Source organism: Asterias amurensis, chromosome 15 (assembly GCF_032118995.1).
Source record: "Asterias amurensis chromosome 15, ASM3211899v1".
NCBI classification, from domain to species: domain Eukaryota; kingdom Metazoa; phylum Echinodermata; class Asteroidea; order Forcipulatida; family Asteriidae; genus Asterias; species Asterias amurensis.
Genome location: NC_092662.1, coordinates 11,158,682 through 11,230,770, shown reverse-complemented (window position 1 = coordinate 11,230,770; position 72,089 = coordinate 11,158,682).

Sequence of the window (72,089 nt, the reverse complement as noted above, 5' to 3'; positions counted from 1 at the left end):
TAGGGAATTACAACTTTTTGGTGCAAAAGTGACGTCATAATTTGACAAAAAATCGTCGATTACCGCCAAAGTAAAACGCCGATGGGGTTCAAATTTGCACAGGCACACTATGGTGGGGGTATCCGCAAGAAGTAATCACGCTTATTCGGCTTTTCGGGGTGCCACGAAAATTAAAACGTTTATTCCCTGGGAAGGGAAAATGGAAGTGCGGCCATCTTGTTTTTCTAGAAGTCAACTCTGGAAATCGCGTTTTGACGGTGCAAATCGACCAAGTTGAGCATCCTGAACAACTTTCCTGTGTGGAGTCATGCAAAATTCGCAAAACCTAGGGAATTACAACTTTTTGGTTCAAAAGTGACGTCATTATTTGACCAAAAATCGTGAATTACCGCCAAAGTAAAACATTGACTGGGTTCAAATTTGCACCGCCACACTCGGGTGGGGTATCCGCAAGAAGTAATCACGCTAATTCGGCTTTTCGGGAGCTCGAAAAGTAAAAAGTTTATTCCCCGGGCAGGGAAAAGGGAAGAGCGGCCATCTTGTTTTTCTAATAGTCAACTCTGGAAATCGCGTTTTGACCGTGCAAATCGACCAAGTTGAGCATCCTGAACAACTTTCCTGTGTGGAGTCATGCAAAATTCGCAAAACCTTGGGAATTACAACTTTTTGGTGCAAAAGTGACGTCATAATTTGACAAAAAATCGTCGATTACCGCCAAAGTAAAACAAAGACGGGGTTCAAATTTGCACCGGCACTCTCGGGTGGGGTATCCGCAAGAAGTAATCACGCTAATTCGGCTTTTCGGGAGCTCGAAAATTAAAAAGTTTATTCCCCGGGCAGGGAAAAGGGAAGAGCGGCCATCTTGTTTTTGTAATAGTCAACTCTGGAAATCGCGTTTTGACAGTGCAAATCGACCAAGTTGAGCATCCTGAACAACTTTCCTGTGTGGAGTCATGCAAAATTCGCAAAACCTTGGGAATTACAACTTTTTGGTGCAAAAGTGACGTCATAATTTGTCCAAAAATCGTCAATTACCGCCAAAGTAAAACATTGACGGGTTTCAGATTTGCACCGGCACACTCGGGTGGGGTATCCGCAAGAAGTAATCACGCTAATTCGGCTTTTCGGGGTGGCTCGAAAATTAAAAAGTTTATTCCCCGGGCAGGGAAAAGGGAAGAGCGGCCATCTTGTTTTCTAATAGTCAACTCTGGAAATCGCGTTTTGACGGTGCAAATCGACCAAGTTGAGCATCCTGAACAACTTTCCTGTGTGGAGTCATGCAAAATTCGCAAAACCTTGGGAATTACAACTTTTTGGTGCAAAAGTGACGTCATAATTTGACAAAAAAATCGTCGATTACCGTCAAAGTAAAACATTGATGGGGTTTAAATTTGCACAGGCACACTCGGGTGGGGTATCCGCAATAAGTAATCACGCTAATTCGGCTTTTTGGGAGCTCGAAAATTAAAAAGTTTGTTCCCCGGGCAGGGAAAAGAGTAGAGCGGCCATCTTGTTTTTCTTATAGTCAACTATGGAAATCGCGTTTTGACGGTGCAAATCGACCAAGTTGAGCATCCTGAACAACTTTCCTGTGTGGAGTCAAGCAAAATTCGTAAAACCTTGGGAATTACAACTTTTTGGTGCAAAAGTGACGTCATAATTAGACCAAAAATCGTCGATTACCGCCAAAGTGAAACATTAAATGGGTTCAAATTTGCACCGGCACACTCGGGTGGGGTATCCGCAAGAAGTAATCACGCTAATTCTGCTTTTCGGGGTGGCTCGAAAATTAAAAAGTTTATTCCCCGGGCAGGGAAAAGGGAAGAGCGGCCATCTTGTTTTCTAATAGTCAACTCTGGAAATCGCGTTTTGACTTTGCAAATCGACCAAGTTGAGCATCCTGAACAACTTTCCTGTGTGGAGTCATGCAAAATTCGTAAAACCTTGGGAATTACAACTTTTTGGTGCAAAAGTGACGTCATAATTTGTCCAAAAATCGTCGATTACCGCCAAAGTAAAACATTGACGGGGTTCAGATTTGCACCGGCACACTCGGGTGGGGTATCCGCAAGAAGTAATCAGGCTAATTCGGCTTTTCGGGGTGGCTCGAAAATTAAAAAGTTTATTCCCCGGGCAGGGAAAAGGGAAGAGCGGCCATCTTGTTTTTCTAATAGTCAACTCTGGAAATCGCGTTTTGACGGTGCAAATCGACCAAGTTGAGCATCCTGAACAACTTTCCTGTGTGGAGTCATGCAAAATTCGTAAAACCTTGGGAATTACAACTTTTTGGTGCAAACGTTACGTCATAATTTGTCCAAAAATCGTCGATTACCGCCAAAGTAAAACATTGACGGGGTTCAGATTTGCACCGGCACACTCGGGTGGGGTATCCGCAAGAAGTAATCACGCTAATTCGGCTTTTCGGGGTGGCTCGAAAATTAAAAAGTTATTCTCCGGTCAGGGAAAATGAAAGAGCGGCCATCTTGTTTTTCTAATATTCAACTCTGGAAATCGCGTTTTGACGGTGCAAATCGACCAAGTTGAGCATCCTGAACAACTTTCCTGTGTGGAGTCATGCAAAATTCGCAAAACTTAGGGAATTACAACTTTTTTGTGCAAAAGTGACGTTATTATTTGACCAAAAATCGTCGATTACCGCCAAAGTTAAACATTGACGGGGTTCAAATTTGCACAGGCACACTCGGGTGGGGTATCCGCAAGAAGTAATCACGCTAATTCGGCTTTTTGGAGCTCGAAAATTAAAAAGTTTATTCCCCGGGCAGGGAAAAGGGAAGGGCGGCCATCTTGTTTTTCTAATAATCAACTCTGGAAATCGCGTTTTGACGGTTCAAATCGACCAAGTTGAGCATCCTGAACAACTTTCCTGTGTGGAGTCATGCAAAATTCGTAAAACCTTGGGAATTACAACTTTTTGGTGCAAACGTTACGTCATAATTTGTTCAAAAATCGTCGATTACCGCCAAAGTAAAACATTGACGGGGTTCAGATTTGCACCGGCACACTCGGGTGGGGTATCCGCAAGAAGTAATCACGCTAATTCGGCTTTTCGGGGTGGCTCGAAAATTAAAAAAGTTATTCTCCGGTCAGGGAAAATGAAAGAGCGGCCATCTTGTTTTTCTAATATTCAACTCTGGAAATCGCGTTTTGACGGTGCAAATCGACCAAGTTGAGCATCCTGAACAACTTTCCTGTGTGGAGTCATGCAAAATTCGCAAAACCTAGGGAATTACAACTTTTTTGTGCAAAAGTGACGTTATTATTTGACCAAAAATCGTCGATTACCGCCAAAGTAAAACATTGACGGGGTTCAAATTTGCACAGGCACACTCTGGTGGGGTATCCGCAAAAAGTAATCACGCTAATTCGGCTTTTTGGGAGCTCGAAAAATAAAAAGTTTATTCCCCGGGCAGGGAAAAGGGAAGGGCGGCCATCTTGTTTTTCTAATAGTCAACTCTGGAAATCGCGTTTTGACGGTGCAAATCGACCAAGTTGAGCATCCTGAACAACTTTCCTGTGTGGAGTCATGCACAATTCGTAAAACCTTGGGAATTACAACTTTTTGGTGCAAAAGTGACGTCATAGTTTGACAAAAAATCGTCGATTACCGCCAAAGTAAAACATTGATGGGGTTCAAATTTGCACCGGCACACTCGGGTGGGGTATCCGCAAGAAGTAATCACGCTAATTCAGCTTTTTGGGAGCTCGAAAATTAAAAAGTTTATTCCCCGGGCAGGGAAAAGGGAAGAGCGGCCATCTTGTTTTTCTAATAGTCAACTCTGGAAATCGCGTTTTGACGGTGCAAATCGACCAAGTTGAGCATCCTGAACAACTTTCCTGTGTGGAGTCATGCAAAATTCGTAAAACCTTGGGAATTACAACTTTTTGGTGCAAAAGTGACGTCATAGTTTGACCAAAAATCGTCGATTACCGCCAAAGTGAAACATTACATGGGTTCAAATTTGCACTGGCACACTCGGGTGGGGTATCCGCAAGAAGTAATCACGCTAATTCGACTTTTCGGGAGCTCGAAAATTAAAAAGTTTATTCCCCGTGCAGGGAAAAGGGAAGAGCGGCCATCTTGTTTTTCTAATAGTCAACTCTGGAAATCGCGTTTTGACGGTGCAAATCGACCAAGTTGAGCATCCTGAACAACTTTCCTGTGTGGAGTCATGCAAAATTCGCAAAACCTTGGGAATTACAACTTTTTGGTGCAAAAGTGACGTCCTCATTTGACAAAAAATCGCCGATTACCGCCAAAGTAAAACATTGATGGGGTTCAAATTTGCACAGGCACACTCGGGTGGGGTATCCGCAAAAAGTAATCACGCTAATTTGGCTTTTCGGGGTGGCTCGAAAATTAAAAAGTTTATTCCCCGGGCAGGGAAAAGGGAAGAGCGGCCATCTTGTTTTCTAATAGTCAACTCTGGAAATCGCGTTTTGACGGTGCAAATCGACCAAGTTGAGCATCCTGAACAACTTTCCTGTGTGGAGTCATGCAAAATTCGCAAAACCTTGGGAATTACAACTTTTTGGTGAAAAAGTGACGTCATAATTTGACAAAAAATCGTCGATTACCGCCAAAGTAAAACATTGATGGGGTTCAAAATTGCACAGGCACACTCGGGTGGGGTATCCGCAAGAAGTAATCACGCTAATTTGGCTTTTTGGGTGCTCGAAAATTAAAAAGTTTATTCCCCGGGCAGGGAAAAGGGAAGGGCGGCCATCTTGTTTTTCTAATAGTCAACTCTGGAAATCGCGTTTTGACGGTGCAAATCGACCAAGTTGAGCATCCTGAACAACTTTCCTGTGTGGAGTCATGCACAATTCGTAAAACCTTGGGAATTACAACTTTTTGGTGCAAAAGTGACGTCATAGTTTGACCAAAAATCGTCGATTACCGCCAAAGTGAAACATTAAATGGGTTCAAATTTGCACCGGCACACTCGGGTGGGGTATCCGCAAGAAGTAATCACGCTAATTCAGCTTTTTGGGAGCTCGAAAATTAAAAAGTTTATTCCCCGGGCAGGGAAAAGGGAAGAGCGGCCATCTTGTTTTTCTAATAGTCAACTCTGGAAATCGCGTTTTGACGGTGCAAATCGACCAAGTTGAGCATCCTGAACAACTTTCCTGTGTGGAGTATTGCAAAATTCGTAAAACCTTGGGAATTACAACTTTTTGGTGCAAAAGTGACGTCATAGTTTGACCAAAAATCGTCGATTACCGCCAAAGTGAAACATTACATGGGTTCAAATTTGCACTGGCACACTCGGGTGGGGTATCCGCAAGAAGTAATCACGCTAATTCGACTTTTCGGGAGCTCGAAAATTAAAAAGTTTATTCCCCGGGCAGGGAAAAGGGAAGAGCGGCCATCTTGTTTTTCTAATAGTCAACTCTGGAAATCGCGTTTTGACGGTGCAAATCGACCAAGTTGAGCATCCTGAACAACTTTCCTGTGTGGAGTCATGCAAAATTCGCAAAACCTTGGGAATTACAACTTTTTGGTGCAAAAGTGACGTCATCATTTGACAAAAAATCGCCGATTACCGCCAAAGTAAAACATTGATGGGGTTCAAATTTGCACAGGCACACTCGGGTGGGGTATCCGCAAAAAGTAATCACGCTACTTCGGCTTTTCGGGAGCTCGAAATTTAAAAAGTTTATTCCCCGGCAGGGAAAAGGGAAGAGCGGCCATCTTGTTTGTCTAATATTCAACTCTGGAAATCGCGTTTTGACGGTGCAAATCGACCAAGTTGAGCATCCTGAACAACTTTCCTGTGTGGAGTCATGCAAAATTCGTAAAACCTTGGGAATTACAACTTTTTGGTGCAAAAGTGACGTCATAATTTGTCCAAAAATCGTCGATTACCGCCAAAGTAAAACATTGACGGGGTTCAGATTTGCACCGGCACACTCGGGTGGGGTATCCGCAAGAAGTAATCACGCTAATTCGGCTTTTCGGGGTGGCTCGAAAATTAAAAAGTTTATTCCCCGGGCAGGGAAAAGGGAAGAGCGGCCATCTTGTTTTCTAATAGTCAACTCTGGAAATCGCGTTTTGACGGTGCAAATCGACCAAGTTGAGCATCCTGAACAACTTTCCTGTGTGGAGTCATGCAAAATTCGCAAAACCTTGGGAATTACAACTTTTTGGTGAAAAAGTGACGTCATAATTTGACAAAAAATCGTCGATTACCGCCAAAGTAAAACATTGATGGGGTTCAAAATTGCACAGGCACACTCGGGTGGGGTATCCGCAAGAAGTAATCACGCTAATTTGGCTTTTTGGGTGCTCGAAAATTAAAAAGTTTATTCCCCGGGCAGGGAAAAGGGAAGGGCGGCCATCTTGTTTTTCTAATAGTCAACTCTGGAAATCGCGTTTTGACGGTGCAAATCGACCAAGTTGAGCATCCTGAACAACTTTCCTGTGTGGAGTCATGCACAATTCGTAAAACCTTGGGAATTACAACTTTTTGGTGCAAAAGTGACGTCATAGTTTGACCAAAAATCGTCGATTACCGCCAAAGTGAAACATTAAATGGGTTCAAATTTGCACCGGCACACTCGGGTGGGGTATCCGCAAGAAGTAATCACGCTAATTCAGCTTTTTGGGAGCTCGAAAATTAAAAAGTTTATTCCCCGGGCAGGGAAAAGGGAAGAGCGGCCATCTTGTTTTTCTAATAGTCAACTCTGGAAATCGCGTTTTGACGGTGCAAATCGACCAAGTTGAGCATCCTGAACAACTTTCCTGTGTGGAGTCATGCAAAATTCGTAAAACCTTGGGAATTACAACTTTTTGGTGCAAAAGTGACGTCATCATTTGACAAAAAATCGCCGATTACCGCCAAAGTAAAACATTGATGGGGTTCAAATTTGCACAGGCACACTCGGGTGGGGTATCCGCAAAAAGTAATCACGCTAATTCGGCTTTTCGGGAGCTCGAAAAGTAAAAAGTTTATTCCCCGGCAGGGAAAAGGGAAGAGCGGCCATCTTGTTTGTCTAATATTCAACTCTGGAAATCGCGTTTTGACGGTGCAAATCGACCAAGTTGAGCATCCTGAACAACTTTCCTGTGTGGAGTCATGCAAAATTCGTAAAACCTTGGGAATTACATTTTTTTGGTGCAAAAGTGACGTCATAATGTGTCCAAAAATCGTCGATTACCGCCAAAGTAAAACATTGACGGGGTTCAGATTTGCACCGGCACACTCGGGTGGGGTATCCGCAAGAAGTAATCACGCTAATTTGGCTTTATGGGTGCTCGAAAATTAAAAAGTTTATTCCCCGGGCAGGGAAAAGGGAAGAGCGGCCATCTTGTTTTTCTAATAGTCAACTCTGGAAATCGCGTTTTGACGGTGCAAATCGACCAAGTTGAGCATCCTGAACAACTTTCCTGTGTGGAGTCATGCAAAATTCGCAAAACCTTGGGAATTACAACTTTTTGGTGCAAAAGTGACGTCATTATTTGACCAAAAATCGTCGATTACCGCCAAAGTAAAACATTGACGGGGTTCAAATTTGCACAGGCACACTCGGGTGGGGTATCCGCAAGAAGTAATCACGCTAATTCGGCTTTTCGGGGTGGCTCGAAAATTAAAAAGTTTATTCCCCGGGCAGGGAAAGGGAAGAGCGGCCTTCTTGTTTTTCTAATAGTCAACTCTGGAAATCGCGTTTTGACGGTGCAAATCGACCAAGTTGAGCATCCTGAACAACTTTCCTGTGTGGAGTCATGCAAAATTCGTAAAACCTTGGGAATTACAACTTTTTGGTGCAAAAGTGACGTCATAGTTTGACCAAAAATCGTCGATTACCGACAAAGTAAAACATTGATGGGGTTCAAATTTGCACAGGCACACTCGGGTGGGGTATCCGCAAGAAGTAATCACGCAACTTCGGCTTTTCGGGGTGGCTCGAAAATTAAAAAGTTTATTCCCCGGGCAGGGAAAGGGAAGAGCGGCCTTCTTGTTTTTCTAATAGTCAACTCTGGAAATCGCGTTTTGACGGTGCAAATCGACCAAGTTGAGCATCCTGAACAACTTTCCTGTGTGGAGTCATGCAAAATTCGTAAAACCTTGGGAATTACAACTTTTTGGTGCAAAAGTGACGTCATAGTTTGACCAAAAATCGTCGATTACCGACAAAGTAAAACATTGATGGGGTTCAAATTTGCACAGGCACACTCGGGTGGGGTATCCGCAAGAAGTAATCACGCTACTTCGGCTTTTCGGGAGCTCGAAAATTAAAAAGTTTATTCCCCGGCAGGGAAAAGGGAAGAGCGCCCATCTTGTTTGTCAAATATTGAACTCTGGAAATCGCTTTTTGACGGTGCAAATCGACCAAGTTGAGCATCCTGAACAACTTTCCTGTGTGGAGTTATGCAAAATTCGCAAAACCTTGGGAATTACAACTTTTTGGTGCAAAAGTGACGTCATTATTTGACCAAAAATCGTCGATTACCGCCAAAGTAAAACATTGACGGGGTTCAAATTTGCACAGGCACACTCGGGTGGGGTATCCGCAAGAAGTAATCACGCTAATTCGGCTTTTTGGGAGCTCGAAAATTAAAAAGTTTATTCCCCGGGCAGGGAAAAGGGAAGAGCGGCCATCTTGTTTTTCTAATAGTCAACTCTGGAAATCGCGTTTTGACGGTGCAAATCGACCAAGTTGAGCATCCTGAACAACTTTCCTGTGTGGAGTCATGCAAAATTCGCAAAACCTTGAGAATTACAACTTTTTTGTGCAAAAGTGACGTCATAATTTGACCCAAAATCGTCGATTACCGCCAAAGTAAAACATTGACGGGGTTCAAATTTGCACCGGCACACTCGGGTGGGGTATCCGCAAGAAGTAATCACGCTTATTCGGCTTTTCGGGGTGCCACGAAAATTAAAACGTTTATTCCCTGGGAAGGGAAAAGGGAAGTGCGGCCATCTTGTTTTTCTAATAGTCAACTCTGGAAATCGCGTTTGGACGGTGCAAATCGACCAAGTTGAGCATCCTGAACAACTTTCCTGTGTGGAGTCATGCAAAATTCGCAAAACCTTGGGAATTACAACTTTTTGGTGCAAAAGTGACGTCATTATTTGACCAAAAATCGTGAATTACCGCCAAAGTAAAACATTGACTGGGTTCAAATTTGCACCGCCACACTCGGGTGGGGTATCCGCAAGACGTAATCACGCTAATTCGGCTTTTTGGGAGCTCGAAAAGTAAAAAGTTTATTCCCCGGGCAGGGAAAAGGGAAGAGCGGCCATCTTGTTTTTCTAATAGTCAACTCTGGAAATCGCGTTTTGACAGTGCAAATCGACCAAGTTGAGCATCCTGAACAATTTTCCTGTGTGGAGTCATGCAAAATTCGCAAAACCTTGGGAATTACAACTTTTTGGTGCAAAAGTGACGTCATAATTTGACAAAAAATTCGTCGATTACCGCCAAAGTAAAACATTGACGGGGTTCAAATTTGCACCGGCACTCTCGGGTGGGGTATCCGCAAGAAGTAATCACGCTAATTCGGCTTTTCGGGAGCTCGAAAATTAAAAAGTTTATTCCCCGGGCAGGGAAAAGGGAAGAGCGGCCATCTTGTTTTCTAATAGTCAACTCTGGAAATTGCGTTTTGACGGTGCAAATCGACCAAGTTGAGCATCCTGAACAACTTTCCTGTGTGGAGTCATGCAAAATTCGCAAAACCTTGGGAATTACAACTTTTTGGTGAAAAAGTGACGTCATAATTTGACAAAAAATCGTCGATTACCGCCAAAGTAAAACATTGATGGGGTTCAAATTTGCACAGGCACACTCGGGTGGGGTATCCGCAAGAAGTAATCACGCTAATTTGGCTTTTTGGGTGCTCGAAAATTAAAAAGTTTATTCCCCGGGCAGGGAAAAGGGAAGAGCGGCCATCTTGTTTTTCTAATAGTCAACTCTGGAAATCGCGTTTTGACGGTGCAAATCGACCAAGTTGAGCATCCTGAACAACTTTCCTGTGTGGAGTCATGCAAAATTCGCAAAACCTTGGGAATTACAACTTTTTGGTGCAAAAGAGACGTCATAATTTGTCCAAAAATCGTCGATTACCGCCAAAGTGAAACATTAAATGGGTTCAAATTTGCACCGGCACTCTCGGGTGGGGTATCCGCAAGAAGTAATCACGCTAATTCGGCTTTTCGGGAGCTCGAAAATTAAAAAGTTTATTCCCCGGGCAGGGAAAAGGGAAGAGCGGCCATCTTGTTTTCTAATAGTCAACTCTGGAAATTGCGTTTTGACGGTGCAAATCGACCAAGTTGAGCATCCTGAACAACTTTCCTGTGTGGAGTCATGCAAAATTCGCAAAACCTTGGGGATTACAACTTTTTGGTGAAAAAGTGACGTCATAATTTGACAAAAAATCGTCGATTACCGCCAAAGTAAAACATTGATGGGGTTCAAATTTGCACAGGCACACTCGGGTGGGGTATCCGCAAGAAGTAATCACGCTAATTCGGCTTTTCGGGAGCTCGAAAATTAAAAAGTTTATTCCCCGGGCAGGGAAAAGGGAAGAGCGGCCATCTTGTTTTCTAATAGTCAACTCTGGAAATTGCGTTTTGACGGTGCAAATCGACCAAGTTGAGCATCCTGAACAACTTTCCTGTGTGGAGTCATGCAAAATTCGCAAAACCTTGGGAATTACAACTTTTTGGTGAAAAAGTGACGTCATAATTTGACAAAAAATCGTCGATTACCGCCAAAGTAAAACATTGATGGGGTTCAAATTTGCACAGGCACACTCGGGTGGGGTATCCGCAAGAAGTAATCACGCTAATTTGGCTTTTTGGGTGCTCGAAAATTAAAAAGTTTATTCCCCGGGCAGGGAAAAGGGAAGAGCGGCCATCTTGTTTTTCTAATAGTCAACTCTGGAAATCGCGTTTTGACGGTGCAAATCGACCAAGTTGAGCATCCTGAACAACTTTCCTGTGTGGAGTCATGCAAAATTCGCAAAACCTTGGGAATTACAACTTTTTGGTGCAAAAGAGACGTCATAATTTGTCCAAAAATCGTCGATTACCGCCAAAGTAAAACATTGACGGGGTTCAGATTTGCACCGGCACACTCGGTGGGGTATCCGCAAGAAGTAATCACGCTAATTCGGCTTTTCGGGGTGGCTCGAAAATTAAAAAGTTATTCTCCGGTCAGGGAAAAGGGAAGAGCGGCCATCTTGTTTTTCTAATATTCAACTCTGGAAATCGCGTTTTGACGGTGCAAATCGACCAAGTTGAGCATCCTGAACAACTTTCCTGTGTGGAGTCATGCAAAATTCGCAAAACCTTGGGAATTACAACTTTTTGGTGCAAAAGTGACGTCATAATTTGACAAAAAATCGTCGATTACCGCCAAAGTAAAACATTGATGGGGTTCAAATTTGCACAGGCACACTCGGGTGGGGTATCCGCAAGAAGTAATCACGCTACTTCGGCTTTTCGGGAGCTCGAAAATTAAAAGGTTTATTCCCCGGCAGGGAAAAGGGAAGAGCGCCCATCTTGTTTTTTTTTTAATAGTCAACTCTGGAAATCAAGTTTTGACGGTGCAAATCGACCAAGTTGAGCATCCTGAACAACTTTCCTGTGTGGAGTCATGCAAAATTCGCAAAACCTTGAGAATTACAACTTTTTTGTGCAAAAGTGACGTCATAATTTGACCCAAAATCGTCGATTACCGCCAAAGTAAAACATTGACGGGGTTCAAAATTGCACCGGCACACTCGGGTGGGGTATCCGCAAGAAGTAGTCACGCTTGTTCGGCTTTTCGGGGTGCCACGAAAATTAAAACGTTTATTCCCTGGGAAGGGAAAAGGGAAGAGCGGCCATCTTGTTTTTCTAGAAGTCAACTCTGGAAATCGCGTTTTGACGGTGCAAATCGACCAAGTTGAGCATCCTGAACAACTTTCCTGTGTGGAGTCATGCAAAATTCGCAAAACCTAGGGAATTACAACTTTTTGGTTCAAAAGTGACGTGATTATTTGACCAAAAATCGTGAATTACCGCCAAAGTAAAACATTGACGGGGTTCAAATTTGCACCGCCACACTCGGGTGGGGTATCCGCAAGAAGTAATCACGCTAATTCGGCTTTTTGGGAGCTCGAAAATTAAAAAGTTTGTTCCCCGGGCAGGGAAAAGAGAAGAGCGGCCATCTTGTTTTTCTAATAGTCAACTATGGAAATCGCGTTTTGACGGTGCAAATCGACCAAGTTGAGCATCCTGAACAACTTTCCTGTGTAGAGTCAAGCAAAATTCGTAAAACCTTGGGAATTACAACTTTTTGGTGCAAAAGTGACGTCATAATTTGACCAAAAATCGTCGATTACCGCCAAAGTAAAACATTGACGGGGTTCAAATTTGCACCGGCACACTCGGGTGGGGTATCCGCAAGAAGTAATCACGCTAATTCGGCTTTTCGGGGTGGCTCGAAAATTAAAAAGTTTATTCCCCGGGCAGGGAAAAGGGAAGAGCGGCCATCTTGTTTTCTAATAGTCAACTCTGGAAATCGCGTTTTGACGGTGCAAATCGACCAAGTTGAGCATCCTGAACAACTTTCCTGTGTGGAGTCATGCAAAATTCGTAAAACCTTGGGAATTACAACTTTTTGGTGCAAAAGTGATGTCATAATTTGTCCAAAAATCGTCGATTACCGCCAAAGTAAAACATTGACGGGGTTCAGATTTGCACCGGCACACTCGGGTGGGGTATCCGCAAGAAGTAATCACGCTAATTCGGCTTTTCGGGGTGGCTCGAAAATTAAAAAGTTATTCTCCGGTCAGGGAAAATGGAAGAGCGGCCATCTTGTTTTTCTAATATTCAACTCTGGAAATCGCGTTTTGACGGTGCAAATCGACCAAGTTGAGCATCCTGAACAACTTTCCTGTGTGGAGTCATGCAAAATTCGCAAAACCTTGGGAATTACAACTTTTTGGTGCAAAAGTGACGTCATAATTTGACAAAAAATCGTCGATTACTGCCAAAGTAAAACATTGATGGGGTTCAAATTTGCACAGGCACACTCGGGTGGGGTATCCGCAAGAAGTAATCACGCTAATTCGGCTTTTTGGGAGCTCGAAAATTAAAAAGTTTATTCCTTGTGCAGGGAAAAAGGAAGAGCGGCCATCTTGTTTTTCTAATAGTCAACTCTGGAAATCGCGTTTTGACGGTGCAAATCGACCAAGTTGAGCATCCTGAACAACTTTCCTGTGTGGAGTCATGCAAAATTCGTAAAACCTTGGGAATTACAACTTTTTGGTGCAAAAGTTACGTCATAATTTGTCCAAAAATCGTCGATTACCGCCAAAGTAAAACATTGACGGGGTTCAGATTTGCACCGGCACACTCGGGTGGGGTATCCGCAAGAAGTAATCACGCTAATTCGGCTTTTCGGGGTGGCTCGAAAATTAAAAAGTTATTCTCCGGTCAGGGAAAATGAAAGAGCGGCCATCTTGTTTTTCTAATATTCAACTCTGGAAATCGCGTTTTGACGGTGCAAATCGACCAAGTTGAGCATCCTGAACAACTTTCCTGTGTGGAGTCATGCAAAATTCGCAAAACCTTGGGAATTACAACTTTTTGGTGCAAAAGTGACGTCATTATTTGACCAAAAATCGTCGATTACCGCCAAAGTAAAACATTGACGGGGTTCAAATTTGCACAGGCACACTCGGGTGGGGTATCCGCAAGAAGTAATCACGCTAATTCGGCTTTTCGGGGTGGCTCGAAAATTAAAAAGTTTATTCCCCGGGCAGGGAAAGGGAAGAGCGGCCTTCTTGTTTTTCTAATAGTCAACTCTGGAAATCGCGTTTTGACGGTGCAAATCGACCAAGTTGAGCATCCTGAACAACTTTCCTGTGTGGAGTCATGCAAAATTCGTAAAACCTTGGGAATTACAACTTTTTGGTGCAAAAGTGACGTCATAGTTTGACCAAAAATCGTCGATTACCGACAAAGTAAAACATTGATGGGGTTCAAATTTGCACAGGCACACTCGGGTGGGGTATCCGCAAGAAGTAATCACGCAACTTCGGCTTTTCGGGGTGGCTCGAAAATTAAAAAGTTTATTCCCCGGGCAGGGAAAGGGAAGAGCGGCCTTCTTGTTTTTCTAATAGTCAACTCTGGAAATCGCGTTTTGACGGTGCAAATCGACCAAGTTGAGCATCCTGAACAACTTTCCTGTGTGGAGTCATGCAAAATTCGTAAAACCTTGGGAATTACAACTTTTTGGTGCAAAAGTGACGTCATAGTTTGACCAAAAATCGTCGATTACCGACAAAGTAAAACATTGATGGGGTTCAAATTTGCACAGGCACACTCGGGTGGGGTATCCGCAAGAAGTAATCACGCTACTTCGGCTTTTCGGGAGCTCGAAAATTAAAAAGTTTATTCCCCGGCAGGGAAAAGGGAAGAGCGCCCATCTTGTTTGTCAAATATTGAACTCTGGAAATCGCTTTTTGACGGTGCAAATCGACCAAGTTGAGCATCCTGAACAACTTTCCTGTGTGGAGTTATGCAAAATTCGCAAAACCTTGGGAATTACAACTTTTTGGTGCAAAAGTGACGTCATTATTTGACCAAAAATCGTCGATTACCGCCAAAGTAAAACATTGACGGGGTTCAAATTTGCACAAGCACACTCGGGTGGGGTATCCGCAAGAAGTAATCACGCTAATTCGGCTTTTTGGGAGCTCGAAAATTAAAAAGTTTATTCCCCGGGCAGGGAAAAGGGAAGAGCGGCCATCTTGTTTTTCTAATAGTCAACTCTGGAAATCGCGTTTTGACGGTGCAAATCGACCAAGTTGAGCATCCTGAACAACTTTCCTGTGTGGAGTCATGCAAAATTCGCAAAACCTTGAGAATTACAACTTTTTTGTGCAAAAGTGACGTCATAATTTGACCCAAAATCGTCGATTACCGCCAAAGTAAAACATTGACGGGGTTCAAATTTGCACCGGCACACTCGGGTGGGGTATCCGCAAGAAGTAATCACGCTTATTCGGCTTTTCGGGGTGCCACGAAAATTAAAACGTTTATTCCCTGGGAAGGGAAAAGGGAAGTGCGGCCATCTTGTTTTTCTAATAGTCAACTCTGGAAATCGCGTTTTGACGGTGCAAATCGACCAAGTTGAGCATCCTGAACAACTTTCCTGTGTGGAGTCATGCAAAATTCGCAAAACCTAGGGAATTACAACTTTTTGGTTCAAAAGTGACGTCATTATTTGACCAAAAATCGTGAATTACCGCCAAAGTAAAACATTGACTGGGTTCAAATTTGCACCGCCACACTCGGGTGGGGTATCCGCAAGAAGTAATCACGCTAATTCGGCTTTTTGGGAGCTCGAAAAGTAAAAAGTTTATTCCCCGGGCAGGGAAAAGGGAAGAGCGGCCATCTTGTTTTTCTAATAGTCAACTCTGGAAATCGCGTTTTGACAGTGCAAATCGACCAAGTTGAGCATCCTGAACAATTTTCCTGTGTGGAGTCATGCAAAATTCGCAAAACCTTGGGAATTACAACTTTTTGGTGCAAAAGTGACGTCATAATTTGACAAAAAATTCGTCGATTACCGCCAAAGTAAAACATTGACGGGGTTCAAATTTGCACCGGCACTCTCGGGTGGGGTATCCGCAAGAAGTAATCACGCTAATTCGGCTTTTCGGGAGCTCGAAAATTAAAAAGTTTATTCCCCGGGCAGGGAAAAGGGAAGAGCGGCCATCTTGTTTTCTAATAGTCAACTCTGGAAATTGCGTTTTGACGGTGCAAATCGACCAAGTTGAGCATCCTGAACAACTTTCCTGTGTGGAGTCATGCAAAATTCGCAAAACCTTGGGAATTACAACTTTTTGGTGCAAAAGAGACGTCATAATTTGTCCAAAAATCGTCGATTACCGCCAAAGTGAAACATTAAATGGGTTCAAATTTGCACCGGCACTCTCGGGTGGGGTATCCGCAAGAAGTAATCACGCTAATTCGGCTTTTCGGGAGCTCGAAAATTAAAAAGTTTATTCCCCGGGCAGGGAAAAGGGAAGAGCGGCCATCTTGTTTTCTAATAGTCAACTCTGGAAATTGCGTTTTGACGGTGCAAATCGACCAAGTTGAGCATCCTGAACAACTTTCCTGTGTGGAGTCATGCAAAATTCGCAAAACCTTGGGGATTACAACTTTTTGGTGAAAAAGTGACGTCATAATTTGACAAAAAATCGTCGATTACCGCCAAAGTAAAACATTGATGGGGTTCAAATTTGCACAGGCACACTCGGGTGGGGTATCCGCAAGAAGTAATCACGCTAATTCGGCTTTTCGGGAGCTCGAAAATTAAAAAGTTTATTCCCCGGGCAGGGAAAAGGGAAGAGCGGCCATCTTGTTTTCTAATAGTCAACTCTGGAAATTGCGTTTTGACGGTGCAAATCGACCAAGTTGAGCATCCTGAACAACTTTCCTGTGTGGAGTCATGCAAAATTCGCAAAACCTTGGGAATTACAACTTTTTGGTGAAAAAGTGACGTCATAATTTGACAAAAAATCGTCGATTACCGCCAAAGTAAAACATTGATGGGGTTCAAATTTGCACAGGCACACTCGGGTGGGGTATCCGCAAGAAGTAATCACGCTAATTTGGCTTTTTGGGTGCTCGAAAATTAAAAAGTTTATTCCCCGGGCAGGGAAAAGGGAAGAGCGGCCATCTTGTTTTTCTAATAGTCAACTCTGGAAATCGCGTTTTGACGGTGCAAATCGACCAAGTTGAGCATCCTGAACAACTTTCCTGTGTGGAGTCATGCAAAATTCGCAAAACCTTGGGAATTACAACTTTTTGGTGCAAAAGAGACGTCATAATTTGTCCAAAAATCGTCGATTACCGCCAAAGTAAAACATTGACGGGGTTCAGATTTGCACCGGCACACTCGGTGGGGTATCCGCAAGAAGTAATCACGCTAATTCGGCTTTTCGGGGTGGCTCGAAAATTAAAAAGTTATTCTCCGGTCAGGGAAAAGGGAAGAGCGGCCATCTTGTTTTTCTAATATTCAACTCTGGAAATCGCGTTTTGACGGTGCAAATCGACCAAGTTGAGCATCCTGAACAACTTTCCTGTGTGGAGTCATGCAAAATTCGCAAAACCTTGGGAATTACAACTTTTTGGTGCAAAAGTGACGTCATAATTTGACAAAAAATCGTCGATTACCGCCAAAGTAAAACATTGATGGGGTTCAAATTTGCACAGGCACACTCGGGTGGGGTATCCGCAAGAAGTAATCACGCTACTTCGGCTTTTCGGGAGCTCGAAAATTAAAAGGTTTATTCCCCGGCAGGGAAAAGGGAAGAGCGCCCATCTTGTTTTTTTTTTAATAGTCAACTCTGGAAATCAAGTTTTGACGGTGCAAATCGACCAAGTTGAGCATCCTGAACAACTTTCCTGTGTGGAGTCATGCAAAATTCGCAAAACCTTGAGAATTACAACTTTTTTGTGCAAAAGTGACGTCATAATTTGACCCAAAATCGTCGATTACCGCCAAAGTAAAACATTGACGGGGTTCAAAATTGCACCGGCACACTCGGGTGGGGTATCCGCAAGAAGTAGTCACGCTTGTTCGGCTTTTCGGGGTGCCACGAAAATTAAAACGTTTATTCCCTGGGAAGGGAAAAGGGAAGTGCGGCCATCTTGTTTTTCTAGAAGTCAACTCTGGAAATCGCGTTTTGACGGTGCAAATCGACCAAGTTGAGCATCCTGAACAACTTTCCTGTGTGGAGTCATGCAAAATTCGCAAAACCTAGGGAATTACAACTTTTTGGTTCAAAAGTGACGTGATTATTTGACCAAAAATCGTGAATTACCGCCAAAGTAAAACATTGACGGGGTTCAAATTTGCACCGCCACACTCGGGTGGGGTATCCGCAAGAAGTAATCACGCTAATTCGGCTTTTTGGGAGCTCGAAAATTAAAAAGTTTGTTCCCCGGGCAGGGAAAAGAGAAGAGCGGCCATCTTGTTTTTCTAATAGTCAACTATGGAAATCGCGTTTTGACGGTGCAAATCGACCAAGTTGAGCATCCTGAACAACTTTCCTGTGTAGAGTCAAGCAAAATTCGTAAAACCTTGGGAATTACAACTTTTTGGTGCAAAAGTGACGTCATAATTTGACCAAAAATCGTCGATTACCGCCAAAGTAAAACATTGACGGGGTTCAAATTTGCACCGGCACACTCGGGTGGGGTATCCGCAAGAAGTAATCACGCTAATTCGGCTTTTCGGGGTGGCTCGAAAATTAAAAAGTTTATTCCCCGGGCAGGGAAAAGGGAAAGCGGCCATCTTGTTTTCTAATAGTCAACTCTGGAAATCGCGTTTTGACGGTGCAAATCGACCAAGTTGAGCATCCTGAACAACTTTCCTGTGTGGAGTCATGCAAAATTCGTAAAACCTTGGGAATTACAACTTTTTGGTGCAAAAGTGATGTCATAATTTGTCCAAAAATCGTCGATTACCGCCAAAGTAAAACATTGACGGGGTTCAGATTTGCACCGGCACACTCGGGTGGGGTATCCGCAAGAAGTAATCACGCTAATTCGGCTTTTCGGGGTGGCTCGAAAATTAAAAAGTTATTCTCCGGTCAGGGAAAATGGAAGAGCGGCCATCTTGTTTTTCTAATATTCAACTCTGGAAATCGCGTTTTGACGGTGCAAATCGACCAAGTTGAGCATCCTGAACAACTTTCCTGTGTGGAGTCATGCAAAATTCGCAAAACCTTGGGAATTACAACTTTTTGGTGCAAAAGTGACGTCATAATTTGACAAAAAATCGTCGATTACTGCCAAAGTAAAACATTGATGGGGTTCAAATTTGCACAGGCACACTCGGGTGGGGTATCCGCAAGAAGTAATCACGCTAATTCGGCTTTTTGGGAGCTCGAAAATTAAAAAGTTTATTCCTTGTGCAGGGAAAAAGGAAGAGCGGCCATCTTGTTTTTCTAATAGTCAACTCTGGAAATCGCGTTTTGACGGTGCAAATCGACCAAGTTGAGCATCCTGAACAACTTTCCTGTGTGGAGTCATGCAAAATTCGTAAAACCTTGGGAATTACAACTTTTTGGTGCAAAAGTTACGTCATAATTTGTCCAAAAATCGTCGATTACCGCCAAAGTAAAACATTGACGGGGTTCAGATTTGCACCGGCACACTCGGGTGGGGTATCCGCAAGAAGTAATCACGCTAATTCGGCTTTTCGGGGTGGCTCGAAAATTAAAAAGTTATTCTCCGGTCAGGGAAAATGAAAGAGCGGCCATCTTGTTTTTCTAATATTCAACTCTGGAAATCGCGTTTTGACGGTGCAAATCGACCAAGTTGAGCATCCTGAACAACTTTCCTGTGTGGAGTCATGCAAAATTCGCAAAACCTAGGGAATTACAACTTTTTGGTGCAAAAGTGACGTCATTATTTGACCAAAAATCGTCGATTACCGCCAAAGTAAAACATTGACGGGGTTCAAATTTGCACCGCCACACTCGGGTGGGGTATCCGCAAGAAGTAATCACGCTAATTCGGCTTTTTGGGAGCTCGAAAAGTAAAAAGTTTATTCCCCGGGCAGGGAAAAGGGAAGAGCGGCCATCTTGTTTTTCTAATAGTCAACTCTGGAAATCGCGTTTTGACAGTGCAAATCGACCAAGTTGAGCATCCTGAACAATTTTCCTGTGTGGAGTCATGCAAAATTCGCAAAACCTTGGGAATTACAACTTTTTGGTGCAAAAGTGACGTCATAATTTGACAAAAAATTCGTCGATTACCGCCAAAGTAAAACATTGACGGGGTTCAAATTTGCACCGGCACTCTCGGGTGGGGTATCCGCAAGAAGTAATCACGCTAATTCGGCTTTTCGGGAGCTCGAAAATTAAAAAGTTTATTCCCCGGGCAGGGAAAAGGGAAGAGCGGCCATCTTGTTTTCTAATAGTCAACTCTGGAAATTGCGTTTTGACGGTGCAAATCGACCAAGTTGAGCATCCTGAACAACTTTCCTGTGTGGAGTCATGCAAAATTCGCAAAACCTTGGGAATTACAACTTTTTGGTGAAAAAGTGTCGTCATAATTTGACAAAAAATCGTCGATTACCGCCAAAGTAAAACATTGATGGGGTTCAAATTTGCACAGGCACACTCGGGTGGGGTATCTGCAAGAAGTAATCACGCTAATTTGGCTTTTTGGGTGCTCGAAAATTAAAAAGTTTATTCCCCGGGCAGGGAAAAGGGAAGAGCGGCCATCTTGTTTTTCTAATAGTCAACTCTGGAAATCGCGTTTTGACGGTGCAAATCGACCAAGTTGAGCATCCTGAACAACTTTCCTGTGTGGAGTCATGCAAAATTCGCAAAACCTTGGGAATTACAACTTTTTGGTGCAAAAGTGACGTCATAATTTGTCCAAAAATCTTCGATTACCGCCAAAGTAAAACATTGACGGGGTTCAGATTTGCACCGGCACACTCGGGTGGGGTATCCGCAAGAAGTAATCACGCTAATTTGGCTTTTCGGGGTGGCTCGAAAATTAAAAAGTTATTCTCCGGTCAGGGAAAAGGGAAGAGCGGCCATCTTGTTTTTCTAATATTCAACTCTGGAAATCGCGTTTTCTAATAGTCAACTCTGGAAATCGCGTTTTGACGGTGCAAATCGACCAAGTTGAGCATCACGAACAACTTTCCTGTGTGGAGTCATGCAAAATTCGCAAAACCTTGGGAATTACAACTTTTTGGTGCAAAAGTGACGTCATAATTTGACCAAAAATCGTCGATTACCGCCAAAGTGAAACATTAAATGGGTTCAAATTTGCACCGGCACACTCGGGTGGGGTATCCGCAAGAAGTAATCACGCTAATTCGGCTTTTCGGGGTGGCTCGAAAATTAAAAAGTTTATTCCCCGGGCAGGGAAAAGGGAAGATCGGCAATCATGTTTTCTAAAAGTCAACTCTGGAAATCGCGTTTTGACGGTGCAAATCGACCAAGTTGAGCATCACGAACAACTTTCCTGTGTGGAGTCATGCAAAATTCGCAAAACCTTGGGAATTACAACTTTTTGGTGCAAAAGTGACGCCATAATTTGAAAAAAAATCGTCGATTACCGCCAAAGTAAAACATTGATGGGGTTCAAGATTGCACAGGCACACTCGGGTGGGGTATCCCCATGAAGTAATCACGCTAATTCGGCTTTTTGGGAGCTCGAAAATTAAAAAGTTTATTCCCCGGGCAGGGAAAAGGGAAGAGCGGCCATCTTGTTTTTCTAATAGTCAACTCTGGAAATCGCGTTTTGACGGTGCAAATCGACCAAGTTGAGCATCCTGAACAACTTTCCTGTGTGGAGTCATGCAAAATTCGTAAAACCTTGGGAATTACAACTTTTTGGTGCAAAAGTGACGTCATAATTTGTCCAAAAATCGTCGATTACCGCCAAAGTAAAACATTGACGGGGTTCAGATTTGCACCGGCACACTCGGGTGGGGTATCCGCAAGAAGTAATCACGCTAATTCGGCTTTTCGGGATGGCTCGAAAATTAAAAAGTTATTCTCCGGTCAGGGAAAATGGAAGAGCGGCCATCTTGTTTTTCTAATATTCAACTCTGGAAATCGCGTTTTGACGATGCAAATCGACCAAGTTGAGTATCCTGAACAACTTTCCTGTGTGGAGTCATGCAAATTTCGCAAAACCTTGGGAATTACAACTTTTTGGTGCAAAAGTGACGTCATAATTTGACAAAAAATCGTCGATTACTGCCAAAGTAAAACATTGATGGGGTTCAAATTTGCACAGGCACACTCGGGTTGGGTATCCGCAAGAAGTAATCACGCTAATTCGGCTTTTTGGGAGCTCGAAAATTAAAAAGTTTATTCCCCGTGCAGGGAAAAAGGAAGAGCGGCCATCTTGTTTTTCTAATAGTCAACTCTGGAAATCGCGTTTTGACGGTGCAAATCGACCAAGTTGAGCATCCTGAACAACTTTCCTGTGTGGAGTCAACTCTGGAAATCGCGTTTTGACGGTGCAAATCGACCAAGTTGAGCATCACGAACAACTTTCCTGTGTGGAGTCATGCAAAATTCGCAAAACCTTGGGAATTACAACTTTTTGGTGCAAAAGTGACGTCATAATTTGACAAAAAATCGTCGATTACCGCCAAAGTAAAACATTGATGGGGTTCAAATTTGCACAGGCACACTCGGGTGGGGTATCCCCATGAAGTAATCACGCTAATTCGGCTTTTTGGGAGCTCGAAAATTAAAAAGTTTATTCCCCGGGCAGGGAAAAGGGAAGAGCGGCCATCTTGTTTTTCTAATAGTCAACTCTGGAAATCGCGTTTTGACGGTGCAAATCGACCAAGTTGAGCATCCTGAACAACTTTCCTGTGTGGAGTCATGCAAAATTCGTAAAACCTTGGGAATTACAACTTTTTGGTGCAAAAGTGACGTCATAATTTGTCCAAAAATCGTGAATTACCGCCAAAGTAAAACATTAAATGGGTTCAAATTTGCACCGGCACACTCGGGTGGGGTATCCGCAAGAAGTAATCACGCTAATTCGGCTTTTCGGGGTGGCTCGAAAATTAAAAAGTTTATTCCCCGGGCAGGGAAAAGGGAAGAGCGGCCATCTTGTTTTCTAATAGTCAACTCTGGAAATCGCGTTTTGACGGTGCAAATCGACCAAGTTGAGCATCCTGAACAACTTTCCTGTGTGGAGTCATGCAAAATTCGTAAAACCTTGGGAATTACAACTTTTTGGTGCAAAAGTGACGTCATAATTTGTCCAAAAATCGTCGATTACCGCCAAAGTAAAACATTGACGGGGTTCAGATTTGCACCGGCACACTCGGGTGGGGTATCCGCAAGAAGTAATCAGGCTAATTCGGCTTTTCGGGGTGGCTCGAAAATTAAAAAGTTTATTCCCCGGGCAGGGAAAAGGGAAGTGCGGCCATCTTGTTTTTCTAGAAGTCAACTCTGGAAATCGCGTTTTGACTGTGCATATCGACCAAGTTGAGCATCCTGAACAACTTTCCTGTGTGGAGTCATGCAAAATTCGTAAAACCTTGGGAATTACAACTTTTTGGTGCAAAAGTGACGTCATAATTTGACAAAAAATCGTCGATTACCGCCAAAGTAAAACATTGACTGGGTTCAAATTTGCACAGGCACACTCGGGTGGGGGTATCCGCAAGAAGTAATCACGCTAATTCGGCTTTTCGGGTGGCTCGAAAATTAAAAAGTTTATTCCCCGGGCAGGGAAAAGGGAAGAGCGGCCATCTTGTTTTCTAATAGTCAACTCTGGAAATCGCATTTTGACGGTGCAAATCGACCAAGTTGAGCATCCTGAACAACTTTCCTGTGTGGAGTCATGCAAAATTCGCAAAACCTTGGGAATTACAACTTTTTGGTGCAAAAGTGACGTCATAATTTGACAAAAAATCGTCGATTACCGCCAAAGTAAAACATTGATGGGGTTCAAATTTGCACAGGCACACTCGGGTGGGGTATCCGCAAGAAGTAATCACGCTAATTTGGCTTTTTGGGAGCTCGAAAATTAAAAAGTTTATTCCACGGGCAGGGAAAAGGGAAGAGCGGCCATCTTGTTTTCTAATAGTCAACTCTGGAAATCGCGTTTTGACGGTGCAAATCGACCAAAGTGAGCATCCTGAACAACTTTCCTGTGTGGAGTCATGCAAAATTCGCAAAACCTTGGGAATTACAACTTTTTGGTGAAAAAGTGACGTCATAATTTGGCAAAAAATCGTCGATTACCGCCAAAGTAAAACATTGATGGGGTTCAAATTTGCACAGGCACACTCGGGTGGGGTATCCGCAAGAAGTAATCACGCTAATTCGGCTTTTTGGGAGCTCGAAAATTAAAAAGTTTATTCCCCGGGCAGGGAAAAGGGAAGAGCGGCCATTTTGTTTTCCTAATAGTCAACTCTGGAAATCGCGTTTTGACGGTGCAAATCGACCAAGTTGAGCATCCTGAACAACTTTCCTGTGTGGAGTCATGCAAAATTCGTACAACCTTGGGAATTACAACTTTTTGGTGCAAAAGTGACGTCATAATTTGACCAAAAATCGTCGATTACCGCCAAAGTGAAACATTAAATGGGTTCAAATTTGCACCGGCACACTCGGGTGGGGTATCCGCAAGAAGTAATCACGCTAATTCGGCTTTTTGGGAGCTCGAAAATTAAAAAGTTTATTCCCCGTGCAGGGAAAAAGGAAGAGCGGCCATCTTGTTTTTCTAATAGTCAACTCTGGAAATCGCGTTTTGACGGTGCAAATCGACCAAGTTGAGCATCCTGAACAACTTTCCTGTGTGGAGTCATGCAAAATTCGTAAAACCTTGGGAATTACAACTTTTTGGTGCAAAATTGACGTCATAATTTGTCCAAAAATCGTCGATTACCGCCAAAGTAAAACATTGACGGGGTTCAGATTTGCACCGGCACACTCGGGTGGGGTATCCGCAAGAAGCAATCACGCTAATTCGGCTTTTCGGGTGGCTCGAAAATTAAAAAGTTTATTCCCCGGGCAGGGAAAAGGGAAGAGCGGCCATCTTGTTTTCTAATAGTCAACTCTGGAAATCGCGTTTTGACGGTGCAAATCGACCAAGTTGAGCATCCTGAACAACTTTCCTGTGTGGGGTCATGCAAAATTCGCAAAACCTTGGGAATTACAACTTTTTGGTGCAAAAGTGACGTCATAATTTGACAAAAAATCGTCGATTACCGCCAAAGTAAAACATTGATGGGGTTCAAATTTGCACAGGCACACTCGGGTGGGGTATCCGCAAGAAGTAATCACGCTAATTTGGCTTTTTGGGAGCTCGAAAATTAAAAAGTTTATTCCACGGGCAGGGAAAGGGAAGAGCGGCCATCTTGTTTTCTAATAGTCAACTCTGGAAATCGCGTTTTGACGGTGCAAATCGACCAAAGTGAGCATCCTGAACAACTTTCCTGTGTGGAGTCATGCAAAATTCGCAAAACCTTGGGAATTACAACTTTTTGGTGAAAAAGTGACGTCATAATTTGGCAAAAAATCGTCGATTACCGCCAAAGTAAAACATTGATGGGGTTCAAATTTGCACAGGCACACTCGGGTGGGGTATCCGCAAGAAGTAATCATGCTAATTCGGCTTTTCGGGAGCTCGAAAATTAAAAGGTTTATTCCCCGGGCAGGGAAAAGGGAAGAGCGGCCATCTTGTTTTTCTAATATTCAACTCTGGAAATCGCGTTTTGACGGTGCATATCGACCAAGTTGAGCATCCTGAACAACTTTCCTGTGTGGAGTCATGCAAAATTCGTAAAACCTTGGGAATTACAACTTTTTGGTGCAAAAGTGACGTCATAATTTGACAAAAAATCGTCGATTACCGCCAAAGTAAAACATTGATGGGGTTCAAATTTGCACAGGCACACTCGGGTGGGGTATCCGCAAGAAGTAATCACGCTAATTTGGCTTTTTGGGAGCTCGAAAATTAAAAAGTTTATTCCCCGGGCAGGGAAAAGGGAAGAGCGGCCATCTTGTTTTTCTATAGTCAACTCTGGAAATCGCGTTTTGACGGTGCAAATCGACCAAGTTGAGCATCCTGAACAACTTTCCTGTGTGGAGTCATGCAAAATTCGCAAAACCTTGGGAATTACAACTTTTTGGTGCAAAAGTGACGTCATAATTTGACAAAAAATCGTCGATTACCGCCAAAGTAAAACATTGATGGGGTTCAAATTTGCACAGGCACACTCGGGTGGGGTATCCGCAAGAAGTAATCACGCTCATTCGGCTTTTCGGGAGCTCGAAAATTAAAAAGTTTATTCCCCGGGCAGGGAAAAGGGAAGAGCGGCCATCTTGTTTTTCTATAGTCAACTCTGGAAATCGCGTTTTGACGGTGCAAATCGACCAAGTTGAGCATCCTGAACAACTTTCCTGTGTGGAGTCATGCAAAATTCGCAAAACCTTGGGAATTACAACTTTTTGGTGCAAAAGTGACGTCATAATTTGACAAAAAATCGTCGATTACCGCCAAAGTAAAACATTGACGGGGTTCAGATTTGCACCGGCACACTCGGGTGGGGTATCCGCAAGAAGTAATCACGCTAATTCGGCTTTTCGGGGTGGCTCGAAAATTAAATAGGTATTCTCCGGTCAGGGAAAATGAAAGAGCGGCCATCTTGTTTTTCTAATATTCAACTCTGGAAATCGCGTTTTGACGGTGCAAATCGACCAAGTTGAGCATCCTGAACAACTTTCCTGTGTGGAGTCATGCAAAATTCGCAAAACCTAGGGAATTACAACTTTTTGGTGCAAAAGTGACGTCATTATTTGACCAAAAATCGTCGATTACCGCCAAAGTAAAACATTGACGGGGTTCAGATTTGCACCGGCACACTCGGGTGGGGTATCCGCAAGAAGTAATCACGCTAATTCGGCTTTTCGGGGTGGCTCGAAAATTAAATAGGTATTCTCCGGTCAGGGAAAATGAAAGAGCGGCCATCTTGTTTTTCTAATATTCAACTCTGGAAATCGCGTTTTGACGGTGCAAATCGACCAAGTTGAGCATCCTGAACAACTTTCCTGTGTGGAGTCATGCAAAATTCGCAAAACCTAGGGAATTACAACTTTTTGGTGCAAAAGTGACGTCATTATTTGACCAAAAATCGTCGATTACCGCCAAAGTAAAACATTGACGGGGTTCAAATTTGCACAGGCACACTCGGGTGGGGTATCCGCAAGAAGTAATCACGCTTATTCGGCTTTTTGGGAGCTCGAAAATTAAAAAGTTTATTCCCCGGGCAGGGAAAAGGGAAGAGCGGCCATCTTGTTTTTCTAATAGTCAACTCTGGAAATCGCTTTTTGACGGTGCAAATCGACCAAGTTGAGCATCCTGAACAACTTTCCTGTGTGGAGTCATGCAAAATTCGTAAAACCTTGGGAATTACAACTTTTTGGTGCAAAAGTGACGTCATAGTTTGACCAAAAATCGTCGATTACCGCCAAAGTGAAACATTAAATGGGTTCAAATTTGCACCGGCACACTCGGGTGGGGTATCCGCAAGAAGTAATCACGCTAATTCGGCTTTTGGGGAGCTCGAAAATTAAAAAGTTTATTCCCCGGGCAGGGAAAAGGGAAGAGCGGCCATCTTGTTTTTCTAATAGTCAACTCTGGAAATCGCGTTTTGACGGTGCAAATCGACCAAGTTGAGCATCCTGAACAACTTTCCTGTGTGGAGTCATGCAAAATTCGCAAAACCTTGGGAATTACAACTTTTTGGTGCAAAATTGACGTCATAATTTGTCCAAAAATCGTCGATTACCGCCAAAGTAAAACATTGACGGGGTTCAGATTTGCACCGGCACACTCGGGTGGGGTATCCGCAAGAAGTAATCACGCTAATTTGGCTTTTCGGGTGGCTCGAAAATTAAAAAGTTTATTCCCCGGGCAGGGAAAAGGGAAGAGCGGCCATCTTGTTTTCTAATAGTCAACTCTGGAAATCGCGTTTTGACGGTGCAAATCGACCAAGTTGAGCATCCTGAACAACTTTCCTGTGTGGAGTCATGCAAAATTCGCAAAACCTTGAGAATTACAACTTTTTGGTGCAAAAGTGACGTCATAATTTGACAAAAAATCGTCGATTACCGCCAAAGTAAAACATTGACTGGGTTCAAATTTGCACAGGCACACTCGGGTGGGGGTATCCGCAAGAAGTAATCACGCTAATTCGGCTTTTCGGGTGGCTCGAAAATTAAAAAGTTTATTCCCCGGGCAGGGAAAAGGGAAGAGCGGCCATCTTGTTTTCTAATAGTCAACTCTGGAAATCGCATTTTGACGGTGCAAATCGACCAAGTTGAGCATCCTGAACAACTTTCCTGTGTGGAGTCATGCAAAATTCGCAAAACCTTGGGAATTACAACTTTTTGGTGCAAAAGTGACGTCATAATTTGACAAAAAATCGTCGATTACCGCCAAAGTAAAACATTGATGGGGTTCAAATTTGCACAGGCACACTCGGGTGGGGTATCCGCAAGAAGTAATCACGCTAATTTGGCTTTTTGGGAGCTCGAAAATTAAAAAGTTTATTCCACGGGCAGGGAAAAGGGAAGAGCGGCCATCTTGTTTTCTAATAGTCAACTCTGGAAATCGCGTTTTGACGGTGCAAATCGACCAAAGTGAGCATCCTGAACAACTTTCCTGTGTGGAGTCATGCAAAATTCGCAAAACCTTGGGAATTACAACTTTTTGGTGCAAAAGTGACGTCATAATTTGTCAAAAAATCGTCGATTACCGCCAAAGTAAAACATTGATGGGGTTCAAATTTGCACAGGCACACTCGGGTGGGGTATCCGCAAGAAGTAATCATGCTAATTCGGCTTTTCGGGAGCTCGAAAATTAAAAGGTTTATTCCCCGGGCAGGGAAAAGGGAAGAGCGGCCATCTTGTTTTTCTAATATTCAACTCTGGAAATCGCGTTTTGACGGTGCATATCGACCAAGTTGAGCATCCTGAACAACTTTCCTGTGTGGAGTCATGCAAAATTCGTAAAACCTTGGGAATTACAACTTTTTGGTGCAAAAGTGACGTCATAATTTGACAAAAAATCGTCGATTACCGCCAAAGTAAAACATTGATGGGGTTCAAATTTGCACAGGCACACTCGGGTGGGGTATCCGCAAGAAGTAATCACGCTAATTTGGCTTTTTGGGAGCTCGAAAATTAAAAAGTTTATTCCCCGGGCAGGGAAAAGGGAAGAGCGGCCATCTTGTTTTTCTATAGTCAACTCTGGAAATCGCGTTTTGACGGTGCAAATCGACCAAGTTGAGCATCCTGAACAACTTTCCTGTGTGGAGTCATGCAAAATTCGCAAAACCTTGGGAATTACAACTTTTTGGTGCAAAAGTGACGTCATAATTTGACAAAAAATCGTCGATTACCGCCAAAGTAAAACATTGATGGGGTTCAAATTTGCACAGGCACACTCGGGTGGGGTATCCGCAAGAAGTAATCACGCTCATTCGGCTTTTCGGGAGCTCGAAAATTAAAAAGTTTATTCCCCGGGCAGGGAAAAGGGAAGAGCGGCCATCTTGTTTTTCTATAGTCAACTCTGGAAATCGCGTTTTGACGGTGCAAATCGACCAAGTTGAGCATCCTGAACAACTTTCCTGTGTGGAGTCATGCAAAATTCGCAAAACCTTGGGAATTACAACTTTTTGGTGCAAAAGTGACGTCATAGTTTGACAAAAAATCGTCGATTACCGCCAAAGTAAAACATTGATGGGGTTCAAATTTGCACAGGCACACTCGGGTGGGGTATCCGCAAGAAGTAATCACGCTCATTCGCCTTTCGGGAGCTCGAAAATTAAAAAGTTTATTCCCCGGGCAGGGAAAAGGGAAGAGCGGCCATCTTGTTTTTCTAAGAGTCAACTCTGGAAATCGCGTTTTGACGGTGCAAATCGACCAAGTTGAGCATCCTGAACAACTTTCCTGTGTGGAGTCATGCAAAATTCGCAAAACCTTGGGAATTACAACTTTTTGGTGCAAAAGTGACGTCATAATTTGACAAAAAATCGTCGATTACCGCCAAAGTAAAACATTGACGGGGTTCAGATTTGCACCGGCACACTCGGGTGGGGTATCCGCAAGAAGTAATCACGCTAATTCGGCTTTTCGGGGTGGCTCGAAAATTAAATAGGTATTCTCCGGTCAGGGAAAATGAAAGAGCGGCCATCTTGTTTTTCTAATATTCAACTCTGGAAATCGCGTTTTGACGGTGCAAATCGACCAAGTTGAGCATCCTGAACAACTTTCCTGTGTGGAGTCATGCAAAATTCGCAAAACCTAGGGAATTACAACTTTTTGGTGCAAAAGTGACGTCATTATTTGACCAAAAATCGTCGATTACCGCCAAAGTAAAACATTGACGGGGTTCAGATTTGCACCGGCACACTCGGGTGGGGTATCCGCAAGAAGTAATCACGCTAATTCGGCTTTTCGGGGTGGCTCGAAAATTAAATAGGTATTCTCCGGTCAGGGAAAATGAAAGAGCGGCCATCTTGTTTTTCTAATATTCAACTCTGGAAATCGCGTTTTGACGGTGCAAATCGACCAAGTTGAGCATCCTGAACAACTTTCCTGTGTGGAGTCATGCAAAATTCGCAAAACCTAGGGAATTACAACTTTTTGGTGCAAAAGTGACGTCATTATTTGACCAAAAATCGTCGATTACCGCCAAAGTAAAACATTGACGGGGTTCAAATTTGCACAGGCACACTCGGGTGGGGTATCCGCAAGAAGTAATCACGCTAATTTGGCTTTTTGGGAGCTCGAAAATTAAAAAGTTTATTCCACGGGCAGGGAAAAGGGAAGAGCGGCCATCTTGTTTTCTAATAGTCAACTCTGGAAATCGCGTTTTGACGGTGCAAATCGACCAAAGTGAGCATCCTGAACAACTTTCCTGTGTGGAGTCATGCAAAATTCGCAAAACCTTGGGAATTACAACTTTTTGGTGCAAAAGTGACGTCATAATTTGTCAAAAAATCGTCGATTACCGCCAAAGTAAAACATTGATGGGGTTCAAATTTGCACAGGCACACTCGGGTGGGGTATCCGCAAGAAGTAATCATGCTAATTCGGCTTTTCGGGAGCTCGAAAATTAAAAGGTTTATTCCCCGGGCAGGGAAAAGGGAAGAGCGGCCATCTTGTTTTTCTAATATTCAACTCTGGAAATCGCGTTTTGACGGTGCATATCGACCAAGTTGAGCATCCTGAACAACTTTCCTGTGTGGAGTCATGCAAAATTCGTAAAACCTTGGGAATTACAACTTTTTGGTGCAAAAGTGACGTCATAATTTGACAAAAAATCGTCGATTACCGCCAAAGTAAAACATTGATGGGGTTCAAATTTGCACAGGCACACTCGGGTGGGGTATCCGCAAGAAGTAATCACGCTAATTTGGCTTTTTGGGAGCTCGAAAATTAAAAAGTTTATTCCCCGGGCAGGGAAAAGGGAAGAGCGGCCATCTTGTTTTTCTATAGTCAACTCTGGAAATCGCGTTTTGACGGTGCAAATCGACCAAGTTGAGCATCCTGAACAACTTTCCTGTGTGGAGTCATGCAAAATTCGCAAAACCTTGGGAATTACAACTTTTTGGTGCAAAAGTGACGTCATAATTTGACAAAAAATCGTCGATTACCGCCAAAGTAAAACATTGATGGGGTTCAAATTTGCACAGGCACACTCGGGTGGGGTATCCGCAAGAAGTAATCACGCTCATTCGGCTTTTCGGGAGCTCGAAAATTAAAAAGTTTATTCCCCGGGCAGGGAAAAGGGAAGAGCGGCCATCTTGTTTTTCTATAGTCAACTCTGGAAATCGCGTTTTGACGGTGCAAATCGACCAAGTTGAGCATCCTGAACAACTTTCCTGTGTGGAGTCATGCAAAATTCGCAAAACCTTGGGAATTACAACTTTTTGGTGCAAAAGTGACGTCATAGTTTGACAAAAAATCGTCGATTACCGCCAAAGTAAAACATTGATGGGGTTCAAATTTGCACAGGCACACTCGGGTGGGGTATCCGCAAGAAGTAATCACGCTCATTCGCCTTTCGGGAGCTCGAAAATTAAAAAGTTTATTCCCCGGGCAGGGAAAAGGGAAGAGCGGCCATCTTGTTTTTCTAAGAGTCAACTCTGGAAATCGCGTTTTGACGGTGCAAATCGACCAAGTTGAGCATCCTGAACAACTTTCCTGTGTGGAGTCATGCAAAATTCGCAAAACCTTGGGAATTACAACTTTTTGGTGCAAAAGTGACGTCATAATTTGACAAAAAATCGTCGATTACCGCCAAAGTAAAACATTGACGGGGTTCAGATTTGCACCGGCACACTCGGGTGGGGTATCCGCAAGAAGTAATCACGCTAATTCGGCTTTTCGGGGTGGCTCGAAAATTAAATAGGTATTCTCCGGTCAGGGAAAATGAAAGAGCGGCCATCTTGTTTTTCTAATATTCAACTCTGGAAATCGCGTTTTGACGGTGCAAATCGACCAAGTTGAGCATCCTGAACAACTTTCCTGTGTGGAGTCATGCAAAATTCGCAAAACCTATGGAATTACAACTTTTTGGTGCAAAAGTGACGTCATTATTTGACCAAAAATCGTCGATTACCGCCAAAGTAAAACATTGACGGGGTTCAGATTTGCACCGGCACACTCGGGTGGGGTATCCGCAAGAAGTAATCACGCTAATTCGGCTTTTCGGGGTGGCTCGAAAATTAAATAGGTATTCTCCGGTCAGGGAAAATGAAAGAGCGGCCATCTTGTTTTTCTAATATTCAACTCTGGAAATCGCGTTTTGACGGTGCAAATCGACCAAGTTGAGCATCCTGAACAACTTTCCTGTGTGGAGTCATGCAAAATTCGCAAAACCTAGGGAATTACAACTTTTTGGTGCAAAAGTGACGTCATTATTTGACCAAAAATCGTCGATTACCGCCAAAGTAAAACATTGACGGGGTTCAAATTTGCACAGGCACACTCGGGTGGGGTATCCGCAAGAAGTAATCACGCTTATTCGGCTTTTTGGGAGCTCGAAAATTAAAAAGTTTATTCCCCGGGCAGGGAAAAGGGAAGAGCGGCCATCTTGTTTTTCTAATAGTCAACTCTGGAAATCGCGTTTTGACGGTGCAAATCGACCAAGTTGAGCATCCTGAACAACTTTCCTGTGTGGAGTCATGCAAAATTCGTAAAACCTTGGGAATTACAACTTTTTGGTGCAAAAGTGACGTCATAGTTTGACCAAAAATCGTCGATTACCGCCAAAGTGAAACATTAAATGGGTTCAAATTTGCACCGGCACACTCGGGTGGGGTATCCGCAAGAAGTAATCACGCTAATTCGGCTTTTGGGGAGCTCGAAAATTAAAAAGTTTATTCCCCGGGCAGGGAAAAGGGAAGAGCGGCCATCTTGTTTTTCTAATAGTCAACTCTGGAAATCGCGTTTTGACGGTGCAAATCGACCAAGTTGAGCATCCTGAACAACTTTCCTGTGTGGAGTCATGCAAAATTCGCAAAACCTTGGGAATTACAACTTTTTGGTGCAAAATTGACGTCATAATTTGTCCAAAAATCGTCGATTACCGCCAAAGTAAAACATTGACGGGGTTCAGATTTGCACCGGCACACTCGGGTGGGGTATCCGCAAGAAGTAATCACGCTAATTTGGCTTTTCGGGTGGCTCGAAAATTAAAAAGTTTATTCCCCGGGCAGGGAAAAGGGAAGAGCGGCCATCTTGTTTTCTAATAGTCAACTCTGGAAATCGCGTTTTGACGGTGCAAATCGACCAAGTTGAGCATCCTGAACAACTTTCCTGTGTGGAGTCATGCAAAATTCGCAAAACCTTGAGAATTACAACTTTTTGGTGCAAAAGTGACGTCATAATTTGACAAAAAATCGTCGATTACCGCCAAAGTAAAACATTGATGGGGTTCAAATTTGCACAGGCACACTCGGGTGGGGTATCCGCAAGAAGTAATCACGCTAATTTGGCTTTTTGGGAGCTCGAAAATTAAAAAGTTTATTCCACGGGCAGGGAAAAGGGAAGAGCGGCCATCTTGTTTTCTAATAGTCAACTCTGGAAATCGCGTTTTGACGGTGCAAATCGACCAAAGTGAGCATCCTGAACAACTTTCCTGTGTGGAGTCATGCAAAATTCGCAAAACCTTGGGAATTACAACTTTTTGGTGCAAAAGTGACGTCATAATTTGTCAAAAAATCGTCGATTACCGCCAAAGTAAAACATTGATGGGGTTCAAATTTGCACAGGCACACTCGGGTGGGGTATCCGCAAGAAGTAATCACGCTAATTCGGCTTTTCGGGGTGGCTCGAAAATTAAAAAGTTATTCTCCGGTCAGGGAAAAGGGAAGAGCGGCCATCTTGTTTTTCTAATAGTCAACTCTGGAAATCGCGTTTTGACGGTGCAAATCGACCAAGTTGAGCATCCTGAACAACTTTCCTGTGTGGAGTCATGCAAAATTCGTACAACCTTGGGAATTACAACTTTTTGGTGCAAAAGTGACGTCATAATTTGACCAAAAATCGTCGATTACCGCCAAAGTGAAACATTAAATGGGTTCAAATTTGCACCGGCACACTCGGGTGGGGTATCCGCAAGAAGTAATCACGCTAATTCGGCTTTTTGGGAGCTCGAAAATTAAAAAGTTTATTCCCCGTGCAGGGAAAAGGGAAGAGCGGCCATCTTGTTTTTCTAATAGTCAACCTTGGAAATCGCGTTTTGACGGTGCAAATCGACCAAGTTGAGCATCCTGAACAACTTTCCTGTGTGGAGTCATGCAAAATTCGTAAAACCTTGGGAATTACAACTTTTTGGTGCAAAATTGACGTCATAATTTGTCCAAAAATCGTCGATTACCGCCAAAGTAAAACATTGACGGGGTTCAGATTTGCACCGGCACACTCGGGTGGGGTATCCGCAAGAAGTAATCACGCTAATTCGGCTTTTCGGGTGGCTCGAAAATTAAAAAGTTTATTCCCCGGGCAGGGAAAAGGGAAGAGCGGCCATCTTGTTTTCTAATAGTCAACTCTGGAAATCGCGTTTTGACGGTGCAAATCGACCAAGTTGAGCATCCTGAACAACTTTCCTGTGTGGAGTCATGCAAAATTCGCAAAACCTTGGGAATTACAACTTTTTGGTGCAAAAGTGACATCATAATTTGACAAAAAATCGTCGATTACCGCCAAAGTAAAACATTGATGGGGTTCAAATTTGCACAGGCACACTCGGGTGGGGTATCCGCAAGAAGTAATCACGCTAATTTGGCTTTTTGGGAGCTCGAAAATTAAAAAGTTTATTCCACGGGCAGGGAAAAGGGAAGAGCGGCCATCTTGTTTTCTAATAGTCAACTCTGGAAATCGCGTTTTGACGGTGCAAATCGACCAAAGTGAGCATCCTGAACAACTTTCCTGTGTGGAGTCATGCAAAATTCGCAAAACCTTGGGAATTACAACTTTTTGGTGAAAAAGTGACGTCATAATTTGTCCAAAAATCGTCGATTACCGCCAAAGTAAAACATTGATGGGGTTCAAATTTGCACAGGCACACTCGGGTGGGGTATCCGCAAGAAGTAATCATGCTAATTCGGCTTTTCGGGAGCTCCAAAATTAAAAGGTTTATTCCCCGGGCAGGGAAAAGGGAAGAGCGGCCATCTTGTTTTTCTAATATTCAACTCTGGAAATCGCGTTTTGACGGTGCATATCGACCAAGTTGAGCATCCTGAACAACTTTCCTGTGTGGAGTCATGCAAAATTCGTAAAACCTTGGGAATTACAACTTTTTGGTGCAAAAGTGACGTCATAATTTGACAAAAAATCGTCGATTACCCCAAAAGTAAAACATTGATGGGGTTCAAATTTGCACAGGCACACTCGGGTGGGGTATCCGCAAGAAGTAATCACGCTAATTTGGCTTTTTGGGAGCTCGAAAATTAAAAAGTTTATTCCCCGGGCAGGGAAAAGGGAAGAGCGGCCATCTTGTTTTTCTATAGTCAACTCTGGAAATCGCGTTTTGACGGTGCAAATCGACCAAGTTGAGCATCCTGAACAACTTTCCTGTGTGGAGTCATGCAAAATTCGCAAAACCTTGGGAATTACAACTTTTTGGTGCAAAAGTGACGTCATAATTTGACAAAAAATCGTCGATTACCGCCAAAGTAAAACATTGATGGGGTTCAAATTTGCACAGGCACACTCGGGTGGGGTATCCGCAAGAAGTAATCACGCTCATTCGGCTTTTCGGGAGCTCGAAAATTAAAAAGTTTATTCCCCGGGCAGGGAAAAGGGAAGAGCGGCCATCTTGTTTTTCTATAGTCAACTCTGGAAATCGCGTTTTGACGGTGCAAATCGACCAAGTTGAGCATCCTGAACAACTTTCCTGTGTGGAGTCATGCAAAATTCGCAAAACCTTGGGAATTACAACTTTTTGGTGCAAAAGTGACGTCATAGTTTGACAAAAAATCGTCGATTACCGCCAAAGTAAAACATTGATGGGGTTCAAATTTGCACAGGCACACTCGGGTGGGGTATCCGCAAGAAGTAATCACGCTCATTCGCCTTTCGGGAGCTCGAAAATTAAAAAGTTTATTCCCCGGGCAGGGAAAAGGGAAGAGCGGCCATCTTGTTTTTCTAAGAGTCAACTCTGGAAATCGCGTTTTGACGGTGCAAATCGACCAAGTTGAGCATCCTGAACAACTTTCCTGTGTGGAGTCATGCAAAATTCGCAAAACCTTGGGAATTACAACTTTTTGGTGCAAAAGTGACGTCATAATTTGACAAAAAATCGTCGATTACCGCCAAAGTAAAACATTGACGGGGTTCAGATTTGCACCGGCACACTCGGGTGGGGTATCCGCAAGAAGTAATCACGCTAATTCGGCTTTTCGGGGTGGCTCGAAAATTAAATAGGTATTCTCCGGTCAGGGAAAATGAAAGAGCGGCCATCTTGTTTTTCTAATATTCAACTCTGGAAATCGCGTTTTGACGGTGCAAATCGACCAAGTTGAGCATCCTGAACAACTTTCCTGTGTGGAGTCATGCAAAATTCGCAAAACCTAGGGAATTACAACTTTTTGGTGCAAAAGTGACGTCATTATTTGACCAAAAATCGTCGATTACCGCCAAAGTAAAACATTGACGGGGTTCAGATTTGCACCGGCACACTCGGGTGGGGTATCCGCAAGAAGTAATCACGCTAATTCGGCTTTTCGGGGTGGCTCGAAAATTAAATAGGTATTCTCCGGTCAGGGAAAATGAAAGAGCGGCCATCTTGTTTTTCTAATATTCAACTCTGGAAATCGCGTTTTGACGGTGCAAATCGACCAAGTTGAGCATCCTGAACAACTTTCCTGTGTGGAGTCATGCAAAATTCGCAAAACCTAGGGAATTACAACTTTTTGGTGCAAAAGTGACGTCATTATTTGACCAAAAATCGTCGATTACCGCCAAAGTAAAACATTGACGGGGTTCAAATTTGCACAGGCACACTCGGGTGGGGTATCCGCAAGAAGTAATCACGCTTATTCGGCTTTTTGGGAGCTCGAAAATTAAAAAGTTTATTCCCCGGGCAGGGAAAAGGGAAGAGCGGCCATCTTGTTTTTCTAATAGTCAACTCTGGAAATCGCGTTTTGACGGTGCAAATCGACCAAGTTGAGCATCCTGAACAACTTTCCTGTGTGGAGTCATGCAAAATTCGTAAAACCTTGGGAATTACAACTTTTTGGTGCAAAAGTGACGTCATAGTTTGACCAAAAATCGTCGATTACCGCCAAAGTGAAACATTAAATGGGTTCAAATTTGCACCGGCACACTCGGGTGGGGTATCCGCAAGAAGTAATCACGCTAATTCGGCTTTTGGGGAGCTCGAAAATTAAAAAGTTTATTCCCCGGGCAGGGAAAAGGGAAGAGCGGCCATCTTGTTTTTCTAATAGTCAACTCTGGAAATCGCGTTTTGACGGTGCAAATCGACCAAGTTGAGCATCCTGAACAACTTTCCTGTGTGGAGTCATGCAAAATTCGCAAAACCTTGGGAATTACAACTTTTTGGTGCAAAATTGACGTCATAATTTGTCCAAAAATCGTCGATTACCGCCAAAGTAAAACATTGACGGGGTTCAGATTTGCACCGGCACACTCGGGTGGGGTATCCGCAAGAAGTAATCACGCTAATTTGGCTTTTCGGGTGGCTCGAAAATTAAAAAGTTTATTCCCCGGGCAGGGAAAAGGGAAGAGCGGCCATCTTGTTTTCTAATAGTCAACTCTGGAAATCGCGTTTTGACGGTGCAAATCGACCAAGTTGAGCATCCTGAACAACTTTCCTGTGTGGAGTCATGCAAAATTCGCAAAACCTTGAGAATTACAACTTTTTGGTGCAAAAGTGACGTCATAATTTGACAAAAAATCGTCGATTACCGCCAAAGTAAAACATTGATGGGGTTCAAATTTGCACAGGCACACTCGGGTGGGGTATCCGCAAGAAGTAATCACGCTAATTTGGCTTTTTGGGAGCTCGAAAATTAAAAAGTTTATTCCACGGGCAGGGAAAAGGGAAGAGCGGCCATCTTGTTTTCTAATAGTCAACTCTGGAAATCGCGTTTTGACGGTGCAAATCGACCAAAGTGAGCATCCTGAACAACTTTCCTGTGTGGAGTCATGCAAAATTCGCAAAACCTTGGGAATTACAACTTTTTGGTGCAAAAGTGACGTCATAATTTGTCAAAAAATCGTCGATTACCGCCAAAGTAAAACATTGATGGGGTTCAAATTTGCACAGGCACACTCGGGTGGGGTATCCGCAAGAAGTAATCACGCTAATTCGGCTTTTCGGGGTGGCTCGAAAATTAAAAAGTTATTCTCCGGTCAGGGAAAAGGGAAGAGCGGCCATCTTGTTTTTCTAATAGTCAACTCTGGAAATCGCGTTTTGACGGTGCAAATCGACCAAGTTGAGCATCCTGAACAACTTTCCTGTGTGGAGTCATGCAAAATTCGTACAACCTTGGGAATTACAACTTTTTGGTGCAAAAGTGACGTCATAATTTGACCAAAAATCGTCGATTACCGCCAAAGTGAAACATTAAATGGGTTCAAATTTGCACCGGCACACTCGGGTGGGGTATCCGCAAGAAGTAATCACGCTAATTCGGCTTTTTGGGAGCTCGAAAATTAAAAAGTTTATTCCCCGTGCAGGGAAAAGGGAAGAGCGGCCATCTTGTTTTTCTAATAGTCAACCTTGGAAATCGCGTTTTGACGGTGCAAATCGACCAAGTTGAGCATCCTGAACAACTTTCCTGTGTGGAGTCATGCAAAATTCGTAAAACCTTGGGAATTACAACTTTTTGGTGCAAAATTGACGTCATAATTTGTCCAAAAATCGTCGATTACCGCCAAAGTAAAACATTGACGGGGTTCAGATTTGCACCGGCACACTCGGGTGGGGTATCCGCAAGAAGTAATCACGCTAATTCGGCTTTTCGGGTGGCTCGAAAATTAAAAAGTTTATTCCCCGGGCAGGGAAAAGGGAAGAGCGGCCATCTTGTTTTCTAATAGTCAACTCTGGAAATCGCGTTTTGACGGTGCAAATCGACCAAGTTGAGCATCCTGAACAACTTTCCTGTGTGGAGTCATGCAAAATTCGCAAAACCTTGGGAATTACAACTTTTTGGTGCAAAAGTGACGTCATAATTTGACAAAAAATCGTCGATTACCGCCAAAGTAAAACATTGATGGGGTTCAAATTTGCACAGGCACACTCGGGTGGGGTATCCGCAAGAAGTAATCACGCTAATTTGGCTTTTTGGGAGCTCGAAAATTAAAAAGTTTATTCCACGGGCAGGGAAAAGGGAAGAGCGGCCATCTTGTTTTCTAATAGTCAACTCTGGAAATCGCGTTTTGACGGTGCAAATCGACCAAAGTGAGCATCCTGAACAACTTTCCTGTGTGGAGTCATGCAAAATTCGCAAAACCTTGGGAATTACAACTTTTTGGTGAAAAAGTGACGTCATAGTTTGACCAAAAATCGTCGATTACCGCCAAAGTGAAACATTAAATGGGTTCAAATTTGCACCGGCACACTCGGGTGGGGTATCCGCAAGAAGTAATCACGCTAATTCGGCTTTTGGGGAGCTCGAAAATTAAAAAGTTTATTCCCCGGGCAGGGAAAAGGGAAGAGCGGCCATCTTGTTTTTCTAATAGTCAACTCTGGAAATCGCGTTTTGACGGTGCAAATCGACCAAGTTGAGCATCCTGAACAACTTTCCTGTGTGGAGTCATGCAAAATTCGCAAAACCTTGGGAATTACAACTTTTTGGTGCAAAATTGACGTCATAATTTGTCCAAAAATCGTCGATTACCGCCAAAGTAAAACATTGACGGGGTTCAGATTTGCACCGGCACACTCGGGTGGGGTATCCGCAAGAAGTAATCACGCTAATTTGGCTTTTCGGGTGGCTCGAAAATTAAAAAGTTTATTCCCCGGGCAGGGAAAAGGGAAGAGCGGCCATCTTGTTTTCTAATAGTCAACTCTGGAAATCGCGTTTTGACGGTGCAAATCGACCAAGTTGAGCATCCTGAACAACTTTCCTGTGTGGAGTCATGCAAAATTCGCAAAACCTTGAGAATTACAACTTTTTGGTGCAAAAGTGACGTCATAATTTGACAAAAAATCGTCGATTACCGCCAAAGTAAAACATTGATGGGGTTCAAATTTGCACAGGCACACTCGGGTGGGGTATCCGCAAGAAGTAATCACGCTAATTTGGCTTTTTGGGAGCTCGAAAATTAAAAAGTTTATTCCACGGGCAGGGAAAAGGGAAGAGCGGCCATCTTGTTTTCTAATAGTCAACTCTGGAAATCGCGTTTTGACGGTGCAAATCGACCAAAGTGAGCATCCTGAACAACTTTCCTGTGTGGAGTCATGCAAAATTCGCAAAACCTTGGGAATTACAACTTTTTGGTGCAAAAGTGACGTCATAATTTGTCAAAAAATCGTCGATTACCGCCAAAGTAAAACATTGATGGGGTTCAAATTTGCACAGGCACACTCGGGTGGGGTATCCGCAAGAAGTAATCACGCTAATTCGGCTTTTCGGGGTGGCTCGAAAATTAAAAAGTTATTCTCCGGTCAGGGAAAAGGGAAGAGCGGCCATCTTGTTTTTCTAATAGTCAACTCTGGAAATCGCGTTTTGACGGTGCAAATCGACCAAGTTGAGCATCCTGAACAACTTTCCTGTGTGGAGTCATGCAAAATTCGTACAACCTTGGGAATTACAACTTTTTGGTGCAAAAGTGACGTCATAATTTGACCAAAAATCGTCGATTACCGCCAAAGTGAAACATTAAATGGGTTCAAATTTGCACCGGCACACTCGGGTGGGGTATCCGCAAGAAGTAATCACGCTAATTCGGCTTTTTGGGAGCTCGAAAATTAAAAAGTTTATTCCCCGTGCAGGGAAAAGGGAAGAGCGGCCATCTTGTTTTTCTAATAGTCAACCTTGGAAATCGCGTTTTGACGGTGCAAATCGACCAAGTTGAGCATCCTGAACAACTTTCCTGTGTGGAGTCATGCAAAATTCGTAAAACCTTGGGAATTACAACTTTTTGGTGCAAAATTGACGTCATAATTTGTCCAAAAATCGTCGATTACCGCCAAAGTAAAACATTGACGGGGTTCAGATTTGCACCGGCACACTCGGGTGGGGTATCCGCAAGAAGTAATCACGCTAATTCGGCTTTTCGGGTGGCTCGAAAATTAAAAAGTTTATTCCCCGGGCAGGGAAAAGGGAAGAGCGGCCATCTTGTTTTCTAATAGTCAACTCTGGAAATCGCGTTTTGACGGTGCAAATCGACCAAGTTGAGCATCCTGAACAACTTTCCTGTGTGGAGTCATGCAAAATTCGCAAAACCTTGGGAATTACAACTTTTTGGTGCAAAAGTGACGTCATAATTTGACAAAAAATCGTCGATTACCGCCAAAGTAAAACATTGATGGGGTTCAAATTTGCACAGGCACACTCGGGTGGGGTATCCGCAAGAAGTAATCACGCTAATTTGGCTTTTTGGGAGCTCGAAAATTAAAAAGTTTATTCCACGGGCAGGGAAAAGGGAAGAGCGGCCATCTTGTTTTCTAATAGTCAACTCTGGAAATCGCGTTTTGACGGTGCAAATCGACCAAAGTGAGCATCCTGAACAACTTTCCTGTGTGGAGTCATGCAAAATTCGCAAAACCTTGGGAATTACAACTTTTTGGTGAAAAAGTGACGTCATAATTTGTCCAAAAATCGTCGATTACCGCCAAAGTAAAACATTGATGGGGTTCAAATTTGCACAGGCACACTCGGGTGGGGTATCCGCAAGAAGTAATCATGCTAATTCGGCTTTTCGGGAGCTCCAAAATTAAAAGGCTTATTCCCCGGGCAGGGAAAAGGGAAGAGCGGCCATCTTGTTTTTCTAATATTCAACTCTGGAAATCGCGTTTTGACTGTGCATATCGACCAAGTTGAGCATCCTGAACAACTTTCCTGTGTGGAGTCATGCAAAATTCGTAAAACCTTGGGAATTACAACTTTTTGGTGCAAAAGTGACGTCATAATTTGACAAAAAATCGTCGATTACCGCCAAAGTAAAACATTGATGGGGTTCAAATTTGCACAGGCACACTCGGGTGGGGTATCCGCAAGAAGTAATCACGCTAATTTGGCTTTTTGGGAGCTCGAAAATTAAAAAGTTTATTCCCCGGGCAGGGAAAAGGGAAGAGCGGCCATCTTGTTTTTCTAATAGTCAACTCTGGAAATCGCGTTTTGACGGTGCAAATCGACCAAGTTGAGCATCCTGAACAACTTTCCTGTGTGGAGTCATGCAAAATTCGCAAAACCTTGGGAATTACAACTTTTTTGTGCAAAAGTGACGTCATAATTTGACAAAAAATCGTCGATTACCGCCAAAGTAAAACATTGATGGGGTTCAAATTTGCACCGGCACACTCGGGTGGGGTATCCGCAAGAAGTAATCACGCTAATTCGGCTTTTTGGGAGCTCGAAAATTAAAAAGTTTATTCCCCGTGCAGGGAAAAAGGAAGAGCGGCCATCTTGTTTTTCTAATAGTCAACTCTGGAAATCGCGTTTTGACGGTGCAAATCGACCAAGTTGAGCATCCTGAACAACTTTCCTGTGTGGAGTCATGCAAAATTCGCAAAACCTTGGGAATTACAACTTTTTGGTGCAAAATTGACGTCATAATTTGTCCAAAAATCGTCGATTACCGCCAAAGTAAAACATTGACGGGGTTCAGATTTGCACCGGCACACTCGGGTGGGGTATCCGCAAGAAGTAATCACGCTAATTCGGCTTTTCGGGTGGCTCGAAAATTAAAAAGTTTATTCCCCGGGCAGGGAAAAGGGAAGAGCGGCCATCTTGTTTTCTAATAGTCAACTCTGGAAATCGCGTTTTGACGGTGCAAATCGACCAAGTTGAGCATCCTGAACAACTTTCCTGTGTGGAGTCATGCAAAATTCGCAAAACCTTGAGAATTACAACTTTTTGGTGCAAAAGTGACGTCATAATTTGACAAAAAATCGTCGATTACCGCCAAAGTAAAACATTGATGGGGTTCAAATTTGCACAGGCACACTCGGGTGGGGTATCCGCAAGAAGTAATCACGCTAATTTGGCTTTTTGGGAGCTCGAAAATTAAAAAGTTTATTCCACGGGCAGGGAAAAGGGAAGAGCGGCCATCTTGTTTTCTAATAGTCAACTCTGGAAATCGCGTTTTGACGGTGCAAATCGACCAAAGTGAGCATCCTGAACAACTTTCCTGTGTGGAGTCATGCAAAATTCGCAAAACCTTGGGAATTACAACTTTTTGGTGAAAAAGTGACGTCATAATTTGTCAATAAATCGTCGATTACCGCCAAAGTAAAACATTGATGGGGTTCAAATTTGCACAGGCACACTCGGGTGGGGTATCCGCAAGAAGTAATCACGCTATATCGGCTTTTTGGGAGCTCGAAAATTAAAAAGTTTATTCCCCGGGCAGGGAAAAGGGAAGAGCGGCCATTTTGTTTTTCTAATAGTCAACTCTGGAAATCGCGTTTTGACGGTGCAAATCGACCAAGTTGAGCATCCTGAACAACTTTCCTGTGTGGAGTCATGCAAAATTCGTACAACCTTGGGAATTACAACTTTTTGGTGCAAAAGTGACGTCATAATTTGACCGAAAATCGTCGATTACCGCCAAAGTGAAACATTAAATGGGTTCAAATTTGCACCGGCACACTCGGGTGGGGTATCCGCAAGAAGTAATCACGCTAATTCGGCTTTTTGGGAGCTCGAAAATTAAAAAGTTTATTCCCCGTGCAGGGAAAAAGGAAGAGCGGCCATCTTGTTTTTCTAATATTCAACTCTGGAAATCGCGTTTTGACGGTGCAAATCGACCAAGTTGAGCATCCTGAACAACTTTCCTGTGTGGAGTCATGCAAAATTCGTAAAACATTGGGAATTACAACTTTTTGGTGCAAAATTGACGTCATAATTTGTCAAAAAATCGTCGATTACCGCCAAAGTAAAACATTGACGGGGTTCAGATTTGCACCGGCACACTCGGGTGGGGTATCCGCAAGAAGTAGTCACGCTAATTCGGCTTTTCGGGTGGCTCGAAAATTAAAAAGTTTATTCCCCGGGCAGGGAAAAGGGAAGAGCGGCCATCTTGTTTTCTAATAGTCAACTCTGGAAATCGCGTTTTGACGGTGCAAATCGACCAAGTTGAGCATCCTGAACAACTTTCCTGTGTGGAGTCATGCAAAATTCGCAAAACCTTGGGAATTACAACTTTTTGGTGCAAAAGTGACGTCATAATTTGACAAAAAATCGTCGATTACCGCCAAAGTAAAACATTGATGGGGTTCAAATTTGCACAGGCACACTCGGGTGGGGTATCCGCAAGAAGTAATCACGCTAATTTGGCTTTTTGGGAGCTCGAAAATTAAAAAGTTTATTCCACGGGCAGGGAAAAGGGAAGAGCGGCCATCTTGTTTTCTAATAGTCAACTCTGGAAATCGCGTTTTGACGGTGCAAATCGACCAAAGTGAGCATCCTGAACAACTTTCCTGTGTGGAGTCATGCAAAATTCGCAAAACCTTGGGAATTACAACTTTTTGGTGAAAAAGTGACGTCATAATTTGTCCAAAAATCGTCGATTACCGCCAAAGTAAAACATTGATGGGGTTCAAATTTGCACAGGCACACTCGGGTGGGGTATCCGCAAGAAGTAATCATGCTGATTCGGCTTTTCGGGAGCTCCAAAATTAAAAGGCTTATTCCCCGGGCAGGGAAAAGGGAAGAGCGGCCATCTTGTTTTTCTAATATTCAACTCTGGAAATCGCGTTTTGACTGTGCATATCGACCAAGTTGAGCATCCTGAACAACTTTCCTGTGTGGAGTCATGCAAAATTCGTAAAACCTTGGGAATTACAACTTTTTGGTGCAAAAGTGACGTCATAATTTGACAAAAAATCGTCGATTACCGCCAAAGTAAAACATTGATGGGGTTCAAATTTGCACAGGCACACTCGGGTGGGGTATCCGCAAGAAGTAATCACGCTAATTTGGCTTTTTGGGAGCTCGAAAATTAAAAAGTTTATTCCCCGGGCAGGGAAAAGGGAAGAGCGGCCATCTTGTTTTTCTAATAGTCAACTCTGGAAATCGCGTTTTGACGGTGCAAATCGACCAAGTTGAGCATCCTGAACAACTTTCCTGTGTGGAGTCATGCAAAATTCGCAAAACCTTGGGAATTACAACTTTTTGGTGCAAAAGTGACGTCATAATTTGACAAAAAATCGTCGATTACCGCCAAAGTAAAACATTGATGGGGTTCAAATTTGCACCGGCACACTCGGGTGGGGTATCCGCAAGAAGTAATCACGCTAATTCGGCTTTTTGGGAGCTCGAAAATTAAAAAGTTTATTCCCCGTGCAGGGAAAAAGGAAGAGCGGCCATCTTGTTTTTCTAATAGTCAACTCTGGAAATCGCGTTTTGACGGTGCAAATCGACCAAGTTGAGCATCCTGAACAACTTTCCTGTGTGGAGTCATGCAAAATTCGCAAAACCTTGGGAATTACAACTTTTTGGTGCAAAATTGACGTCATAATTTGTCCAAAAATCGTCGATTACCGCCAAAGTAAAACATTGACGGGGTTCAGATTTGCACCGGCACACTCGGGTGGGGTATCCGCAAGAAGTAATCACGCTAATTTGGCTTTTTGGGAGCTCGAAAATTAAAAAGTTTATTCCACGGGCAGGGAAAAGGGAAGAGCGGCCATCTTGTTTTCTAATAGTCAACTCTGGAAATCGCGTTTTGACGGTGCAAATCGACCAAGTTGAGCATCCTGAACAACTTTCCTGTGTGGAGTCATGCAAAATTCGCAAAACCTTGGGAATTACAACTTTTTGGTGAAAAAGTGACGTCATAATTTGTCAAAAAATCGTCGATTACCGCCAAAGTAAAACATTGATGGGGTTCAAATTTGCACAGGCACACTCGGGTGGGGTATCCGCAAGAAGTAATCACGCTATATCGGCTTTTTGGGAGCTCGAAAATTAAAAAGTTTATTCCCCGGGCAGGGAAAAGGGAAGAGCGGCCATTTTGTTTTTCTAATAGTCAACTCTGGAAATCGCGTTTTGACGGTGCAAATCGACCAAGTTGAGCATCCTGAACAACTTTCCTGTGTGGAGTCATGCAAAATTCGTACAACCTTGGGAATTACAACTTTTTGGTGCAAAAGTGACGTCATAATTTGACCAAAAATCGTCGATTACCGCCAAAGTGAAACATTAAATGGGTTCAAATTTGCACCGGCACACTCGGGTGGGGTATCCGCAAGAAGTAATCACGCTAATTCGGCTTTTTGGGAGCTCGAAAATTAAAAAGTTTATTCCCCGTGCAGGGAAAAAGGAAGAGCGGCCATCTTGTTTTTCTAATAGTCAACTCTGGAAATCGCGTTTTGACGGTGCAAATCGACCAAGTTGAGCATCCTGAACAACTTTCCTGTGTGGAGTCATGCAAAATTCGCAAAACCTTGGGAATTACAACTTTTTGGTGAAAAAGTGACGTCATAATTTGTCCAAAAATCGTCGATTACCGCCAAAGTAAAACATTGATGGGGTTCAAATTTGCACAGGCACACTCGGGTGGGGTATCCGCAAGAAGTAATCATACTAATTCGGCTTTTCGGGAGCTCCAAAATTAAAAGGCTTATTCCCCGGGCAGGGAAAAGGGAAGAGCGGCCATCTTGTTTTTCTAATATTCAACTCTGGAAATCGCGTTTTGACTGTGCATATCGACCAAGTTGAGCATCCTGAACAACTTTCCTGTGTGGAGTCATGCAAAATTCGTAAAACCTTGGGAATTACAACTTTTTGGTGCAAAAGTGACGTCATAATTTGACAAAAAATCGTCGATTACCGCCAAAGTAAAACATTGATGGGGTTCAAATTTGCACAGGCACACTCGGGTGGGGTATCCGCAAGAAGTAATCACGCTAATTTGGCTTTTTGGGAGCTCGAAAATTAAAAAGTTTATTCCCCGGGCAGGGAAAAGGGAAGAGCGGCCATCTTGTTTTTCTAATAGTCAACTCTGGAAATCGCGTTTTGACGGTGCAAATCGACCAAGTTGAGCATCCTGAACAACTTTCCTGTGTGGAGTCATGCAAAATTCGCAAAACCTTGGGAATTACAACTTTTTGGTGCAAAAGTGACGTCATAATTTGACAAAAAATCGTCGATTACCGCCAAAGTAAAACATTGATGGGGTTCAAATTTGCACAGGCACACTCGGGTGGGGTATCCGCAAGAAGTAATCACGCTAATTTGGCTTTTTGGGAGCTCGAAAATTAAAAAGTTTATTCCACGGGCAGGGAAAAGGGAAGAGCGGCCATCTTGTTTTCTAATAGTCAACTCTGGAAATCGCGTTTTGACGGTGCAAATCGACCAAAGTGAGCATCCTGAACAACTTTCCTGTGTGGAGTCATGCAAAATTCGCAAAACCTTGGGAATTACAACTTTTTGGTGAAAAAGTGACGTCATAATTTGGCAAAAAATCGTCGATTACCGCCAAAGTAAAACATTGATGGGGTTCAAATTTGCACAGGCACACTCGGGTGGGGTATCCGCAAGAAGTAATCATGCTAATTCGGCTTTTCGGGAGCTCGAAAATTAAAAGGTTTATTCCCCGGGCAGGGAAAAGGGAAGAGCGGCCATCTTGTTTTTCTAATAGTCAACTCTGGAAATCGCGTTTTGACGGTGCAAATCGACCAAGTTGAGCATCCTGAACAACTTTCCTGTGTGGAGTCATGCAAAATTCGCAAAACCTTGGAAATTACAACTTTTTGGTGCAAAAGTGACGTCATAGTTTGACAAAAAATCGTCGATTTCCGCCAAAGTAAAACATTGATGGGGTTCAAATTTGCACAGGCACACTCGGGTGGGGTATCCGCAAGAAGTAATCACGCTCATTCGACTTTTCGGGAGCTCGAAAATTAAAAAGTTTATTCCCCGGGCAGGGAAAAGGGAAGAGCGGCCATCTTGTTTTTCTAAGAGTCAACTCTGGAAATCGCGTTTTGACGGTGCAAATCGACCAAGTTGAGCATCCTGAACAACTTTCCTGTGTGGAGTCATGCAAAATTCGTAAAACCTTGGGAATTACAACTTTTTGGTGCAAAAGTGACGTCATAATTTGACCAAAAATCGTCGATTACCGCCAAAGTGAAACATTAAATGGGTTCAAATTTGCACCGGCACACTCGGGTGGGGTATCCGCAAGAAGTAATCACGCTAATTCGGCTTTTCGGGAGCTCGAAAATTAAAAAGTTTATTCCCCGGGCAGGGAAAAGGGAAGAGCGGCCATCTTGTTTTTCTAAGAGTCATCTCTGTTAATCGCGTTTTGACGGTGCAAATCGACCAAGTTGAGCATCCTGAACAACTTTCCTGTGTGGAGTCATGCAAAATTCGCAAAACCTTGGGAATTACAACTTTTTGGTGCCAAAGTTACGTCATAATTTCACAAAAAATCGTCGATTGCCGCCAAAGTAAAACATTGATGGGGTTCAAATTTGCACAGGCACACTCGGGTGGGGTATCCGCAAGAAGTAATCACGCTAATTTGGCTTTTTGGGAGCTCGAAAATTAAAAAGTTTATTCCCCGGGCAGGGAAAAGGGAAGAGCGGCCATCTTGTTTTTCTAATAGTCAACTCTGGAAATCGCGTTTTGACGGTGCAAATCGACCAAGTTGAGCATCCTGAACAACTTTCCTGTGGGGAGTCATGCAAAATTCGTAAAATCTTTGGAATTACAACTTTTTGGTGCAAAAGTGACGTCATAATTTGACAAAAAATCGTCGATTACCGCCAAAGTAAAACATTGATGGGGTTCAAATTTGCACAGGCACACTCGGATGGGGTATCCGCAAGAAGTAATCACGCTAATTCGGCTTTTTGGGTGCTCGAAAATTAAAAAGTTTATTCCCCGGGCAGGGAAAAGGGAAGAGCGGCCATCTTGTTTTTCTAATAGTCAACTATGGAAATCGCGTTTTGACGGTGCAAATCGACCAAGTTGAGCATCCTGAACAACTTTCCTGTGGGGAGTCATGCAAAATTCGTACAACCTTGGGAATTACAACTTTTTGGTGCAAAAGTGACGTCATAATTTGACAAAAAATCGTCGATTACCGCCAAAGTGAAACATTAAATGGGTTCAAATTTGCACCGGCACACTCGGGTGGGGTATCCGCAAGAAGTAATCACGCTAATTCGGCTTTTTGGGAGCTCGAAAATTAAAAAGTTTATTCCCCGTGCAGGGAAAAAGGAAGAGCGGCCATCTTGTTTTTCTAATAGTCAACTCTGGAAATCGCGTTTTGACGGTGCAAATCGACCAAGTTCAGCATCCTGAACAACTTTCCTGTGTGGAGTCATGCAAAATTCGTAAAACCTTGGGAATTACAACTTTTTGGTGCAAAAGTTACGTCATAATTTTGTCCAAAAATCGTCGATTACCGCCAAAGTAAAACATTGACGGGGTTCAGATTTGCACCGGCACACTCGGGTGGGGTATCCGCAAGAAGTAATCACGCTAATTCGGCTTTTCGGGGTGGCTCGAAAATTAAATAGGTATTCTCCGGTCAGGGAAAATGAAAGAGCGGCCATCTTGTTTTTCTAATATTCAACTCTGGAAATCGCGTTTTGACGGTGCAAATCGACCAAGTTGAGCATCCTGAACAACTTTCCTGTGTGGAGTCATGCAAAATTCGCAAAACCTAGGGAATTACAACTTTTTGGTGCAAAAGTGACGTCATTATTTGACCAAAAATCGTAGATTACCGCCAAAGTAAAACATTGACGGGGTTCAAATTTGCACAGGCACACTCGGGTGGGGTATCCGCAAGAAGTAATCACGCTTATTCGGCTTTTTGGGAGCTCGAAAATTAAAAAGTTTATTCCCCGGGCAGGGAAAAGGGAAGAGCGGCCATCTTGTTTTTCTAATAGTCAACTCTGGAAATCGCGTTTTGACGGTGCAAATCGACCAAGTTGAGCATCCTGAACAACTTTCCTGTGTGGAGTCATGCAAAATTCGTAAAACCTTGGGAATTACAACTTTTTGGTGCAAAAGTGACGTCATAGTTTGACCAAAAATCGTCGATTACCGCCAAAGTGAAACATTAAATGGGTTCAAATTTGCAACGGCACACTCGGGTGGGGTATCCGCAAGAAGTAATCACGCTAATTCGGCTTTTGGGGAGCTCGAAAATTAAAAAGTTTATTCCCCGGGCAGGGAAAAGGGAAGAGCGGCCATCTTGTTTTTCTAATAGTCAACTCTGGAAATCACGTTTTGACGGTGCAAATCGACCAAGTTGAGCATCCTGAACAACTTTCCTGTGTGGAGTCATGCAAAATTCGCAAAACCTTGGGAATTACAACTTTTTGGTGCAAAAGTGACGTCATAATTTGTCCAAAAATCGTCGATTACCGCCAAAGTAAAACATTGATGGGGTTCAAATTTGCACAGGCACACTCGGGTGGGGTATCCGCAAGAAGTAATCACGCTCATTCGACTTTTCGGGAGCTCGAAAATTAAAAAGTTTATTCCCCGGGCAGGGAAAAGGGAAGAGCGGCCATCTTGTTTTTCTAAGAGTCAACTCTGGAAATCGCGTTTTGACGGTGCAAATCGACCAAGTTGAGCATCCTGAACAACTTTCCTGTGTGGAGTCATGCAAAATTCGTAAAACCTTGGGAATTACAACTTTTTGGTGCCAAAGTTACGTCATAATTTTGTCCAAAAATCGTCGATTACCGCTAAAGTAAAACATTGACGGGGTTCAGATTTGCACCGGCACACTCGGGTGGGGTATCCGCAAGAAGTAATCACGCTCATTCGACTTTTCGGGAGCTCGAAAATTAAAAAGTTTATTCCCCGGGCAGGGAAAAGGGAAGAGCGGCCATCTTGTTTTTCTAAGAGTCAACTCTGGAAATCGCGTTTTGACGGTGCAAATCGACCAAGTTGAGCATCCTGAACAACTTTCCTGTGTGGAGTCATGCAAAATTCGCAAAACCTTGGGAATTACAACTTTTTGGTGCAAAAGTGACGTCATAATTTGTCCAAAAATCGTCGATTACCACCAAAGTAAAACATTGATGGGGTTCAAATTTGCACAGGCACACTCGGGTGGGGTATCCGCAAGAAGTAATCACGCTAATTTGGCTTTTTGGGAGCTCGAAAATTAAAAAGTTTATTCCCCGGGCAGGGAAAAGGGAAGAGCGGCCATCTTGTTTTTCTAATAGTCAACTCTGGAAATCGCGTTTTGACGGTGCAAATCGACCAAGTTGAGCATCCTGAACAACTTTCCTGTGTGGAGTCATGCAAAATTCGTAAAACCTTGGGAATTACAACTTTTTGGTGCAAAAGTGACGTCATAATTTGACCAAAAATCGTCGATTACCGCCAAAGTGAAACATTAAATGGGTTCAAATTTGCACCGGCACACTCGGGTGGGGTATCCGCAAGAAGTAATCACGCTATTCGGCTTTTCGGGGTGGCTCGAAAATTAAAAAGTTTATTCCCCGGGCAGGGAAAAGGGAAGAGCGGCCATCTTGTTTTTCTAATAGTCAACTCTGGAAATCGCGTTTTGACGGTGCAAATCGACCAAGTTGAGCATCCTGAACAACTTTCCTGTGGGGAGTCATGCAAAATTCGTAAAACCTTTGGAATTACAACTTTTTGGTGCAAAAGTGACGTCATAATTTGACAAAAAATCGTCGATTACCGCCAAAGTAAAACATTGATGGGGTTCAAATTTGCACAGGCACACTCGGATGGGGTATCCGCAAGAAGTAATCACGCTATTCGGCTTTTTGGGTGCTCGAAAATTAAAAAGTTTATTCCCCGGGCAGGGAAAAGGGAAGAGCGGCCATCTTGTTTTTCTAATAGTCAACTATGGAAATCGCGTTTTGACGGTGCAAATCGACCAAGTTGAGCATCCTGAACAACTTTCCTGTGGGGAGTCATGCAAAATTCGTACAACCTTGGGAATTACAACTTTTTGGTGCAAAAGTGACGTCATAATTTGACAAAAAATCGTCGATTACCGCCAAAGTGAAACATTAAATGGGTTCAAATTTGCACCGGCACACTCGGGTGGGGTATCCGCAAGAAGTAATCACGCTAATTCGGCTTTTTGGGAGCTCGAAAATTAAAAAGTTTATTCCCCGTGCAGGGAAAAAGGAAGAGCGGCCATCTTGTTTTTCTAATAGTCAACTCTGGAAATCGCGTTTTGACGGTGCAAATCGACCAAGTTGAGCATCCTGAACAACTTTCCTGTGTGGAGTCATGCAAAATTCGTAAAACCTTGGGAATTACAACTTTTTGGTGCAAAAGTTACGTCATAATTTTGTCCAAAAATCGTCGATTACCGCCAAAGTAAAACATTGACGGGGTTCAGATTTGCACCGGCACACTCGGGTGGGGTATCCGCAAGAAGTAATCACGCTAATTCGGCTTTTCGGGGTGGCTCGAAAATTAAATAGGTATTCTCCGGTTAGGGAAAATGAAAGAGCGGCCATCTTGTTTTTCTAATATTCAACTCTGGAAATCGCGTTTTGACGGTGCAAATCGACCAAGTTGAGCATCCTGAACAACTTTCCTGTGTGGAGTCATGCAAAATTCGCAAAACCTTGGGAATTACAACTTTTTGGTGCAAAAGTGACGTCATTATTTGACCAAAAATCGTAGATTACCGCCAAAGTAAAACATTGACGGGGTTCAAATTTGCACAGGCACACTCGGGTGGGGTATCCGCAAGAAGTAATCACGCTTATTCGGCTTTTTGGGAGCTCGAAAATTAAAAAGTTTATTCCCCGGGCAGGGAAAAGGGAAGAGCGGCCATCTTGTTTTTCTAATAGTCAACTCTGGAAATCGCGTTTTGACGGTGCAAATCGACCAAGTTGAGCATCCTGAACAACTTTCCTGTGTGGAGTCATGCAAAATTCGTAAAACCTTGGGAATTACAACTTTTTGGTGCAAAAGTGACGTCATAGTTTGACCAAAAATCGTCGATTACCGCCAAAGTGAAACATTAAATGGGTTCAAATTTGCAACGGCACACTCGGGTGGGGTATCCGCAAGAAGTAATCACGCTAATTCGGCTTTTGGGGAGCTCGAAAATTAAAAAGTTTATTCCCCGGGCAGGGAAAAGGGAAGAGCGGCCATCTTGTTTTTCTAATAGTCAACTCTGGAAATCGCGTTTTGACGGTGCAAATCGACCAAGTTGAGCATCCTGAACAACTTTTCTTTGTGGAGTCATGCAAAATTCGCAAAACCTTGGGAATTACAACTTTTTGGTGCAAAAGTGACGTCATAATTTGTCCAAAAATCGTCGATTACCGCCAAAGTAAAACATTGATGGGGTTCAAATTTGCACAGGCACACTCGGGTGGGGTATCCGCAAGAAGTAATCACGCTCATTCGACTTTTCGGGAGCTCGAAAATTAAAAAGTTTATTCCCCGGGCAGGGAAAAGGGAAGAGCGGCCATCTTGTTTTTCTAAGAGTCAACTCTGGAAATCGCGTTTTGACGGTGCAAATCGACCAAGTTGAGCATCCTGAACAACTTTCCTGTGTGGAGTCATGCAAAATTCGTAAAACCTTGGGAATTACAACTTTTTGGTGCCAAAGTTACGTCATAATTTTGTCCAAAAATCGTCGATTACTGCTAAAGTAAAACATTGACGGGGTTCAGATTTGCACCGGCACACTCGGGTGGGGTATCCGCAAGAAGTAATCACGCTCATTCGACTTTTCGGGAGCTCGAAAATTAAAAAGTTTATTCCCCGGGCAGGGAAAAGGGAAGAGCGGCCATCTTGTTTTTCTAAGAGTCAACTCTGGAAATCGCGTTTTGACGGTGCAAATCGACCAAGTTGAGCATCCTGAACAACTTTCCTGTGTGGAGTCATGCAAAATTCGCAAAACCTTGGGAATTACAACTTTTTGGTGCAAAAGTGACGTCATAATTTGTCCAAAAATCGTCGATTACCGCCAAAGTAAAACATTGATGGGGTTCAAATTTGCACAGGCACACTCGGGTGGGGTATCCGCAAGAAGTAATCACGCTAATTTGGCTTTTTGGGAGCTCGAAAATTAAAAAGTTTATTCCCCGGGCAGGGAAAAGGGAAGAGCGGCCATCTTGTTTTTCTAATAGTCAACTCTGGAAATCGCGTTTTGACGGTGCAAATCGACCAAGTTGAGCATCCTGAACAACTTTCCTGTGTGGAGTCATGCAAAATTCGTAAAACCTTGGGAATTACAACTTTTTGGTGCAAAAGTGACGTCATAATTTGACCAAAAATCGTCGATTACCGCCAAAGTGAAACATTAAATGGGTTCAAATTTGCACCGGCACACTCGGGTGGGGTATCCGCAAGAAGTAATCACGCTATTCGGCTTTTCGGGGTGGCTCGAAAATTAAAAAGTTTATTCTCCGGGCAGGGAAAAGGGAAGAGCGGCCATCTTGTTTTTCTAATAGTCAACTCTGGAAATCGCGTTTAGACGGTGCAAATCGACCAAGTTGAGCATCCTGAACAACTTTCCTGTGTGGAGTCATGCAAAATTCGCAAAACCTTGGGAATTACAACTTTTTGGTGCAAAAGTGACGTCATAATTTGACAAAAAATCGTCGATTACCGCCAAAGTAAAACATTGATGGGGTTCAAATTTGCACAGGCACACTTGGGTGGGGTATCCGCAAGAAGTAATCACGCTAATTTGGCTTTTTGGGAGCTCGAAAATTAAAAAGTTTATTCCCCGGGCAGGGAAAAGGGAAGAGCGGCCATCTTGTTTTTCTAAGAGTCAACTCTGGAAATCGCGTTTTGACGGTGCAAATCGACCAAGTTGAGCATCCTGAACAACTTTCCTGTGTGGAGTCATGCAAAATTCGTAAAACCTTGGGAATTACAACTTTTTGGTGCCAAAGTTACGTCATAATTTTGTCCAAAAATCGTCGATTACCGCTAAAGTAAAACATTGACGGGGTTCAAATTTGCACCGGCACACTCGGGTGGGGTATCCGCAAGAAGTAATCACGCTCATTCGACTTTTCGGGAGCTCGAAAATTAAAAAGTTTATTCCCCGGGCAGGGAAAAGGGAAGAGCGGCCATCTTGTTTTTCTAAGAGTCAACTCTGGAAATCGCGTTTTGACGGTGCAAATCGACCAAGTTGAGCATCCTGAACAACTTTCCTGTGTGGAGTCATGCAAAATTCGCAAAACCTTGGGAATTACAACTTTTTGGTGCAAAAGTGACGTCATAATTTGTCCAAAAATCGTCGATTACCGCCAAAGTAAAACATTGATGGGGTTCAAATTTGCACAGGCACACTCGGGTGGGGTATCCGCAAGAAGTAATCACGCTCATTCGACTTTTCGGGAGCTCGAAAATTAAAAAGTTTATTCCCCGGGCAGGGAAAAGGGAAGAGCGGCCATCTTGTTTTTCTAAGAGTCAACTCTGGAAATCGCGTTTTGACGGTGCAAATCGACCAAGTTGAGCATCCTGAACAACTTTCCTGTGTGGAGTCATGCAAAATTCGTAAAACCTTGGGAATTACAACTTTTTGGTGCCAAAGTTACGTCATAATTTTGTCCAAAAATCGTCGATTACCGCTAAAGTAAAACATTGACGGGGTTCAGATTTGCACCGGCACACTCGGGTGGGGTATCCGCAAGAAGTAATCACGCTCATTCGACTTTTCGGGAGCTCGAAAATTAAAAAGTTTATTCCCCGGGCAGGGAAAAGGGAAGAGCGGCCATCTTGTTTTTCTAAGAGTCAACTCTGGAAATCGCGTTTTGACGGTGCAAATCGACCAAGTTGAGCATCCTGAACAACTTTCCTGTGTGGAGTCATGCAAAATTCGCAAAACCTTGGGAATTACAACTTTTTGGTGCAAAAGTGACGTCATAATTTGTCCAAAAATCGTCGATTACCGCCAAAGTAAAACATTGATGGGGTTCAAATTTGCACAGGCACACTCGGGTGGGGTATCCGCAAGAAGTAATCACGCTCATTCGACTTTTCGGGAGCTCGAAAATTAAAAAGTTTATTCCCCGGGCAGGGAAAAGGGAAGAGCGGCCATCTTGTTTTTCTAAGAGTCAACTCTGGAAATCGCGTTTTGACGGTGCAAATCGACCAAGTTGAGCATCCTGAACAACTTTCCTGTGTGGAGTCATGCAAAATTCGTAAAACCTTGGGAATTACAACTTTTTGGTGCCAAAGTTACGTCATAATTTTGTCCAAAAATCGTCGATTACCGCTAAAGTAAAACATTGACGGGGTTCAGATTTGCACCGGCACACTCGGGTGGGGTATCCGCAAGAAGTAATCACGCTCATTCGACTTTTTGGGAGCTCGAAAATTAAAAAGTTTATTCCCCGGGCAGGGAAAAGGGAAGAGCGGCCATCTTGTTTTTCTAATAGTCAACTCTGGAAATCGCGTTTTGACGGTGCAAATCGACCAAGTTGAGCATCCTGAACAACTTTCCTGTGTGGAGTCATGCAAAATTCGTAAAACCTTGGGAATTACAACTTTTTGGTGCAAAAGTGACGTCATAATTTGTCCAAAAATCGTCGATTACCGCCAAAGTAAAACATTGATGGGGTTCAAATTTGCACAGGCACACTCGGGTGGGGTATCCGCAAGAAGTAATCACGCTCATTCGACTTTTCGGGAGCTCGAAAATTAAAAAGTTTATTCCCCGGGCAGGGAAAAGGGAAGAGCGGCCATCTTGTTTTTCTAAGAGTCAACTCTGGAAATCGCGTTTTGACGGTGCAAATCGACCAAGTTGAGCATCCTGAACAACTTTCCTGTGTGGAGTCATGCAAAATTCGTAAAACCTTGGGAATTACAACTTTTTGGTGCCAATGTTACGTCATAATTTTGTCCAAAAATCGTCGATTACCGCTAAAGTAAAACATTGACGGGGTTCAGATTTGCACCGGCACACTCGGGTGGGGTATCCGCAAGAAGTAATCACGCTCATTCGACTTTTCGGGAGCTCGAAATTAAAAAGTTTATTCCCCGGGCAGGGAAAAGGGAAGAGCGGCCATCTTGTTTTTCTAAGAGTCAACTCTGGAAATCGCGTTTTGACGGTGCAAATCGACCAAGTTGAGCATCCTGAACAACTTTCCTGTGTGGAGTCATGCAAAATTCGCAAAACCTTGGGAATTACAACTTTTTGGTGCAAAAGTGACGTCATAATTTGTCCAAAAATCGTCGATTACCGCCAAAGTAAAACATTGATGGGGTTCAAATTTGCACAGGCACACTCGGGTGGGGTATCCGCAAGAAGTAATCACGCTCATTCGACTTTTCGGGAGCTCGAAAATTAAAAAGTTTATTCCCCGGGCAGGGAAAAGGGAAGAGCGGCCATCTTGTTTTTCTAAGAGTCAACTCTGGAAATCGCGTTTTGACGGTGCAAATCGACCAAGTTGAGCATCCTGAACAACTTTCCTGTGTGGAGTCATGCAAAATTCGTAAAACCTTGGGAATTACAACTTTTTGGTGCCAAAGTTACGTCATAATTTTGTCCAAAAATCGTCGATTACCGCTAAAGTAAAACATTGACGGGGTTCAGATTTGCACCGGCACACTCGGGTGGGGTATCCGCAAGAAGTAATCACGCTCATTCGACTTTTTGGGAGCTCGAAAATTAAAAAGTTTATTCCCCGGGCAGGGAAAAGGGAAGAGCGGCCATCTTGTTTTTCTAATAGTCAACTCTGGAAATCGCGTTTTGACGGTGCAAATCGACCAAGTTGAGCATCCTGAACAACTTTCCTGTGTGGAGTCATGCAAAATTCGTAAAACCTTGGGAATTACAACTTTTTGGTGCAAAAGTGACGTCATAATTTGTCCAAAAATCGTCGATTACCGCCAAAGTAAAACATTGATGGGGTTCAAATTTGCACAGGCACACTCGGGTGGGGTATCCGCAAGAAGTAATCACGCTCATTCGACTTTTCGGGAGCTCGAAAATTAAAAAGTTTATTCCCCGGGCAGGGAAAAGGGAAGAGCGGCCATCTTGTTTTTCTAAGAGTCAACTCTGGAAATCGCGTTTTGACGGTGCAAATCGACCAAGTTGAGCATCCTGAACAACTTTCCTGTGTGGAGTCATGCAAAATTCGTAAAACCTTGGGAATTACAACTTTTTGGTGCCAAAGTTACGTCATAATTTTGTCCAAAAATCGTCGATTACCGCTAAAGTAAAACATTGACGGGGTTCAGATTTGCACCGGCACACTCGGGTGGGGTATCCGCAAGAAGTAATCACGCTCATTCGACTTTTCGGGAGCTCGAAAATTAAAAAGTTTATTCCCCGGGCAGGGAAAAGGGAAGAGCGGCCATCTTGTTTTTCTAAGAGTCAACTCTGGAAATCGCGTTTTGACGGTGCAAATCGACCAAGTTGAGCATCCTGAACAACTTCCCTGTGTGGAGTCATGCAAAATTCGCAAAACCTTGGGAATTACAACTTTTTGGTGCAAAAGTGACGTCATAATTTGTCCAAAAATCGTCGATTACCGCCAAAGTAAAACATTGATGGGGTTCAAATTTGCACAGGCACACTCGGGTGGGGTATCCGCAAGAAGTAATCACGCTAATTTGGCTTTTTGGGAGCTCGAAAATTAAAAAGTTTATTCCCCGGGCAGGGAAAAGGGAAGAGCGGCCATCTTGTTTTTCTAATAGTCAACTCTGGAAATCGCGTTTTGACGGTGCAAATCGACCAAGTTGAGCATCCTGAACAACTTTCCTGTGTGGAGTCATGCAAAATTCGTAAAACCTTGGGAATTACAACTTTTTGGTGCAAAAGTGACGTCATAATTTGACCAAAAATCGTCGATTACCGCCAAAGTGAAACATTAAATGGGTTCAAATTTGCACCGGCACACTCGGGTGGGGTATCCGCAAGAAGTAATCACGCTATTCGGCTTTTCGGGGTGGCTCGAAAATTAAAAAGTTTATTCTCCGGGCAGGGAAAAGGGAAGAGCGGCCATCTTGTTTTTCTAATAGTCAACTCTGGAAATCGCGTTTAGACGGTGCAAATCGACCAAGTTGAGCATCCTGAACAACTTTCCTGTGTGGAGTCATGCAAAATTCGCAAAACCTTGGGAATTACAACTTTTTGGTGCAAAAGTGACGTCATAATTTGACAAAAAATCGTCGATTACCGCCAAAGTAAAACATTGATGGGGTTCAAATTTGCACAGGCACACTTGGGTGGGGTATCCGCAAGAAGTAATCACGCTAATTTGGCTTTTTGGGAGCTCGAAAATTAAAAAGTTTATTCCCCGGGCAGGGAAAAGGGAAGAGCGGCCATCTTGTTTTTCTAATAGTCAACTCTGGAAATCGCGTTTTGACGGTGCAAATCGACCAAGTTGAGCATCCTGAACAACTTTCCTTTGTGGAGTCATGCAAAATTCGCAAAACCTTGGAAATTACAACTTTTTGGTGCAAAAGTGACGTCATAGTTTGACAAAAAATCGTCGATTTCCGCCAAAGTAAAACATTGATGGGGTTCAAATTTGCACAGGCACACTCGGGTGGGGTATCCGCAAGAAGTAATCACGCTAATTCGGCTTCTGGGGAGCTCGAAAATTAAAAAGTTTATTCCCCGGGCAGGGAAAAGGGAAGAGCGGCCATCTTGTTTTTCTAATAGTCAACTCTGGAAATCGCGTTTTGACGGTGCAAATCGACCAAGTTGAGCATCCTGAACAACTTTCCTGTGTGGAGTCATGCAAAATTCGCAAAACCTTGGGAATTACAACTTTTTGGTGCAAAAGTGACGTCATAATTTGACCAAAAAATCGTCGATTACCGCCAAAGTAAAACATTGATGGGGTTCAAATTTGCACAGGCACATTCGGGTGGGGTATCCGCAAGAAGTAATCACGCTAATTTGGCTTTTTGGGAGCTCGAAAATTAAAAAGTTCTTTCCCCGGGCAGGGAAAAGGGAAGAGCGGCCATCTTGTTTTTCTAATAGTCAACTCTGGAAATCGCGTTTTGACGGTGCAAATCGACCAAGTTGAGCATCCTGAACAACTTTCCTGTGTGGAGTCATGCAAAATTCGTAAAACCTTGGGAATTACAACTTTTTGGTGCCAAAATGACGTCATAATTTGACCAAAAATCGTCGATTACCGCCAAAGTGAAACATTAAATGGGTTCAAATTTGCACCGGCACACTCGGGTGGGGTATCCGCAAGAAGTAATCACGCTAATTTGGCTTTTTGGGAGCTCGAAAATTAAAAAGTTTATTCCCCGGGCAGGGAAAAGGGAAGAGCGGCCATCTTGTTTTTCTAATAGTCAACTCTGGAAATCGCGTTTTGACGGTGCAAATCGACCAAGTTGAGCATCCTGAACAACTTTCCTGTGTGGAGTCATGCAAAATTCGCAAAACCTTGGGAATTACAACTTTTTGGTGCAAAAGTGACGTCATAATTTGTCCAAAAATCGTCGATTACCGCCAAAGTAAAACATTGATGGGGTTCAAATTTGCACAGGCACACTCGGGTGGGGTATCCGCAAGAAGTAATCACGCTCATTCGACTTTTCGGGAGCTCGAAAATTAAAAAGTTTATTCCCCGGGCAGGGAAAAGGGAAGAGCGGCCATCTTGTTTTTCTAAGAGTCAACTCTGGAAATCGCGTTTTGACGGTGCAAATCGACCAAGTTGAGCATCCTGAACAACTTTCCTGTGTGGAGTCATGCAAAATTCGTAAAACCTTGGGAATTACAACTTTTTGGTGCCAAAATGACGTCATAATTTGACCAAAAATCGTCGATTACCGCCAAAGTGAAACATTAAATGGGTTCAAATTTGCACCGGCACACTCGGGTGGGGTATCCGCAAGAAGTAATCACGCTAATTTGGCTTTTTGGGAGCTCGAAAATTAAAAAGTTTATTCCCCGGGCAGGGAAAAGGGAAGAGCGGCCATCTTGTTTTTCTAATAGTCAACTCTGGAAATCGCGTTTTGACGGTGCAAATCGACCAAGTTGAGCATCCTGAACAACTTTCCTGTGTGGAGTCATGCAAAATTCGCAAAACCTTGGGAATTACAACTTTTTGGTGCAAAAGTGACGTCATAATTTGTCCAAAAATCGTCGATTACCGCCAAAGTAAAACATTGATGGGGTTCAAATTTGCACAGGCACACTCGGGTGGGGTATCCGCAAGAAGTAATCACGCTCATTCGACTTTTCGGGAGCTCGAAAATTAAAAAGTTTATTCCCCGGGCAGGGAAAAGGGAAGAGCGGCCATCTTGTTTTTCTAAGAGTCAACTCTGAAAATCGCGTTTTGACGGTGCAAATCGACCAAGTTGAGCATCCTGAACAACTTTCCTGTGTGGAGTCATGCAAAATTCGTAAAACCTTGGGAATTACAACTTTTTGGTGCAAAAGTGACGTCATAATTTGACCAAAAAATCGTCGATTACCGCCAAAGTGAAACTTTAAATGGGTTCAAAATTGCACCGGCACACTCGGGTGGGGTATCCGCAAGAAGTAATCACGCTAATTCGGCTTTTCGGGAGCTCGAAAATTAAAAAGTTTATTCCCCGGGCAGGGAAAAGGGAAGAGCGGCCATCTTGTTTTTCTAAGAGTCATCTCTGTTAATCGCGTTTTGACGGTGCAAATCGACCAAGTTGAGCATCCTGAACAACTTTCCTGTGTGGAGTCATGCAAAATTCGCAAAACCTTGGGAATTACAACTTTTTGGTGCAAAAGTGACGTCATAATTTGACAAAAAATCGTCGATTACCGCCAAAGTAAAACATTGATGGGGTTCAAATTTGCACAGGCACACTCGGGTGGGGTATCCGCAAGAAGTAATCACGCTAATTTGGCTTTTTGGGAGCTCGAAAATTAAAAAGTTTATTCCCCGGGCAGGGAAAAGGGTAGAGCGGCCATCTTGTTTTTCTAATAGTCAACTCTGGAAATCGCGTTTTGACGGTGCAAATCGACCAAGTTGAGCATCCTGAACAACTTTCCTGTGGGGAGTCATGCAAAATTCGTAAAACCTTGGGAATTACAACTTTTTGGTGCAAAAGTGACGTCATAATTTGACAAAAAATCGTCGATTACCGCCAAAGTAAAACATTGATGGGGTTCAAATTTGCACAGGCACACTCGGATGGGGTATCCGCAAGAAGTAATCACGCTAATTCGGCTTTTTGGGTGCTCGAAAATTAAAAAGTTTATTCCCCGGGCAGGGAAAAGGGAAGAGCGGCCATCTTGTTTTTCTAAGAGTCAACTCTGGAAATCGCGTTTTGACGGTGCAAATCGACCAAGTTGAGCATCCTGAACAACTTTCCTGTGTGGAGTCATGCAAAATTCGTAAAACCTTGGGAATTACAACTTTTTGGTGCCAAAATGACGTCATAATTTGACCAAAAATCGTCGATTACCGCCAAAGTGAAACATTAAATGGGTTCAAATTTGCACCGGCACACTCGGGTGGGGTATCCGCAAGAAGTAATCACGCTAATTTGGCTTTTTGGGAGCTCGAAAATTAAAAAGTTTATTCCCCGGGCAGGGAAAAGGGAAGAGCGGCCATCTTGTTTTTCTAATAGTCAACTCTGGAAATCGCGTTTTGACGGTGCAAATCGACCAAGTTGAGCATCCTGAACAACTTTCCTGTGTGGAGTCATGCAAAATTCGCAAAACCTTGGGAATTACAACTTTTTGGTGCAAAAGTGACGTCATAATTTGTCCAAAAATCGTCGATTACCGCCAAAGTAAAACATTGATGGGGTTCAAATTTGCACAGGCACACTCGGGTGGGGTATCCGCAAGAAGTAATCACGCTCATTCGACTTTTCGGGAGCTCGAAAATTAAAAAGTTTATTCCCCGGGCAGGGAAAAGGGAAGAGCGGCCATCTTGTTTTTCTAAGAGTCAACTCTGGAAATCGCGTTTTGACGGTGCAAATCGACCAAGTTGAGCATCCTGAACAACTTTCCTGTGTGGAGTCATGCAAAATTCGTAAAACCTTGGGAATTACAACTTTTTGGTGCAAAAGTGACGTCATAATTTGACCAAAAATCGTCGATTACCGCCAAAGTGAAACATTAAATGGGTTCAAAATTGCACCGGCACACTCGGGTGGGGTATCCGCAAGAAGTAATCACGCTCATTCGACTTTTCGGGAGCTCGAAAATTAAAAAGTTTATTCCCCGGGCAGGGAAAAGGGAAGAGCGGCCATCTTGTTTTTCTAAGAGTCAACTCTGGAAATCGCGTTTTGACGGTGCAAATCGACCAAGTTGAGCATCCTGAACAACTTTCCTGTGTGGAGTCATGCAAAATTCGTAAAACCTTGGGAATTACAACTTTTTGGTGCAAAAGTGACGTCATAATTTGACCAAAAATCGTCGATTACCGCCAAAGTGAAACATTAAATGGGTTCAAAATTGCACCGGCACACTCGGGTGGGGTATCCGCAAGAAGTAATCACGCTAATTCGACTTTTCGGGAGCTCGAAAATTAAAAAGTTTATTCCCCGTGCAGGGAAAAGGGAAGAGCGGCCATCTTGTTTTTCTAAGAGTCATCTCTGTTAATCGCGTTTTGACGGTGCAAATCGACCAAGTTGAGCATCCTGAACAACTTTCCTGTGTGGAGTCATGCAAAATTCGCAAAACCTTGGGAATTACAACTTTTTGGTGCAAAAGTGACGTCATAATTTGTCCAAAAATCGTCGATTACCGCCAAAGTAAAACATTGATGGGGTTCAAATTTGCACAGGCACACTCGGGTGGGGTATCCGCAAGAAGTAATCACGCTAATTTTGCTTTTTGGGTGCTCGAAAATTAAAAAGTTTATTCCCCGGGCAGGGAAAAGGGAAGAGCGGCCATCTTGTTTTTCTAATAGTCAACTATGGAAATCGCGTTTTGACGGTGCAAATCGACCAAGTTGAGCATCCTGAACAACTTTCCTGTGTGGAGTCATGCAAAATTCGTACAACCTTGGGAATTACAACTTTTTGGTGCAAAAGTGACGTCATAATTTGACCAAAAATCGTCGATTACCGCCAAAGTGAAACATTAAATGGGTTCAAATTTGCACCGGCACACTCGGGTGGGGTATCCGCAAGAAGTAATCACGCTAATTCGGCTTTTTGGGAGCTCGAAAATTAAAAAGTTTATTCCCCGTGCAGGGAAAAAGGAAGAGCGGCCATCTTGTTTTTCTAATAGTCAACTCTGGAAATCGCGTTTTGACGGTGCAAATCGACCAAGTTCAGCATCCTGAACAACTTTCCTGTGTGGAGTCATGCAAAATTCGTAAAACCTTGGGAATTACAACTTTTTGGTGCAAAAGTTACGTCATAATTTTGTCCAAAAATCGTCGATTACCGCCAAAGTAAAACATTGACGGGGTTCAGATTTGCACCGGCACACTCGGGTGGGGTATCCGCAAGAAGTAATCACGCTAATTCGGCTTTTCGGGGTGGCTCGAAAATTAAATAGGTATTCTCCGGTCAGGGAAAATGAAAGAGCGGCCATCTTGTTTTTCTAATATTCAACTCTGGAAATCGCGTTTTGACGGTGCAAATCGACCAAGTTGAGCATCCTGAACAACTTTCCTGTGTGGAGTCATGCAAAATTCGCAAAACCTAGGGAATTACAACTTTTTGGTGCAAAAGTGACGTCATTATTTGACCAAAAATCGTCGATTACCGCCAAAGTAAAACATTGACGGGGTTCAAATTTGCACAGGCACACTCGGGTGGGGTTACCGCAAGAAGTAATCACGCTAATTCGGCTTTTTGGGAGCTCGAAAATTAAAAAGTTTATTCCCCGGGCAGGGAAAAGGGAAGAGCGGCCATCTTGTTTTTCTAATAGTCAACTCTGGAAATCGCGTTTTGACGGTGCAAATCGACCAAGTTGAGCATCCTGAACAACTTTCCTGTGTGGAGTCATGCAAAATTCGTAAAACCTTGGGAATTACAACTTTTTGGTGCAAAAGTGACGTCATAGTTTGACCAAAAATCGTCGATTACCGCCAAAGTGAAACATTAAATGGGTTCAAATTTGCACCGGCACACTCGGGTGGGGTATCCGCAAGAAGTAATCACGCTAATTCGGCTTTTGGGGAGCTCGAAAATTAAAAAGTTTATTCCCCGGGCAGGGAAAAGGGAAGAGCGGCCATCTTGTTTTTCTAATAGTCAACTCTGGAAATCGCGTTTTGACGGTGCAAATCGACCAAGTTGAGCATCCTGAACAACTTTCCTGTGTGGAGTCATGCAAAATTCGTACACCCTTGGGAATTACAACTTTTTGGTGCAAAAGTGACGTCATAATTTGTCCAAAAATCGTCGATTACCGCCAAAGTAAAACATTGATGGGGTTCAAATTTGCACAGGCACACTCGGGTGGGGTATCCGCAAGAAGTAATCACGCTCATTCGACTTTTCGGGAGCTCGAAAATTAAAAAGTTTATTCCCCGGGCAGGGAAAAGGGAAGAGCGGCCATCTTGTTTTTCTAAGAGTCAACTCTGGAAATCGCGTTTTGACGGTGCAAATCGACCAAGTTGAGCATCCTGAACAACTTTCCTGTGTGGAGTCATGCAAAATTCGCAAAACCTTGGGAATTACAACTTTTTGGTGCAAAAGTGACGTCATAATTTGTCCAAAAATCGTCGATTACCGCCAAAGTAAAACATTGACTGGGTTCAAATTTGCACAGGCACACTCGGGTGGGGTATCCGCAAGAAGTAATCACGCTAATTTGGCTTTTTGGGAGCTCGAAAATTAAAAAGTTTATTCCCCGGGCAGGGAAAAGGGAAGAGCGGCCATCTTGTTTTTCTAATAGTCAACTCTGGAAATCGCGTTTTGACGGTGCAAATCGACCAAGTTGAGCATCCTGAACAACTTTCCTGTGTGGAGTCATGCAAAATTCGTAAAACCTTGGGAATTACAACTTTTTGGTGCAAAAGTGACGTCATAATTTGGCAAAAAATCGTCGATTACCGCCAAAGTAAAACATTGATGGGGTTCAAATTTGCACAGGCACACTCGGGTGGGGTATCCGCAAGAAGTAATCATGCTAATTCGGCTTTTCGGGAGCTCGAAAATTAAAAGGTTTATTCCCCGGGCAGGGAAAAGGGAAGAGCGGCCATCTTGTTTTTCTAATATTCAACTCTGTTAATCGCGTTTTGACGGTGCATATCGACCAAGTTGAGCATCCTGAACAACTTTCCTGTGTGGAGTCATGCAAAATTCGCAAAACCTTGGGAATTACAACTTTTTGGTGCAAAAGTGACGTCATAATTTGACAAAAAAATCGTCGATTACCGCCAAAGTAAAACATTGATGGGGTTCAAATTTGCACAGGCACACTCGGGTGGGGTATCCGCAAGAAGTAATCACGCTAATTCGGCTTTTTGGGAGCTCGAAAATTAAAAAGTTTATTCCCCGGGCAGGGAAAAGGGAAGAGCGGCCATCTTGTTTTTCTAATAGTCAACTCTGGAAATCGCGTTTTGACGGTGCAAATCGACCAAGTTGAGCATCCTGAACAACTTTCCTGTGTGGAGTCATGCAAAACTCGTAAAACCTTGGGAATTACAACTTTTTGGTGCAAAAGTGACGTCATAGTTTGACCAAAAATCGTCGATTACCGCCAAAGTGAAACATTAAATGGGTTCAAATTTGCACCGGCACACTCGGGTGGGGTATCCGCAAGAAGTAATCACGCTAATTCGGCTTTTGGGGAGCTCGAAAATTAAAAAGTTTATTCCCCGGGCAGGGAAAAGGGAAGAGCGGCCATCTTGTTTTTCTAATAGTCAACTCTGGAAATCGCGTTTTGACGGTGCAAATCGACCAAGTTGAGCATCCTGAACAACTTTCCTGTGTGGAGTCATGCAAAATTCGCAAAACCTTGGGAATTACAACTTTTTGGTGCAAAAGTGAAGTCATAATTTGTCCAAAAATCGTCGATTACCGCCAAAGTAAAACATTGATGGGGTTCAAATTTGCACAGGCACACTCGGGTGGGGTATCCGCAAGAAGTAATCACGCTAATTTGGCTTTTTGGGAGCTCGAAAATTAAAAAGTTTATTCCCCGGGCAGGGAAAAGGGAAGAGCGGCCATCTTGTTTTTCTAAGAGTCAACTCTGGAAATCGCGTTTTGACTGTGCAAATCGACCAAGTTGAGCATCCTGAACAACTTTCCTGTGGGGAGTCATGCAAAATTCGTAAAACCTTGGGAATTACAACTTTTTGGTGCAAAAGTGACGTCATAATTTGACCAAAAATCGTCGATTACCGCCAAAGTGAAAGATTAAATGGGTTCAAATTTGCACCGGCACACTCGGGTGGGGTATCCGCAAGAAGTAATCACGCTATTCGGCTTTTCGGGGTGGCTCGAAAATTAAAAAGTTTATTCTCCGGGCAGGGAAAAGGGAAGAGCGGCCATCTTGTTTTTCTAATAGTCAACTCTGGAAATCGCGTTTAGACGGTGCAAATCGACCAAGTTGAGCATCCTGAACAACTTTCCTGTGTGGAGTCATGCAAAATTCGCAAAACCTTGGGAATTACAACTTTTTGGTGCAAAAGTGACGTCATAATTTGACAAAAAATCGTCGATTACCGCCAAAGTAAAACATTGATGGGGTTCAAATTTGCACAGGCACACTTGGGTGGGGTATCCGCAAGAAGTAATCACGCTAATTTGGCTTTTTGGGAGCTCGAAAATTAAAAAGTTTATTCCCCGGGCAGGGAAAAGGGAAGAGCGGCCATCTTGTTTTTCTAATAGTCAACTCTGGAAATCGCGTTTTGACGGTGCAAATCGACCAAGTTGAGCATCCTGAACAACTTTCCTTTGTGGAGTCATGCAAAATTCGCAAAACCTTGGAAATTACAACTTTTTGGTGCAAAAGTGACGTCATAGTTTGACAAAAAATCGTCGATTTCCGCCAAAGTAAAACATTGATGGGGTTCAAATTTGCACAGGCACACTCGGGTGGGGTATCCGCAAGAAGTAATCACGCTAATTCGGCTTCTGGGGAGCTCGAAAATTAAAAAGTTTATTCCCCGGGCAGGGAAAAGGGAAGAGCGGCCATCTTGTTTTTCTAATAGTCAACTCTGGAAATCGCGTTTTGACGGTGCAAATCGACCAAGTTGAGCATCCTGAACAACTTTCCTGTGTGGAGTCATGCAAAATTCGCAAAACCTTGGGAATTACAACTTTTTGGTGCAAAAGTGACGTCATAATTTGACAAAAAAATCGTCGATTACCGCCAAAGTAAAACATTGATGGGGTTCAAATTTGCACAGGCACATTCGGGTGGGGTATCCGCAAGAAGTAATCACGCTAATTTGGCTTTTTGGGAGCTCGAAAATTAAAAAGTTCTTTCCCCGGGCAGGGAAAAGGGAAGAGCGGCCATCTTGTTTTTCTAATAGTCAACTCTGGAAATCGCGTTTTGACGGTGCAAATCGACCAAGTTGAGCATCCTGAACAACTTTCCTGTGTGGAGTCATGCAAAATTCGTAAAACCTTGGGAATTACAACTTTTTGGTGCCAAAATGACGTCATAATTTGACCAAAAATCGTCGATTACCGCCAAAGTGAAACATTAAATGGGTTCAAATTTGCACCGGCACACTCGGGTGGGGTATCCGCAAGAAGTAATCACGCTAATTTGGCTTTTTGGGAGCTCGAAAATTAAAAAGTTTATTCCCCGGGCAGGGAAAAGGGAAGAGCGGCCATCTTGTTTTTCTAATAGTCAACTCTGGAAATCGCGTTTTGACGGTGCAAATCGACCAAGTTGAGCATCCTGAACAACTTTCCTGTGTGGAGTCATGCAAAATTCGCAAAACCTTGGGAATTACAACTTTTTGGTGCAAAAGTGACGTCATAATTTGTCCAAAAATCGTCGATTACCGCCAAAGTAAAACATTGATGGGGTTCAAATTTGCACAGGCACACTCGGGTGGGGTATCCGCAAGAAGTAATCACGCTCATTCGACTTTTCGGGAGCTCGAAAATTAAAAAGTTTATTCCCCGGGCAGGGAAAAGGGAAGAGCGGCCATCTTGTTTTTCTAAGAGTCAACTCTGGAAATCGCGTTTTGACGGTGCAAATCGACCAAGTTGAGCATCCTGAACAACTTTCCTGTGTGGAGTCATGCAAAATTCGTAAAACCTTGGGAATTACAACTTTTTGGTGCCAAAATGACGTCATAATTTGACCAAAAATCGTCGATTACCGCCAAAGTGAAACATTAAATGGGTTCAAATTTGCACCGGCACACTCGGGTGGGGTATCCGCAAGAAGTAATCACGCTAATTTGGCTTTTTGGGAGCTCGAAAATTAAAAAGTTTATTCCCCGGGCAGGGAAAAGGGAAGAGCGGCCATCTTGTTTTTCTAATAGTCAACTCTGGAAATCGCGTTTTGACGGTGCAAATCGACCAAGTTGAGCATCCTGAACAACTTTCCTGTGTGGAGTCATGCAAAATTCGCAAAACCTTGGGAATTACAACTTTTTGGTGCAAAAGTGACGTCATAATTTGTCCAAAAATCGTCGATTACCGCCAAAGTAAAACATTGATGGGGTTCAAATTTGCACAGGCACACTCGGGTGGGGTATCCGCAAGAAGTAATCACGCTCATTCGACTTTTCGGGAGCTCGAAAATTAAAAAGTTTATTCCCCGGGCAGGGAAAAGGGAAGAGCGGCCATCTTGTTTTTCTAAGAGTCAACTCTGGAAATCGCGTTTTGACGGTGCAAATCGACCAAGTTGAGCATCCTGAACAACTTTCCTGTGTGGAGTCATGCAAAATTCGTAAAACCTTGGGAATTACAACTTTTTGGTGCAAAAGTGACGTCATAATTTGACCAAAAAATCGTCGATTACCGCCAAAGTGAAACTTTAAATGGGTTCAAAATTGCACCGGCACACTCGGGTGGGGTATCCGCAAGAAGTAATCACGCTAATTCGGCTTTTCGGGAGCTCGAAAATTAAAAAGTTTATTCCCCGGGCAGGGAAAAGGGAAGAGCGGCCATCTTGTTTTTCTAAGAGTCATCTCTGTTAATCGCGTTTTGACGGTGCAAATCGACCAAGTTGAGCATCCTGAACAACTTTCCTGTGTGGAGTCATGCAAAATTCGTAAAACCTTGGGAATTACAACTTTTTGGTGCAAAAGTGACGTCATAATTTGACCAAAAATCGTCGATTACCGCCAAAGTAAAACATTGATGGGGTTCAAATTTGCACAGGCACACTCGGGTGGGGTATCCGCAAGAAGTAATCACGCTAATTTGGCTTTTTGGGAGCTCGAAAATTAAAAAGTTTATTCCCCGGGCAGGGAAAAGGGTAGAGCGGCCATCTTGTTTTTCTAATAGTCAACTCTGGAAATCGCGTTTTGACGGTGCAAATCGACCAAGTTGAGCATCCTGAACAACTTTCCTGTGGGGAGTCATGCAAAATTCGTAAAACCTTGGGAATTACAACTTTTTGGTGCAAAAGTGACGTCATAATTTGACAAAAAATCGTCGATTACCGCCAAAGTAAAACATTGATGGGGTTCAAATTTGCACAGGCACACTCGGATGGGGTATCCGCAAGAAGTAATCACGCTAATTCGGCTTTTTGGGTGCTCGAAAATTAAAAAGTTTATTCCCCGGGCAGGGAAAAGGGAAGAGCGGCCATCTTGTTTTTCTAAGAGTCAACTCTGGAAATCGCGTTTTGACGGTGCAAATCGACCAAGTTGAGCATCCTGAACAACTTTCCTGTGTGGAGTCATGCAAAATTCGTAAAACCTTGGGAATTACAACTTTTTGGTGCCAAAATGACGTCATAATTTGACCAAAAATCGTCGATTACCGCCAAAGTGAAACATTAAATGGGTTCAAATTTGCACCGGCACACTCGGGTGGGGTATCCGCAAGAAGTAATCACGCTAATTTGGCTTTTTGGGAGCTCGAAAATTAAAAAGTTTATTCCCCGGGCAGGGAAAAGGGAAGAGCGGCCATCTTGTTTTTCTAATAGTCAACTCTGGAAATCGCGTTTTGACGGTGCAAATCGACCAAGTTGAGCATCCTGAACAACTTTCCTGTGTGGAGTCATGCAAAATTCGCAAAACCTTGGGAATTACAACTTTTTGGTGCAAAAGTGACGTCATAATTTGTCCAAAAATCGTCGATTACCGCCAAAGTAAAACATTGATGGGGTTCAAATTTGCACAGGCACACTCGGGTGGGGTATCCGCAAGAAGTAATCACGCTCATTCGACTTTTCGGGAGCTCGAAAATTAAAAAGTTTATTCCCCGGGCAGGGAAAAGGGAAGAGCGGCCATCTTGTTTTTCTAAGAGTCAACTCTGGAAATCGCGTTTTGACGGTGCAAATCGACCAAGTTGAGCATCCTGAACAACTTTCCTGTGTGGAGTCATGCAAAATTCGCAAAACCTTGGGAATTACAACTTTTTGGTGCAAAAGTGACGTCATAATTTGTCCAAAAATCGTCGATTACCGCCAAAGTAAAACATTGACTGGGTTCAAATTTGCACAGGCACACTCGGGTGGGGTATCCGCAAGAAGTAATCACGCTAATTTGGCTTTTTGGGAGCTCGAAAATTAAAAAGTTTATTCCCCGGGCAGGGAAAAGGGAAGAGCGGCCATCTTGTTTTTCTAATAGTCAACTCTGGAAATCGCGTTTTGACGGTGCAAATCGACCAAGTTGAGCATCCTGAACAACTTTCCTGTGTGGAGTCATGCAAAATTCGTAAAACCTTGGGAATTACAACTTTTTGGTGCAAAAGTGACGTCATAATTTGGCAAAAAATCGTCGATTACCGCCAAAGTAAAACATTGATGGGGTTCAAATTTGCACAGGCACACTCGGGTGGGGTATCCGCAAGAAGTAATCATGCTAATTCGGCTTTTCGGGAGCTCGAAAATTAAAAGGTTTATTCCCCGGGCAGGGAAAAGGGAAGAGCGGCCATCTTGTTTTTCTAATATTCAACTCTGTTAA